The sequence below is a fragment of the Musca domestica genome, unplaced genomic scaffold (genome assembly GCF_030504385.1).
Source record: "Musca domestica strain aabys unplaced genomic scaffold, Musca_domestica.polishedcontigs.V.1.1 206, whole genome shotgun sequence".
NCBI classification, from domain to species: domain Eukaryota; kingdom Metazoa; phylum Arthropoda; class Insecta; order Diptera; family Muscidae; genus Musca; species Musca domestica.
Window position 1 is genome coordinate 887,518 of NW_026712255.1, and position 72,089 is coordinate 959,606.

The window sequence follows — 72,089 nt, forward strand, 5'->3', positions numbered from 1 at the left end:
AAAATCCCGAAATATGACAATGAGGTCTCTGTTGATATATAGGGTTGAGATATACAAGTGGTTTTGCAAATGTGAACCATAATTATTTTAGAAGTACTAAATTGTACTAATTTTGGATCACTGTTGGCGTCAAACGTAGATTATTTGGAATATGCGTACTAAATGTGACTAAATTTGGTATTGGGTAAATGGATAGAGATAAATTCTTATATTTGATATTGAGGTCTCTATGGGTTTCTAGAGTTTACAAATGGAGACGATGAAATAGTTTTTTTGGATAGAAATAGATAGAATGTGGGTCAACTGTCCAACAGTTTTACTAAAATTTTTTGAAGACCTTTTGGAAAAAATGTTCCTAGTATTTCTTCTGAAAAAGAAAAATAATATAAAACCTGGAAAGGAGGGATATGAGAATAATTACTTTATTTTTTTATTCGATTTTTTTGGTCGTCAAGGTCACAATTCCAAGGTAAATTTGTAGTAAACCCAAGATATTTCGAATTGGAAATAGGCTATATCGGTCCACAATTAGGTATAACCCACATATTGCAGTAGCTGCTTATTTTCGGTATTTTAAAGGTTATGAACCTCTTCAGCTGCAGGTTTATTGTGCACCAAATGGCTAATATCAACCCAAATGGACTGCATTTTTGCAATTTCGATGGAAATCATCCTACATAAAAGTACTTCAAATCGGTTCAAATAAAGCTTTAGCTCCCATATACGTATATGTTTCATCCGACTTGGTCTTAAAATTCGTAATATGTACTCCGCAAAAATGATGTTTGGCACCGGTAATCAAATACTGCTCGAAAAAACCTCTGCCCTTTATTGGGTCCGATTATTGCTCACCATATATGTAATATCGGCCCAAATTGAATTAATTTTTCATATTCAAACGAATTTTACCATTTGGTGAAACTCGGTCCGGTATATCTATTGCTCCAATAAATATTTTTTAATATAATATTGTTATTCGGATCATAGTTGGTATGATCTACTTCATTTACATTCCCAAAATAAATTTTTTTGATACGGGAGCTCTACTAAATATGCATTGTGGTGTAGGGTATTATCATATAGTCGACCCCGTCCGTGTTTTGACCTTTCCTTACTGGCTATTCACATGGTGAAGGGTATAACAAGCTCAACCCAGTCGAATTTAACTTCGTTTTTACTTTTTTATACCCTCAGCCATATGGCTACAGAGGGTATATATAATTTGATACGGCCAAAAAGTGCCTAGTCGAAATAACGGTTTTAGACCCTAGGTCTCTTTGGACCAAATCCGTTTCAGAACATTTGGAGTCGATCTAGCGATGTCCGTCCGTCCGTCTGTCTGTCTGTCTGGCTGGTGCGCACGATAACTCTCGAAGGGAGTATCCGATTTGGTCCAAATTGGCTACATCGTAATATTTTTGTCAAACTTAGATTGAGTTCGGAGATGGGCAATATCGGTCCACTCCTTCTGGTACCTCCCCCCCCCCCTCCACCCACAAAAGGTAGAAATTTTCAAAAAAAAAAATATTTTTTGCACAGTAAGAGAAAGGATAATCCGAATTTGCTCCAACTTTGCAAATCCTAATATTTGCGTCAGTGCTAGGTCAGGTGTGAAAATGGACAATATCGGTCCACTCCATCTAGTACCTCTCCCACAAATGGTCAAAATTTTGAAAAATTACAACTCTCATAAAATGTGATGTAAGAGTCTGATTGTCTTCAAATTTCACACATCCCAATATTTATATTAACCCAAGGTCTGGTGTTAAGATGAACAATATCGGTCCACTCCTTCTGGTACCTCCCCCACAAAATATTGAAATGTTGAGTACCCATGAAGCTCATAAAACGCCAAATTAACATCCGATTCCATTTAGACTTGGCACATCTGTCGAAATATTTATATCATATTTTTGGGTCCGATAGGAAATGGGCAATGTTGGCCCATTCCTTCGGCTGAGGTTATATATCTGGCGGCAATACCGACTGATACTTTTTAACTTGTTTTAAATAAAAACCCTTCGTTGTGAGATTCCAAGAGATGTTCAACTTATATCGTCTATATTTAAACTGATATTTGTGAAACACTTCTTCCAACTTAATATAGATTTCGTATAAATATGGATCGGAAGCACCTCCCAATTTAAAATATGAAGAGGATCCAAACTCAGTACTTTTGCGAGTAATATAATGATGTACACTCTCACTTCCCATAAGACCTAGACTTAATTAATTTGAAATCCGAATTCTTCGATCTGGAACCTATCAACTATTTGTTTTTTTTTTTTTGTGTTCGGCACTTCATTTGCCAAATCAGCACGGCAATTTTGTATTCAGCGATTTCAAATTGAAATCTTCTTCATCCCTCCTCTTGCATGGCAAAAACAAAATGCATTGAAAACTGAAGGCAAACAATGACGAAGATAATTGCCATTCATTGATCGAAACGAGCCGAATCGAATCAAATCGCATAGAATGTTTATGGGGTTGTTTTTCTTTTTCGAAGATAAACAAATACCAAACAATTTTGTATTGAACTTTTGTTTTGTTTATAATTTTATGATACAGGGTCTGGCCAATGCTCATATTCGCTGGCATAAATAAATATATAACACACTTTATTTACATTTTAATAACTTAGATAATTCGGCAATGATTGTGACTTCGACGACGTTATTAAATTCAATTTTTTTTTTTAATTTTTTTATGTGTATTTCACTTTCACAAACTTCCGTTGTTGGGAAATTCTTTCGAAACAGCTCGTACTTGTAGTTTTCTTTGTAATTTCCTTGAAAATAATATTGCCGAATACTTTCGTTTTCATTTAGAGAAATTCGATTCTCGTTTTTTTATTTTTCCACATATTTTCCACGAAAGCATGAAAATTCTACACTTCGTTGTCGTTACGTTTGGTTTTCACTTTTTTCTTTCATAAATCGAAGTATTCGCGTTATTTTGTTCGTTCACCATAAAGGAACAAAATTCAAAATTCAGTCGTCAAACGTTGCCGCACAACTGAATATTGCAACAGAAAACGACCGCCACATGCTGATGGTTGGCTCGCTGGCTGCCTGGCTGGCTAACTCTCGAGGAAACATCGGACAGGCAGAATTAATTTGAAGCTCTTTCGAATGGCGAAAAAACAAAGAAAATTATTTTCTGTTCTCTGACCACCCCATTTGTTCTTGCGCTGCTTCGTTGCTCTTTTTTTTCTGTTTTGGTTCAATTCCGTTGAGGTTTTTTTTTGCGCTATCCAAAATTCTGCTTCTACTGATGACGATGATCATTCAAAACACTTTTCTCCGACTCTTTGAAAATAAAACCAACAACAAAAAGAAGCAACAATAACGAAACACTTCAACAGAAGCTCTTCTCCTCCTCAGTGGGGCAGTGGCAGACGCCCCAGCACTTGTTGTAGCGACGCACTGCCAGAGTCAAAATAATTTAGCAAATTGTGATCGTATTTAAAACAAAAGCAACAGCAACAACAACAAAAAGAGTTCAACATGTGCCTTGACTTCGGTACACTGCCAGCCAGAAGAAGGCTAAAGGGGAAAAGTTATGCTAATGCATCAGAAAGAATCCTCACTTTTTTCCTATATTTTTTTCAGGACCCCAAATGCCTATTTGAAGAAGTCTAAAGAATAATCTAGATCAAACTTTTTTTAGGCTCCATTATATATAGCCTTAACCAAACACAAAGGACCTCAAATATTTTGGTCTATACCTCGTAAAAATTGACATAGAGTTTTAACATTTGATATTATCATTTGTACAAAAAATGGGTCATGCCGGTCCACGTTTTTGTATAGCCCCCAAATAAGGGTAACCCCGATTCACTTTTTTTCTATATTTTAGCCATATTTTTATACCCTCCACCATACTATGGAGGGTATATTAACTTTGTCATTCCGTTTGTAACTCCTCGAAATACTCATATCAGACCCAACAAAGTATATATATTCTTGATTAGCGTAAAATTCTAAGTCGATTTGGCGATGTCCGTCTGTCTGTCTGTCTGTCTGTCCGTCTGTCTGTCCGTCTGTCTGTTGTAATCACGCTATCTTTCGAACGAATTGAGATAGATGGCTAAAATTTTGCACACATGTTTATTTTTCCAGTAGGCAGGGTAGGTTCGAAAATGGGCCATATAGGTCCACGTTTTCATATAGCCCCCATATAACGGTACCTCCCTATAATCGGTATTTTGATGATTTAAGCGACATTATTCACGTGAATTGTTTCAAATTTGGTATTTGAAGTTCAAAATGGATACTACACCCTAAGACAGAAAATTTTCTGCACAGGTCCACGTCTTCATATAGCCCCCATATAACGGTACCTCCCTATATTCGGGTTTTTGATGATTTTAGCAACATTATTCACCGGAATTGTTTCAAAATTGGTATTTGAAGTTCGTTATGGGAACTACAGTCTGTGACAGAAAATTGTCTGTGCGGGTCCAGGTCTTCGTATAGGCCCCATATATCAGTACCTCCCTATATTCGGTATTTTGACGATTTTAGGTACAATACCCACCGAAATTGTTTGAGATGTGGTATTTGAAGTTCGTAATGGATGCTACAGCCTGTTACAGAAAATTGTCTGTGCTGGTCCAGGTCTTCGCACAGCTCCGATATAACGGCACCTCCTTATATACGATATTTTGATGATTTTAGCTACATTATTCACTGTTTATTTCAAGTTTCGAATTTGAATATGGTAATGGCTTATGACAAACAATGCCTATGTATGTCCACGTCGTATAGACCCCAATATAACGGCTATATTCGGTATTTTTAAAATTTTAGCAGAATTTTTTAAGGATTTTATTTTTTAAAAATTTCCAAATTCGTTGCAAATGGTGGAGGGTAACTTGTTCATACTAATTTCTGAAAATGTTTGTAATTTGAGTTGTTGGTTATAAGAAAACTTCCTGGCAAAAAATGATAATTATGGGCCCACGTTTTTGCCAAAACCCTCATATGAAGATATCTCCCGATTTTAACTATTTCCGGGGTCTTGGTCACATTCTTCAATTCATCAAGTCCTTATCTGACATCTTGGTTTCTAAGGGAATAGAAAAGCTCTACTCAGAAAACTTTCAACGGAGGTGAAGATTTTGAAATAGCACCCTCCTTCGACCACATTTTCCAATCACCTTAGAGAAAAGTTTCGATATCGGTATATATTTTGAAACAGACCCCATATATAGGGTACCTCCCAGGTCCTCCCATTGCACAGCATTGCAAGAAAGACTTAGTAGATCAGTAAATAGAAATAGAAGACAAGCACATATGCGTTTTGAAAGTTTACATCGCAAAGTAACCAAAGTAGGCTTAAAATTCCATTATATGGGATCGTAGCAAGTCAAAATACTCCAGAAATTTATTTTCATAAAATTCTACTACAGATCCTAGAATAAATGAAATTCTTGTCCTTACGAAAATTCCAGCAATACATAAACATTTTAGGGCTTAAGACGTACTTTATGTGAGTTTATGCAAAATTCTCTCACAAAACATCATTTTGGGAGGATGTCGTCAAAGACGATATTATTCTTCATAGAATTTCGAAAATATTTCATACATTTTTTTATAAATTTTTCCCGTCCTTCTTCCGAGGATGGAAGTAGCATAAAATTTTGTTTTTGTCATCAAAAGAAAAAATATTCTACACATAATTTCACTTTAAATCTTAGAACAAACCATATATCTAGCGTTAACAGTTAAGAAAAATTACATTCGAAATTTATATATTACATGTGAAAATGATGTGTTTATTTTTTTACAACTAATTAAACTCGCTTTTATTCTCAGTCAAAATCTCCCTTAATACCTTGTTTCTTGGGGAAAGTGTCAAAGGGAAAATATTCTAGATCTTCGAATACGAAATTTGAAACAATTTTGGGTTAATAATGTAGCTAAAATCATCAAAATATCGAATATTGAGAGGTACCGTTATATGGAGGCCATACGAAAACGTGAACCGCCGACCCCTTTAGGAACTTAACCTGCCTACTGGCAATATACACATGTGTGCAAAATTTTAGCCTTCTATCTCAATTCGTTCGAAAGGTAGCGTGATTACAACAGATAGAAAGATCGTCTTAGAATATTATGCTGATCGAGAATATATACTATTTGTAGGGTCTATCATGAATATTTCGAGGAGTTACAAACGGAATGACAAAGTTAATATACCCTCCATAGAATGGTGGAGGGTATAAAAACAACTTGTAGTCTTCAACGCATTTTTAGTTTTTTTCAGGCCCCGAAAAATTCGCTCGAATTTGTACAAAGAGTGAAACTCACTCGAATTCGAGCGAGAGCGCTCCTGGGAGCATAAAAATCGAGTAAATTCAATGTCATTCGAACATGAGTAAGCCTATTTTCCTAGCCTTTTTTTGTGATTGGGAGCCAAATTCTTTCAAAATCGAGCAGATTCTACTCTTGCGGGTGCTCTCTGTTAATGTTGTATTTCTATGTATGTGCATTATTCTGTACAAGATGTCCACACATGTTTCACTCGTTTAAAACGTGTGTAATACATTTTTGGATATTCCCATATGTAAACATTAAGATTGGCTTTTAAAGGAATTAGAACGTTGCCATTTTAAGTTTCTCAAAAAAATACCACACCTAAATTTTTTACAGTGTATTGTTAGAAAGAAATATCTCATAAATTGTCTCATAAGATGCCCAACAACGAGGGGGATGAATGATGAATCGGTATTTTTTTATGAGCGGCACTGCCCATAATTACGCATAGCACATTGTGGCTTTTAATTACGCACAAAGTATATATTGAGAAGCAAATGGCGAAAGAGAGTGTAGAAAAATGAGGCAACTCTAATCAACTTTTTCCCCAGAATGAGAGGTGATCTCTCTCCATTCTAAGGTGAATGATTGAAAATGAATCTCTTTTGATATTAAAAAAATAAGAAATAAGAACACATTCTCAAATTAATTGTATGTCATACACTCTATCTCACTCTCGCTGTCTACAACACATGCTACGTAATTTTTTCCGCGTAAATTGGAATGAAATTCTCAAATATCTTACAAAAATTAAATACCCAGAAGTAGTGTCTTCCGATTAGATGTTTTTATTGGAAATATTTGACATGGGACATATTGTGAAGAGCATCCATCAAATGAATATTTGGAAGAGTACCACGAAGAAAATATCTGTGTGCGGTCCACAATCTACTTGTCGTGTCAATAATGAAATTGATGAGTGATTGATTTGTTTGATTTATTTTACTTTCTATTAAAAATAGGTATACAGTAGATGGGGAATGATACATAGGAAGTCAAAGTATTTGACTTGGGTCAAACATTGGCAACGTTTGAAAAATTTTAACAGTATGACTGTTAAATTCAATTTTCGTTGGACAAAATATGCCCAAGTGAATGGGGAAAAAACATTTTCCATTAAAAAATTATTCGAAATCTTGTTTTTGAAATAGCTTGGAGAAGTGCGAATATGTCAAAGAACGTTGACAATATCGAGCAAATTCTGATATTTTCCAAATAAAGGTACAAAACAAGGTAAAAACTATGAGTCCGTTTTGCCGCCGACGTGTAACCTCAGCCAATGTTCGATTGTTTAGATATATTTTGACTTCTGTAATGATTATTCAAATTGTTGGCCCTCTGTATAGTAGGTTCCGAAGGAATGGGGCAATATTATCCATTTCATATCAGACCTAAATAAATATGATATAAATATTGCGACGTGCCAGGTTGGACTATATCGACTTCTATAGCAAGTTCTAAAGAATCGCTGAGTTATGACAGATAAAGGTATTGAAAATTGTGACCCTTTGTGAGTGAGGTAACAGAAGGGGTTCACAGATAAGTATCATCTTCACAACAGACCTGTATGTAGATGTGTATATGAAATTTGAAGAGAGTTGGATGCATATTTCGCTTTCTTTGAGCGTTTTGTTTATCAAAATCTTGAAACCTATAAGGGAGAGATACCAAAAGAAATGGTCCGATTTATACCAGCATTATAGCAGATCTTGTGCTGATGAAAATATTGAGATGTACTAAGTCTGAATGGAATCGGATGTTAATTTCGCGTGTTATGAGCTTCATGGATACTCAAAATGTTGATCCTTTGTGGGGAAGGTACCAGAAGGAGTGAACCGAAATATTCATTCTTCACAACTAACCTTGGGTTAATAAAAATATTATGATGTGTGTAATCTGAAGAAACCCGAATGCCTATTTCGGATTTTATGATCGTTTTTTTGTTATTCAAAAAGTTGACTCTTTGTGGGGAGGTACCAGAAGGAATAGTCCGATCTATACCGTATTTATAACTGATATTGTTTTGACGGAAAGTTTTGACCCTTTGTGGGGGTGGTAGCAGAAGAAATGAACCGAAATATTTCATCTTCACACCAGAACTTGGTTTAATAAAAATATTGTGATGTGTGAAATTTGAAGAGATCCGAATGCCTTTTTCCGATTTTATTATCGTTTTTGTTATTCAAAACTTTGACCCTTTGTGGGGCAGGTACCAGAAGGAATGGTCCGATCTCTATCATATTTTTAACAGATCTTATGTTAATAGAAATATTGAGATGCGCCAAGTCTGAATGAAGTCGTATTTTAATTTCGTATTTTAAAAGCTTCATGAATATTCAAAATAATGATACTTTATGGGGCACAAGAAGAAGGAGTGGGCCGATATATCCCATCTTCACACCAGACTTTAGGTTAGTGAAAATATTGTGATGTGCGTAATTTGAAGACAATCGGACTCTTACAACACATTGAATAAGAGTTATAATTATTCAAAATTGTGACCCTTTGTGGAGGAGGTACCTGATGGAGTGGGCCGATACTGACAATTTTTCCACCTGACCTAGCACTGATGGAAATATTAGAATTTGTAAAGTTGAAGCAAAGTCGAATTATCCTTTCCCTTTCTGTACAGTAAATTACTTTCTTTGAAAATTTTGACATTCTGTGGGGGAGGTTGCAGAAGGAATGGACCGATATTGCCCATCTTCTAACTCAATCTAAGTTTTAAAATAATATTACTTTGTACGAAGTTTGGATCAAATCGGATATTCTCTTTGAGAGATATCGAACGCACAACAAAGTCAACGAGATATATATATTGGAGCTATTTCCAAACCTGAACCGATCGCGATAAAATTTGGGAAAGGTATTTTTGTGCTGTATTTGATATATTCCCCCCGAATATCGCTGTTAAAGACTTCATATTACGGCTGTGGAGAACAAATATAACAAATCGGATGAACAATATATATGCGACCTATAGCGATATCTGAACCGATATCGATCAAATTTGGCACACTTATTTCCAGGCTTAATTTGGTCGTATATGGAAAATTCTATACTATTTGGGCGTTTGATGCACAATCATAGGCAAATCGGACGAAGCTACAGGGCGAGATAAAAAACTGCAACAAAGTCAACCGCCATAATTTTTACATTGTTTTTTTTTTTTTTTTTTTTTTTTTGAATGAAAGCAAAAATTGTCGGAAATAGCATCAAATTTTTAGAATAAGTTTAGATTTGTTCGAATTGGTCACCTTTGGCACGAATTATGGCCTTCAAACGGCCAATGAAACCGTCACAGTCTGACCGAATGTTGGTCTGCGGCATTTTGGCCCATTCAGCAATCTGAAATTGCAGTTGCAGTTTTTTCATCTCACCCTGTATATCTAAATTTTGACCGATTATCTCCAATTTCAATAGGGTTTGTCCTTGGGTCAAACATATAACTTGCGCAAAATTTCATCTGGATCGGGCGACCTGTACTCTGTTTACAAAAATACGTTGACAGACAGACGGACGGACGGACATGCAAACATCGACTCAGTATGTGATTCTATGCAGTTCATGACAAGGAACTATGGATTTATCTCGTGTCCTTTTGCCTGTTACAAACAAATGCACAGAGACATAATACCCTGACCACCTTGTGATGTAGGGGGGTATAAAATGAGATTATATTTCACTGCTTGGTGTCAATTTAAGAAGATAATAGCTAAAAGTGTTGATAACTTCATTTTAATTTACCAATATTTAGGGTATCTTTGCCGAAAACCCAAATAAATAAGTTAAATGGAAAACGTTACATAAGATTCCCAACGACATCTGTTGTAAAATTTCGACATCGGTATTTGTTTACATCTGAAAAAGCTTTTCAGTGAACGTTGCCACTCTCACTGTGCATGGTAACATGCGGGAAAGCTTCTCTTTTCAATTAAAGCGTAGGAAAACATACAAAGCGCATGTCGGTAAAATCCATTGAATGTGTTTGCGTGTGTTCGAATGTAATAAAAAGCTTTCCATATCTCAGCTGTCTGTTGTGCCGGCATTTGTTATTCTTTCAAATACATATAAAGGCATATCCATCAGAGATGATAAAAAAAAAATAATATCCAGATGTAATTTCGATAATTTCTCGAACAGAGGTGACTAGAATTTGGATATATTGCCGTATATCGAATATCTGAGGGACATTGGCCTTAAATCCAAATGTATGCAAACCATATATATTTGCTTTCCCATTATACCATAAAAATGTATTGATATAGTCCTACATCTAGCAAAATGTTGGTAGTCTTTGTTCCGATTTTCAGCACTTCCTGTAATGCCATCGACATACCCTTTGCATTTTCAGTAGTCCTAAGCAATGTCAACAACATACATTCTTCTGTAACACCGATAAGCCAAATGGTAGATGGTTCTTTTCTCAAAAATTGACAAGGCAAATAATATTCCATTTCCATATTTATAAAGAACTGCCAACATATAACTTATAAATCCATTATTTGATGATGATATTTTTTGCTGGGTAGACGTAAAACTACACATATACAGCTTCCAACACAAGTGTCCAACTATTACAGAAAAATTACCAGTATCTATAATTATCACTTTGGTAAAATGGTTTTCTTCCAGCAACCAACCCCTTTTCAAAAACGCCTAAAAATAGTTCCACATTTCCTGAACAACTCTTTCATGTATTTTTAGATCATCTCCTAACGTTGGAGATAAGGATTTGCGTCATCTCATCTATTTTGGATAAAGGAAGAAGCTTTCTGTCGGAATTTCCAGGAAACATAAATGACGGTTTGTTAAACGGCAATATATAATGGTATTCCCATTGATGCCTGCCATGTGGATGTGGATGGATGGAAGGATATTTGATTCTATACTTAGACTTAACGTCTATTTCATTTCGTAACATTTTGATGTCAAGTGTAAATTTAGATTCGAAAAAGGCTAGAAAATGACATGAAATATAAATGATTTTGATTTACCTATAAAATTCAGAAACCGAAATCCTAACCCAATAGTTAAACATGGCCATATTCATATTTTATGGATAAAATGCAGGTTTCTATGGATAGAAGACAGGTATTTTATGGATAGAAGACAGGTCTTCTATGGATTGAAGACAGGTCTTCTATGGATTGAAGATAGGTCTTCTATGTATTGAAGACAGGTGTCTTCTCTGGATAGAAGACAGGTGTCTTCTATGTATAGAAGACAGGTCTTCTATGGATAGAAGACAGGTCTTCTATGTATAGAAGACAGGTCTTCTATGGATAGAAGACAGGTCTTCTATGGATAGAAGACATGTCTTATATGGATAGAAGACAGGTCTTCTATGGATAGAAGACAGATGTCTTCTATGGATAGAAGACAGATGTCTTCTATGGATAGAAGACAGGTCTCTTCTATGGATAGAAGACAGGTCTCTTCTATGGATAGAAGACAGGTCTCTTCTATGGATAGAAACAGGTCTCTTCTATGGATAGAAGACAGGTCTTCTCTGGATAGAAGACAGGTCTTCTATGGATAGAGGACAAGTTGCTCTTCAATCAGTAGATGAGCTGCTCTTCCAACAGAGTTGCTCTTCATTCCATAAAAGAGCTGCTCTTCTAGAAGAGTTGCTCTTAAATCCATAGAAGAGTTGCTCTTCTTCGGATAGAAGAGGGATAAAAGAGTTCCCTCTTCTATCCATAGAAGAGTTTCCTCTTCTATCCATAGAAGAGTTTCCTCTTCTATCCATAGAAGAGTTTCCTCTTCTATCCATAGAAGAGTTTCCTCTTCTATCCATAGAAGAGTTTCCTCTTCTATCCATAGAAGAGTTCCCTATTCTATCCATAGAAGAGTTCCCTCTTCTATCCATAGAAGAGTTCCCTCTTCTATCCATAGAAGAGTTCTCTCTTCTATCCATAGAAGAGTTCCCTCTTCTATCCAAAGAAGAGTTCCCTCTTCTATCCATAGAAGAGTTCCCTCTTCTATCCATAGAAGAGTTCCCTCTTCTATCCATAGAAGAGTTCCCTCTTCTATCCATAGAAGAGTTCCCTCTTCTATCCATAGAATAGTTCCCTCTTCTATCCATAGAAGAGTTCCCTCTTCTATCCATAGAAGAGATCCCCTTCTATCCATAGAAGAGATCCCTCTTCTATCAATAGAAGAGTTCCCTCTTCTATCCATAGAAGAGTTCCCTCTTCTATCCATAGAAGAGTTCCCTCTTCTATCCATAGAAGAGATCCCCTTCTATCCATAGAAGAGATCCCTCTTCTATCCATAGAAGAGATCCCTCTTCTATCCATAGAAGAGATCCCTCTTCTATCCATAGAAGAGTTCCCTCTTCTATCCATAGAAGAGTTCCCTCTTCTATCCATAGAAGAGTTCCCTCTTCTATCCATAGAAGAGTTCCCACTTCTATCCATAGAAGAGATCCCTCTTCTATCCATAGAAGAGTTCCCTCTTCTATCCATAGAAGAGTTGCTCTTCTATCCATGGAAGACCTGTTTTCCGTTTAGAGAATACGGCGAAGATGGCTTCTTAAGAAAGACATATATCAACATTAAAAAAAATTCCCTCCACACTCACCTTCATTTTCGCTCCTTCGTCTGCGCGGCATACTGTGATAATACTGCTGTTTCATTTCCGATTTCTCGGTCGATTCGTTTTCCTGTTTCTCATCTTCGGTGTGTACCGGTGACGATGGTCCCGACGATGCACTGGCTCCCGGCGAGGCTGCCGAATTGCTGCTGCCACTTAGAATGCCATTGGCACTGGCAATGGAAGTACTGTTACCGGCACTGTCAATCGAACCCCGTTTGGCGGCATGCACATAACCCGGAGCCTGTAATGTTGGCGATGACGGCGTAATTCGCTCTTCCGTTTCCACCAGATCTATGGATTTCTTGCGAGGCTTTTCTGGCGGAATGGGTGCAATGCCATTCTGTTCGTCAATTGAACGTTGTTGAGCTGCAGCTGCGGCGGCTGATTTGGCTGGCGGTGGCGGTGGTGGTTCTGATATTTTTGTTGGTGACCTTACCCGTTCGGGGTTGAATTTGACGGGGCTGACATTTTTCGGTTTGGCAGCCGGTATGGGTGGCAAAGGCGGAGACTTAACGGGGCTTCCGATTTTATTGCTGCTACGTGGTTTTATTTCGGGCGGTTGTACCGAATGCCGTATCGGGGGACTGGGTGGCTTATCCTGATGGGCCAAACTGGCCAAAATAGGGGAACGGGTTTCGTTGATTTGATTATTCTGGGGAATCATTTTGTGATTATTTAGCGGGGGTGAGGTTGTGGAGTTGGCCGCCGTGTCTTTCATTTGTATGACGGAGCTGGGTATCAGCACCGTACCCGGTCCGGTGCGTATGATATCGCAACGATTGAGATCACCATGAGATCGTGTGGTCTTGGTTTTGGTAAAATGGGATGTCCATTTCTTTTGTTTTTCAATCAATTCTCGGGAATTGAATTTCCGTTCAGGTTTCTCTGGCTTATCGCCACCGGACGAGCCGGACAAAATGGCGCTAACACTACCCACCCCAGAGCTAGATGATGACGATGAGGTAATGTTATCCTCGGATTTTAATCTTGAAATGTTGTGTTGGAATTTTGGACTTGGTTCCATAATAAATTTGGAATTTGCCAGAGGCGGAACTATGCCGCCGTTCAGCTGATTACTACTGTTATTGTTAGCCATTGAGGCAGCCACCTGACAACCGGAAGGGAAGGGAGAACGCCGTTTGGGTGGTGATATCGAACGATCCGATGAACGCGACGACGAACGATCCGAATGATTGATGTCACCGCAAAGGTTGTCTTCACGCGAACCCGACCGTTTGACACTGAGATTGGAATTGCTTTCGACGCCTAACTTCTCGAAAAGGGCTCGGGCGTTGTTGAATCGCGCCGAATGTGATTCTGTGCGTACGACAGTGGCGGGTGTACCCGTTGTGTTTGCGGCAGCGGCGGCCGCTGCGGCTGCTGCAGCTGCGGCGGCGGCAGCAGCACTCAATTGTTCGACTGGTTGGATTTCAATGGGTTTGCGTTGGAAAAGGTTCGCAATTTGCGAAACCTTACCAACCGGCTGCATGGGTTTCTCCATTTTGACGGCAGCAGCTATTGTGATGGGATTTTCTTAGAAAATGCTTCTTCTGTGGCACAAGGGATGTCTGCAAAGAGATGGAGGACAGAAAGAGAGAAAACCATTTGTTAAAAAAAAATGGGAAACAACACTAATGGATAAAAGGTAAAGCATTTTTTTGGAATTATAAACAGTTTGAGATAGTCACAAAAGAGGATTTTTAGGAGAAATAATCCTGATTTTTTGAAGAATACTTTTAGAGGTTATGTAAGCAATTTACCCCACTTACACATTTTTTGAAAATTTCGGATAACGATTCCATAGAATCGCCCGGCAATATCATAGATACAACTACGAAGATTTAGTTACTTAGGCCAACAAAGGGGTCCTTCTGGTCGTTCTTTAAAATTTTTTTAAAAACTCCTTTTAAAAGTTATCCTAGCATGTAAAAATATTTTACAAAAAATTATTGTTTAACATTTTGATCCATTGTTGGGGGAGGTACTTGATGGAGTGGACCGATAATGTCTATTTTTGCTCCTGACCTAGCAGTGATGCAAATATTAGGATTTGCAAATTTGGAGCAAAATCGGAGTATCCTTTCCATTTATGTGCAATATTTTTGGCAAAATTGTGACCTTATTGGGGGAGGTACCTGAAGGAGGAGACCAGGTACCCACAAAAGGTCACAATTTTCCCAAAAATATTTTACTGCACAGAAAGGGAAAGGATACTTCGATTTTGCTAGGTCGGGTGCGAAAATAGACATTATCGGTCCACTACATCAAGTATCAATGGGTCAAAATTTTAAACAATAATTTTTTGTAAAATATTTTTACATGCTAGGATAAAATATGATGTAAGAGTCAGATTACAGGCATCACAGACTTAGGGTTAGTCTAGTACAAACAGTCTAAATTTTGAATATCCATAAAGCTCATAAAACGCGAAATTAACATCCGATTCCATTCAGACTTGGCACATCTCAATATTGCCATCATTTCCAGATCTGTTATAAAGATGGTAGATATCGGAGCATTCCTTCTGGTACCTCCCCCACAAAAACGAATAACCTAAACGACCATAAAACCCGAAATAAGTATCCGGTTTTCTTTAAATTACACATATCACAATATTTTTACTAATCCGAAGTCTGGTGTAAAGAAGGAATTATCGATCCACTCCTTCTGGTATCTTCCCCACAAAGGGTCAATGTTTTGAATAACCAAAGAGGTTATGAAATCCGAAATAAACATCTGGTTCTTTTCATATTTCACACATGCCATTATTTCTACTAACACAAGATCTGCTGTGAAGATGGAATATATCGGTCCTCTCCTTCTGGTACGCCCCCCACAAAGGTCAAAATTTTGAATGTCCATGGAGCTCATAAAACACGAAATTAACATCGGATTTCATTCAGTCTTGGCACATCTCAACATTTCCATAAACACATGGTCTATTATATAGATGGTAGAGATCGGACCATTCCTTCGGGCACCTCCCCCACATAGGGTTCAAGATTTTGAAAAACAAAACGCCCAAAGAAAGCGAACTAAGCACCCAACTCTCTTCAATTTGCACACATACAAAAGTGTTTGCTAACACAAGATTTGTTGTGAAGATGCTACCTATCTGCAAAGGGGTTTGAACCTGGTACCTCACGCATAAAGGATCACAATTTTCAATACTTTTATATGTAAATATTTCTTTCAACCAGAAAAATGAATATTTTGACTTGCTACGATCCCGTATATAGGGAGTTTTTAAACATATTTTCAAAAAAGGATCAAAATTCCCTTTGAAGATTCGCTTGAGGGTTAAAAAATCCACAATATTAATCCTCGTATTGATACAAGTAATATTGCCAAAGTAACAATATTCCTAAAATGTAAGGGTCCCAAATAATCGTAATCCTAAAAATCCCAAAAGTGTGGAAGAGTTTACCCCCTTTGCCCCCTTTAGATTGGTTCCTTTGCGATATAAAAAACGCCGATACATGTGTCGGCTATTTTCAGCTCCACTTTCATAATCTGCTGGATGTGAACTCTAATTATTTTTTGTGTTGCACCGTGTAATTTGTCTAAAATAGAGCAAGTGATTATGTCTTGCATTAGGTTTAAGAGATACAGAGTGAAAATAGGTTACATTTTGGCGTGGAGGGAACTTATAATTATATCTCTTTATAAAGGAACGAAATTCGAAGTAAAGCCAGTAAAAACGCAACTAAGTTCGGCCAGGCACAACTTTTAATACCCTTCATTATTTGGAAGGAATTTGAAACATTAAAAAAAATCGTCGAAAAATACCGGCTAAATAAGAACCTTTATAATGGGGGCGAGGACCTGCATAAGTAATTTTTTGTCATTGGCTGTAGTACCAATTTCGAACTTCAAATACGAATTTTGAACTTATTCCGGTTCGTTATATGTGGGCTATAGGAAGACGTGGATTTGCATAGAAATTGTTCTGTTATAGGTTAGAGTATCCATTACGAACTTCAAATTCCAAATTTGAAACAATTCCGGTCTATAATGTCTCTAAAATCAAAAAAATATCGAATATTGGGAGGTACCGTTATGTAGGGGGCTATACAAAGACGTGGACCTGCATAACTATTTTTTCTGATCAATAATATATATGTACTTTGTTGGGTCTGATATGAGTATTTCGAGGAGTTACAAACGGAATGGCAAAGATAATATGCCCTCCATACTATGGTGGAGGTTATAAAAATATGTAGAAAATATCATTTCCCCAGTCCAGAATATGAATTGGAACCATGATTTTATTATTTTTATTTATTCCCCTCAAAACTTTACCATGTTTACACTGTGTTCCAAATAATGCCAAATCACAAACAAAACAACAACGAGAAAGAAACCTAAGAACACCAGCTGCAATCACACCAAGAGTTTTGATGACAAAGCGAATTTGCTGTTGCTGCCTTTTATTTAACAAGTTTCAATTTCAGTTCGGGTTCAGTTCAGTTATTTTTTTCAAAGAATTTTACAACTTTCAACGTGTAATACTATCACAAAATCCGATTTGAAAATTAGTTCCACATTGAAAGAAAAAAAAAACAACGCGATTTCCGATTTTCTGCTGTTTTCGCTTTTAAGAATCGCAACTCGTCGCTGAAGAGAAGCACTGAAAATACAATTTCCAACTAAATCAGAAACGTTTTCTTTTGGTTTTTGGGTTGGGGTTCGGTTCGGTTCACACTGTCTGTGGCCCAATCACAACCTCTTGTCTAGGCCGATTGTTATTGGGTTTGTGTGTGTTTGTGTGTCTTTTAATTTTATCTGTCAACGTAGGAAAATAAAAACAATCTGAAGTGGAACAGCATTGATGACGATGGCAATGACAGCGCTGAGTAGCTAACCGCCATCGTCACCAGCGACGTTAATACATGTTTAGAACAGAGAAAATGTATAAAAGAAAATAAATATAATAACCGAATGGAAAACAACAAAGAAGGAAAGGAAAAGAACAACCACAACAAAATAATAAATTACTTTTATGACAGAATGGGAAAATAAACAAAAAATAAATAAAAGCTACAATAAAATAAATTGACACTGTAAAGAGGAAAAGTGCTGGGTGAGGTCGCATCGGTTGGAACAGTATTTTCAAAAAAGAAAATTGAATGGGAAAACTAGATAAAGGGTCATGTGTTGTAGAGCGAGCTTTTTTGTATTTATGCTATAAATATATTGTATACTTTTAGGCGCTACGAATAATATAAAAATAAAATAACAATATATATACTATACTATACTATGCTATACCAAACTACACTACAATGTGAGATAAAAAAAAACTGCAACAAAGTCAAACGCCATTATTTTTAAATGTTATTGAATGAAAGCAAAAAATGTCGGAAATAGCATTTAATTTTAGAATAAGTTTAGATTTGTTCGAATTGGTCACTTTTAGCACGAATTATGGCCTTCAAACGGCAAATGAACCCGTCACACGCTGCCCGAATGTTGCTCTGCAGTGTTTTGGCTCATTCCAGGTGAAACGCTTGCTTGAGATGATCGACACTTGGGTATTTTTAGTGCCAAACTTGCTTTCCAAATTACTCCAGACACAATAATCCAACGGATTGGTATCCGGAGATTTTGGTAGCCACTGTGCGCTGGAAATGAAGCAAGGAACCTCATTTTATAACGATGGTGCTGAGTCCTGTTGGAATGTCCAAGGTCTGCGGCCAAAATGTTTACGTGCCCAAGGCACGACGATTAATACGAGCGGAGAGCGACCATCGGCTGTTATGGAGGCCCACACCACCACCATGGCCGGCGCTTGAGTTCTGGTGGCCAACCGAAGGTGCACATTTTCAGCTGACCTCTTGGGCAAGTAAACACCATCAATGTTTTCTCATTGGAGACGGAAAAAACCAAATTCGGCAGTTCACCACTTTCGGCCAAGCGAAGCAACTCTTTAGCTATTTTGAGTCTATTTTCTTTCTGTTGCGGTGTAAGTACTTGCACTTAATGGAATTTTAATGGCTTTACCCGAGCTTATTTTTCAATATATCCCGAATGGAATATTGCATATGTTCCATCACGAATAAGTTTTTTTCTGGAAAATTCTCACCAAAATGCTTTTTTGTACGCTTGTAAACAATATAATGAGCTGTCACTGGAATAATTTTAACAGCAGTGGGACGACTGGCTGTGAAATGACAGCAGTCTGAATTTGGTTGCAGTTTTTTCATCTCACCCTGTATATTCTTGATCAGTGTAAAATTCTAAGACGATTTAGCCCTGTCTGTCCGTGCGTCCAGAGTTAAATCGAATAAAGATAGACAGCTACAATTTTGCACACATCACTCTTTTGTCTCCTGGCAGGTTAAGTTCGAAGATAGGCTATATTGGTCAACGATATCGTATGGCCCCCATATAACGGTATCCTAGCGATATTCGGTATTTTGATGATTGTAATGTTCTGAAAATCCACAAAAGAAGTTGCTTCTGAGTACCTTACTCCCTGGAAGAGCGGAGTGGACTATATAGATCCACGATATCGTATATCCTCCATATAACGGTGCCTCCCAATATTCGGTATTTTGATGATTTTAACTACATTTTTCAATGGAATTCTCTAAAAATCCATACTAGAAGTTCTGGAAGAGAATTATCGATATCGTATAATCCAATGGTACCCCCAGATATTCGATATTTTGACGATTCACCAGAGTCGTTTTGAATTTCGTATTTAGAATTCGTAATGGGTACTACAGCCTATGACAAAAAACTGCGTATCCAGCCCCACGTCTTCGTATTGCCTCCATATAAAGGTACCTCCCAATATTCGGTATTTTGATGATTTTAGCGACATTATTCACCGGAGTTATTTTAAATTTCGTATTTTGCGTTCGTAATGGGAACTACAGTCTATGTCTAGGTCTTCGTATGGGTCTTCGTATGGGCCCCATGTATCAGTTCCATCCTAAATTCGGTAGTTTGAAATTTCGTATTTGAAGTTCCTAATAGGTACTACAGCCTGTGACAGAATATTGTATATGCATATAACGGTATCTCTCTATATTCGGTATTTTGACGATTTTAGCTACGTCATTAACAGGTTTTTTTAAGTTTCGTATTTGAATGTTGTAATGACTTATGACATAACGTCTACATTCAGTATTTTTAAGATTTTAACAGAATTTTTAACGGATTTTGTTTTACTTTTTTAAAACATATTCCCAAATTCGTTCCAAATGGTGGAGGGTACGTGCCCACCCTGTGCCGGGGTTACTCATTACATGGTAGGACATTGTATTGTTGATAGCAAACCTCCAAAAACTCACACGAATTCAGGTAAATATTCAAATTCGATCGATGTCGAGTGGAATAACTCATGGGAGTAAGAAAAACCAAACCAAAAACAAAAGCTCTATTTTCGGCTTCGTTCGTAAAAAGGACTAGCCAGTGAGTTTGGGTATTTTAGTCGGACGTGCCCACCCTGTGCCGGCGTTACTCATTACATGGTAGGACATTGTATTGTTGATAGCTAATCTCCAAAAACTCACTCGAATTCCGGAAAATATTCAAATTCGTTCGATGTCGAGTGGAATAACTTCTGGAAGTAGGAGAAACAAAAGCCCTATTTTTCGGCTTCATTCAAATAAGGGTTAGCATGCTTTGCTCGTTTTAGAGTGGGAGCAAAACTCGTTCGAAAACGAGCACTTTTTTAGTCTTTGTCATACCATTGTTATATTTCTATGTATGTGTGTTTTTTCTGTAATCGAACACACTCCCTCTTCTTCAACTCTTCACCACTTCACAGCAACATCGAATTCCGTTTGCTATTACACGCACACACACAATTCCGAAAGCAACATATTTTTCCTGCTCATTTGCACTCTTAGAGCAAACTCTTGCCCCATTTCGAGCGATTCTGCTCTCTCACTCTAATTTTTCAAACAAGAATGACTCGGGAGTGAAAAAAGACAAAAGAGTGAGAAGAAAACTCCACAAACAACTCACACTCTTCGGGGAATTCTACTCTCGAGCAATTTTCACTCCCGAGTGAAAAAGAGCAAATCTGCGCTTTGATAGAAAGTGCCAGGTACACCTCTCAAATAAAATATTTTATAAACCAACAATATAAACACACTCCCAGGAGCATCTATGGCTTGCTTATTGGCATTCCCGATATAAAACTGACAGTCCAGTGTTTAAAAAATGTAGGGTGCCTCAAGACTGATGTCTTCAACTTATCTTGATATGGTCGCCATCACCATTCAAGACATGAGAGTTCAACGCTTATGATAAACAATACAGTGAATTGAAATTGAAGTAAACGACGAAAAAGAATGTTTGGAGACATTGAAAGAAAAAGAGAATAGAAAATAAAAACACCGAATGCGAGGGAGAGGAAAAGAGGGAAAGTGTTGGATTTCAATCTGTGTTCGTACACATGTACATGTGTATTGCACATGTGAAGGAAGGAAGACATTTAAGAAAACACATTCATCATACGCGCCGCGTCGTCCATCGCCAGCCAGGGCAAATTGACGTGCCAATTATTATCGCTGCATTATCGTATCGTGTAACGAGAGAGAAAGAGAGAGAGAGAGAGAGAAAAGGAACAAGAACAAAACATGGAATTGATTTCCAAAGCAAAAACAACGAAAAAAAGCATAACAAATCACAAACATTTGCAATGACAATAGAACATTGATACCGTTTTTTTTTGCTGCTGTTGTTGTTTTCAGAATTTCGATTTCAAAACAAAATTTGAAATTGTCAACAATGCACAGTGGTCGAGGTCGTATGGGAACAGCGGCCAAAAATACTTTCAGTGCACATATCAATATGAATCTTTGGTTATGGTACCTTGATGGGATAAAAATAAAAAATGTGACAAAATGGATATGGTCGATGCATGTTTTGGCATGGTCCCCTTACAACGTACCTCCCGAATAAGGGTTATTTGCCCAATTCTTGTCACATTCTACACCAGATTGTAATGTGATTTGATATTTTACGTTCTAAGGAGTTAAAAAATAATCTTACTGAAAATTATTTGGAACGGGCAGCCTTTATCTGCGGGTCCCCCTGTAGAGATACCTCTAAAAATAGAAGTATTTTTTATATAAATCAATTCCAAATTTGATTTTTGTAAACAAAATAAAATAACAATTCAATATAAAATTAAATCAAAGTTAAATTTTGCACAAATAATTTGTTTGACCCAAGGCCCGATTGAAATTGTAGATAATCGGTCAAAATTTAGGTATAGCTCCCATATATATTTTCATCCAATTTGCCTTATATTGTGCACCAAACTTGTGTCAGCCCAAATAGTATGGAATATACGTACGGCCAGATCTCTGTAACAACGATATTTGGGGAAATATATCAAATATAACTCAGAAATACCCTTGCTAAATTTTATCGAGATCGGTTAATATTTGGATATGGCTCCCATATATATCTTCGTCCGATTTGCTTTTTATTGTGCACCAAAGTGTAATATTAGCCAAATGGAATGGGATTTGGTACTTACGGCCAAATTGAGTCTGGAAACCAGTATGTCAAATTTGGTGGAAATCGATTCAGATATAGCTATAGCTCCCATACATATTGTTCATCCGATTTGTTGAATTTGCTCTGCATAGCCGTAATGTGGACTCCGTAGTAACGATATTCGGGGCAATATATCAAATACAGCTTAGAAATACCTTTGTCAAATTTTATCGAGTTCGGTTCAGATTTAGATATGGCTCTCATATATATCAATCCGATTTCAAGATAATTCTGCACCAAATGGATTATACAAGCCCGAATTGAAAAGGCGCAAATGTCTCGACAAATTTAGTAGAAATCGATTCAGAGGAGGATATACCTCCCATATATTAGTTCCTTTGGACTTTTTATTATTACTATAATCATATGATTTAATTCTTACAAATTCCCCATTAAAAACTTTATTTGTTATGTAAGGCTCTACTAAATATGCAAAGTGGTGTAGGGTAACATGAAGTCGGCTCCGCCCAACTTTAAGACTTTCTTTACTGGTTATTGTTTGGTAACGTTCGCTGTCCCGTTATAAAAGGGTCAGAGCTCAGAAGAAGACGGTTAATAAGATCTGTGTTTGTTGAAACACGAGACTTTTTTCGGGTATGATTTAGTCGAAACTTTTTTATATCTTTGTTTCTAGACTCCACGGCCTCCTCCTATAATTATCTAATCTATACAATGACAAATTTCTAAAGTCGGGTGCATGTATTAAAGTTTTATGAACTGTGGGTGGAAGATAGTGCCATGAATATCTATTTGTTAACTTTTTAGCAGTTTCCAGTGCAATGGCCTTAAATTTTTCGGCATTAATCAGAAGACAATGCTTGCAACATTATTGAACACCCCTCAATTACATCCTTATCAATCCCAAACAACAAAACACATTCTATGTCACTAGCACCATAGAACTGACAAAATTGCAGCGAAGTCACTTCAGTATATTGGGCATAACATACAAATCTGACAAAATCTGAAAGTTAAATTAGCACTTTTAAAATCTTAGGGCCATTACTAATGGCGTGAAAAAAATCACATTGGAGGATTCAGGGGGGAAAACAATTAAAACTTTACCTGAAATCCAATTTTATTTTCAAAATTAATCTTAAAGGCAACTCAGATCACTCACATCTTCTATATTATACACAACTACTATACACACAAATTACTGCACTAAAAATAAGTCAATACCTTGCTTTTCAATAATAATGCCAAGATTTGTCGTTTTAAAATGTATTTAATTTTGTAATACATTTCTATTTTTACTCCAATTTTTCACTGATCCCACTGAAAAAAGCAAATACCTACATTATCTCTTTTTTGATGCTATTCTCGAAGTGGGCCGTTAGAATGAAGTCAAGATAATTATGTCTTCTAAAAAGCTTAACTTCTTAAGAGTTCAGGTGTACACATTTGACAATGAATATCTGATTTTCATTTTTTGAATTTTGGCCAATGCCAGCGACCACTGTGCAATGGGAACGGTAAGAAAGGTAAAGTCCCCCAAACAACGCCAATGGACAACAACAGCAACGATAAAGAAAGTGTGAAAAATGTTTAAAACAGATTAGGTTGACTGATAACCGGCAACCGCAATAGCTGATTTGATAAAACATCAAAATAATTCTGGAAAGCGGAACAAAAATGCAATGGAAAACAAAAAAATGATACAAAAAAGAGACTGGAAGATTAATGGTGTTGCAAGACAGCCGGTGTCATTGGCACAGATGTAGAGTAGCATATTTTTTTAAATAAATATAATATTTAGAAAATTTGGAATTGTTTACCAAGGTGGAACCAAAGGGGGAATAACTTTGCTATCTCTCTTTAAAGGCCCCACAGCACTCTACACACACTGGCAGTATGTCGTCTCTAGTTTTGTATATTGGGAATCACTTTTGAAATTCATTTTAGAAATGAATGTATAAGGCATTGTCGGGAACAGGACGAAAAGTTTTGAAATACACAACTATTTTTTCCAAACTACGGAAAGGACAAAATCTCGTAAATATTCTGTTATTACTACATATATCATTCACATACTTAGTGACTTGCCACACTTGAATTTCCCAACACGAAATTTAGATTGTTTTGTTTTAATTTTTAAATGATTCACAATTTCTCAAAAATTAATCACTCTTAATTTTTTTAGATATTTTTACAATTTTTTTCTTGCTACTTGCTCTTTTCAATTTCCACAATATTTCCAATAAATGCACTGCGTTGAAACAGAACTGCACAATTAATTAAATTATTTCTTAGTGCTCAACAATTTTTCCACAATAACTGAAATTCAATATCGCATTTGTCCACTCACGCCTTCTGCTTTAGACTAAATCCTCAATTGTAAAGATAAATGGGCCATGAATGAACACAAAAAAATACACTAGGCAACACAAAGTGAGGCAAAACAGCTTTTAATAGATCATTAAATAACAGAATCTGTGACACAAGTCTACTAACGATGAAAAGTCTTCTAACGCTCTTCCATAGCCACCTGTACCTGTAACAGCTCTCCTGGGACCAGAAGACCTTTTACAGCTCTCCTGGAGCCAGAAAACCTGTTACAGCTCTCCTGGAGCCAGAAGACCTGTTACAGCTCTTCTGGAGCCAGAAGACCTGTTGCAGCTCTCCTGGAGCCAGAAGACCTGTTGCAACTCTCCTGGAGCCAGAAGACCTGTTGCAGCTCTCCTGGAGCCAGAAGACCTGTTGCAGCTCTTCTATAGCCAGAAGAGCTGTTGCAGCTCTCCTGGAGCCAGAAGACCTGTTGCAGCTCTTCTATAGCCAGAAGAGCTGTTGCAGCTCTCCTGGAGCCAGAAGACCTGTTGCAGCTCTTCTATAGCCAGAAGAGCTGTAACAACTCTTCTATAGCCAGAAGAGCTGTAATAACTCTTCTATAGCCAGAAGAGCTGTAACAACTCTTCTATAGCCAGAAGAGCTGTTACAGCTCTTCTATGGCCAGAAGAGCTGTTACAGCTCTTCTATGGCCAGAAGACCTGTTACAGCTCTTCCATGGCCAGAAGACCTGTTACAGCTCTTCTATGGCCAGAAGAGCTGTTACAGCTCTTCTATGGCCAGAAGACCTGTTACAGCTCTTCTATGGCCAGAAGACCTGTTACAGCTCTTCTATGGCCAGAAGACCTGTTGCAGCTCTTCTATGGCTAGAAGACCTGTTACAGCTCTTCTATGACTAGAAGTCCTGTTACAGCTCTTCTATGGCTAGAAGACCTGTTGCAGCTCCTCGGAGGCCAGAAGACCTGTTGCAGTTTTTGGGAGGCCAGAAGACCTGTTGCAGCTTTTCGGAGGCCAGAAGCTCGTCTGTTGCAGCTCTTCTGAGAACAGAAAACCTATTGCAGCTCTTCTGAGACCAAAAACCTATTACTGCTCTTCTGAGGCCTGAAGACCTGTTACAGCTCTCCTGGAGCCAATAGACCTGTTAAAGCTCTACTGGTGCCAGAAGACCTGTTACAGCTCTCCTGGAGTCAGAAGACCTTTTACAGCTCTCCTGGAGCCAGAAGACCTTTTACAGCTCTCCTGGAGCCAGAAGACCTTTTACAGCTCTTCTGAGGCCTGAAGACCTGTTACAGCTCTCCTGGAGCCAATAGACCTGTTAAAGCTCTACTGGTGCCAGAAGACCTGTTACAGCTCTCCTGGAGCCAGAAGACCTTTTACAGCTCTCCTGGAGCCAGAAGACCTGTTACAGCTCTCCTGGAGCCAGAAGACCTGTTGCAGCTCTCCTGGAGCCAGAAGACCTGTTGCAGCTCTCCTAGAGCCAGAAGACCTGTTGCAGCTCTCCTGGAGCCAGAAGACCTGTTGCAGCTCTCCTGGAGCCAGAAGACCTGTTGCAGCTCTCCTGGAGCCAGAAGACCTGTTGCAGCTCTCCTGGAGCCAGAAGACCTGTTGCAGCTCTCCTGGAGCCAGAAGACCTGTTGCAGCTCTCCTGGAGCCAGAAGACATGTTACAGCCCTCGTGGGACCAGAAGACCTCTTCTGGGACTAAAAGACATGTTAACATTTTTGTTGCCTAGTGTAAATCTTATCTTCATTTCGAAATTGTTTGACTTATATTTTCCACATACCTGGCCTACCTAGCCGAGTAATACTGACTAAGGGTAAGAAGGTAACCGAAATGGATAATACTGACAACGACCAAAGAGTGCGACGATCTGAAATGCCGCAATTAGTCACAATTAAACTATGTGTTATCTATCAGGTAGGTGGGTGTATGTACGAATGTTTATCTGAGTCGGTAAGGGTGTATGTGTACTTATCTTACATAAGTTATCTGTAGTACTTATCTTGGCCCGAACTCGAACAACTCGTAAAAAAATGACTTGCTTGGAACAGTGACAGAAATTACTTCAATTTCAACCAAGGCACCCGACGTTTGCGGGGGAGGTTGGGGTGAAACCCCATAGGCAAGGTATGCAAATATTTACCGGTTTTGTGTTGCTTTTCATTACCGGGGATAAGGAAGATAAGAACTAATTTTGTTTTGTTTCTAATTTTATAACACAAAAACAAAAATATCAGTTAAATGATTTTTTTAATTAACTCAAAATGAAAATCGGGGGATTTAGCCCGATCACACTTAAAGATTACCAACTTTTATGGGATTTTTGCAATTTTTATAGAAACCTGATTTTTTTTATAATACAGCCTTATTTCGTATTTAATATGAAAACGTCCATTCCGTTGAATTTGATGTCTAAATGTATTTGTCCCACATTTAGACATCAAATTCAACGGAAATCCATTAGTTTTCCCCCGACTCAGAAGACCGGAAAAGATTTTTTAATTAAAATCCTTTTCATTTCAAAACAACAACAACAACAAATGTGAATTATAAAACATCTACCCACACGTTCCACACACACAGAGACACAATTATACTGTCATAAACTATTCTACAATTGCACTATTACCTCCACCACCTACCACCTCCACAACCACTACTTTGAGTCTACACCTGAAAACACCTACGCAAAGTTTTATCCTCAGCGTTTACAGGTGATGCTGCCAGTTACATGGCCCCAGTGCCAGAGCTCTGTTGGCAACATTTAAATATAACTTTTCGGGTCTGTGGGTTTCAAGGATGGCGTTGTTGCCACGCAAATCCGGGCGATTCGTTTTTATTCCAATCCATTGCATCCAGCCATCCACATTGGACGAATCAATTTGGCCAAGTCATAAGGTCAAGAGAATCCTTGTGCATCCCCCTCCTTCACACCCACAAAAATCAATTGGAATTGGACACTGCAGCAATGGAATGGTTGAAAATAGCAAAGGACAACACAGCTGAGTTGTTTTGTTGATGTCAACCATCCATTTAGTCCATCGGTGAGTCAGTCAGTCAGCATTTAATACCCTTTGGCATAGAAGAATATCCTCCCACATTTATTTCTCCATTTGACAGTTGTGTAGGCAGCAATGATGACACTTAACATTTGTTAGTTGATGTGACAGAAGAAGTCTGACAGTTAGGTGTTCCATAAAAATAGTTCGGTTATTTTAATGGTTGCCCAATGATGTCCCAGTAGGTTTCAGTGGGTGTGAGTGCAAAATAACTGCTATGGTTCGAAACTTAGGTTGGTAGAAATATAATTAATATAAAACACTAAAATAGCATTTTTTTAATAACGTATAAATGTCCTGTAAAATGGTATTGAGATGGAAAATTGTTTAAAATCGAACAGTGTTGGCTTATTTGTTCAGGATACCATAGCATTTTGTTGTTGCAAAAGGGTCAGGCTTAATCTCATTATTGTTGTTTTTTATAAAACAGCGTTTGTTTATTAGTGGATGGTAATGTTTACCAGGGGGTAAGATAGGGAATACCTAGGTTTCGGAAAGATCCACCAATTCTCATCTGTCTCGATCTCTCACTTGGGTAAAAACAGTTTTTTTTGTCAAAGAGGTTATTATACCCTACACCACAAGGTGGTCAGGGTATTATGTCTTTGTGCATTTGTTTGTAACAGGCAAAAGGAAACGAGATAGACCCATAGTTCCTTTTGATGATCTGCATAGAATCAAATTCTGAGTCGATTTATGCATGTCCGACCGTCCGTCCGTCTGTCCATGTATTTTTGTAAACAAAGTACAGGTCGCATTTATTGTCTGATCCAGATAAAATTTTGCACAGATCATTTGTTTGGCCCAAGGACGAACCCTATTGAAATTGGAGATAATCGGTCAAAATTTAGATATAGCTCCATATATATCTTCGTCTGATTTATTTTTATTGTGCACCAAACGTGTAATATAGGCCCGAATTGTATGGAATTTTGCATATACATCCAAATTAGGCCTGAAAATAAGTATGCCAAATTTGATCGAAATCGGTTCAGATATAGCTATATCCCCCATATATATTGTTCATCCGATTTGTTATTTTTGTCCTCCGCAGCCGTAATATGCACTCTGCAATAACAATATTTGGGGAAATATATCAAATACAGCTCAGAAATACATTTGCCAAATTTTATCGAGATCGGTTCAGATTTGGATATAGCTGCCATATATAACTTCGTCCGATTTACCCTATATTATGCACCAAACGTCTAATATTTGTTTAAATGGGATGGAATTTGGTACTTACGGCCAAATTGAGTCTAGAAGCTAGTATGTCAAATTTGGTGAAGATCGGTTCAGATATAGCTATAGCTTCCATATATATTGTTCATCCGATTTGTTGTATTTGTTACCCACAACCGTAATATGCACTCCGTAACAACGATATTCAGGGAAATATATCAAATACAGCTCAGAAAAATCGTGGCCAAATTTTATCGAGATCGGTTCAGATTTGGATATAGCTCCCATATATATTTTTATCCGATTTTAAATTATTTATGCACCAAATGGGCAACACAAGTCCGAATTTAAAAGATACAAGTACTTCGGCATAACTTTAAATTATAATTATAATCATAGCACGTATGATTGAATTCTCCCATAAAAACTTTTAATTATTAAGTGGAGCTCTACTAAATTAGCAAAGTGGTGTAGGGTATCATAAAGTCGGTCCCGCCCGACTTTAAGACTTTCTTTACTGGTTTTTAAAATAACTTCTGGGGAGAATATCCCAGTCCAGAACATCCCAGTCAAGTGAACTGATGAGGATTGGTGGCTCTTTCCGAAACCTAGGTATTTCCTGCTTTAAAACAGGTATTCCCTGGTACGAAGTTTACCACAATGGACCTACATCCAGTTTTTCTGTCCAAAACTATTTCAATGTCTCCATATGTAAACCCTAGAAACCAACAGTGCCCTCAATATAAATTTCAATTCTATCCCTTTACCCAATACCCAATTTAGTAACTTTTAGTACGCAACCTATATATCTCCATCCTAGCCAGCAACAGTGAATCAAAATTAGTATCATTTAGTACTTTTCGAACAATTATAGTAGGTATTTGCAAAACCACTATCAGATCTCAAAACCAGATACCAATATCCAAATTTGGGATTCCAGCTCTATACATTCACTCAATATCCAATGTGGTAAAATTTTGTACCTTTCGTATAATTTTAGTACACATTTACAAAACCGTTGCATATCTCAATCGTAGGCACAAAGAATTATTATTTCCTACCTTTCTTCCTTCACTAGATACCAAACTTTGTACTTTTCGTACCATTATAATACATTTCGTACAATTATAGTACTTTTCGGACAATTATAGAACACATTTCCAATAACCCTTCATACAATCCCAAATTTAGTACCATTTAGTACTTTTCGTACAAATGTAGGACGTATTTCCAAACTACCGCCAAATCTTAAACACAGATACCAACAGTAATCTTAATAATAATAGTACTTTTCGAACAATCATAGTACACATTTCCGAAATCACCTCCATATATCCAGGCTAGACACGAACAGCAACCCAAATACCAAATTTCAAACTTTAAGCACTACCTCTTCACCCAACACCAAATTGTGCCAAATATAGAACTATTTAGTACTTTTTGTACACTTGTAGTTCACATTATCAAAACCACCTCCATATCTTAAATTCAGACATCAACAGGGACCTCAATATCAAATTAGAGGATTCTATGCCTATTTCATCACCCAATACCCAATTTAGTACCATTTAGTACTTTTCGTACTAATATAGGACGCATTTACAACGACTGCCAAATATCAAACACTGATACTATCAAAAATCGAAATATCAAATTTCAGAATTATATCTCTAATGCAACCAAATTCAGACTGCTGTCATTTCCAAGCCTCTCGTCCGACAGTTGTTAAAATCATTCCAGTGACAGCTCATTATATTGTTCACAAGCGTACACAAGCATGTTGTTGAGAATTTTCCAGAAAAAAAGTTATTCGTGATGAAATTCAAGCGTTATGTGACTTCTTTATATTTGGCTGGTAAACCACCACCACAATTGGCTATCGTTAGAGCACTTCCGCATTTAAATGTGAATAAATCCTTTGTGTCTCGCACCATCGCTCGTTACTGTGATACTGGTAGCGTAGCCCGAAGTCAAGGAAGTGGACGGAAGAAAACAGCAACATCAGCAGAAATGATTCGAAAGTAAAGAAGCGACTTGATTGAAACCCGCATTGCAGTGGCCGAAAATTGGCTCGTGAGCTGAACATATCGCAATATTCCATTCGGGAAATATTGAAAAATGAGTTCGGGGTAAAGCCATTGAAATTCCAAAAAGTGCAAGAACTTACACCGCAACAGAAAGAAAATATATTCAAATGAGCTAAAGAGTTGCTTCGCTTGGTCGAAAGAGGAGAACTGCCGAATTTGGTTTTCTCCGATGAGAAAACATTCGTTGTCCAGCAGTTTGTAAACAAAGATGTCAGCTAAAATTGTGCACCTTCGGTTGGCCACCAAAACTCAAGGGCTGGCCATGGTCATTTTGCGGGCCACCATAACAGCCGATGGTCGCTCTCCGCTCGTATAAATCGACCGTGACATCAGAATAAATGCCGAATATTATCGCGAAAATATTCTGGAGAGTTTATTATTTATTTATTATAGGACATTCCAACAGGACTCATTACCATCGCACTCAGCACGCGACACCCAAGAATGGTTACAAAATGAGGTTCCTCGCTTCATTTCCAGCTCACAATGGCCGCCAAAACCTCCGGATACCAATCCGTTGGGCTATTGTGTCTGGAGTATTTTGGAAAGCAAGGTTGACACCAAGGTAGATCTAACAGGTAACCGCATCGGCGAATTGCTACAACAAAGCAACTTTTGTGGTCCCCTCAAATGTCAAAATTGGCATCTAAGGCGAAAAACATAGATTCGCCATGACATTTAAAGGTTGCGGCAAATTTGTTTCAACCAATCAGAAACGAGGTGTTTGTTTACATTTTATTTTGTGTGCCTCTCGTCGTAAACGAACGTCGCAATAAAAGTTTTTATTGTAAAACAAATGAGAGTAAAATTAGTATTAATTGTAGTATTGCAATATTTTTAAACCAAGAAACTTATAATGACTATATTTTACTGGTTTAAACCGAAAGTTTTCCGGAACTGCAAATGACAAGAGTCGAATTCTTGCACTACTTCCCGTGATGTGCTTTGGGAATCTTAGATGTTGAGGCTAACTTAATTCTTAAAGCTGCACTCCATTCTAACCTCCTTCCTTCATTTTCTTTTAATTTTTTTTACTGGTTTCACTCTTAACTTGCTATTATTTGAAATATTATAAAAATGCACTTTTAGGGAAGACAACATAAGGTGTGTCTGGTTACTTTTCCAGCAGGAATTTTCTTTCTGAGAGAAAAGGTAGTTTTATTCTCTTTTGCAAGGAAAATGCGAAAAGTAAACAGACGGTATTCCTGCAGAAGCTTGCAACTAATCAGCTGAATTTTCAAAACAAACCAATTTGTCCCCCATAAGGAGAATTAAAACAAAGGAAGCAATACTAATTCTACAAGTTTTTTAAATAAAAATGTTGGAAATAGTCTTTTATTTCCTTATTACATATTAATATTTACGTTTTCCACATTTTTTAAAGTTGTTCTCCAAAAACAATTAGTCTTTAAAATTCCAAAAAAATATTTTCAAATTAAAAGCACAAAAATAAATAAACAAACAATAGAAAACATCTGATTGAATGTCGATAAATGAGAAGAAGAAGAGTTACAAGTGATTGCAAGAAGAAATTTGTCCAGCAAGAATTTGAAACTCTCACTGAAAGAACTGTCAAAATTTCTCTCTTTTGCAGAACTTTCGAGTTAACAGACGACTTCCAGTAACAATTTGTAACAATTGTTACAAATTTTAGGGTAACCAGACACACCTATAAACAGATTTGTTGTTGCATTCATTTAGGGCGAATTCTTCATTACAACAATTTGTTTTGACATTTAATGGTGCCGTCAGCTGGGCTGATGCGATTACCTAGTACATCTACCTTGGTTGACACTAAAAAATACCAAAGTGTCGATCACTTCAAGCAAGCGCTTCGCCAGGAATGGCCCAAAATACCACAGAGCAACATTCGAGCAGCGTGTGACGTATTTATTGGCCATTTTAAGGCCATAATGCATGCCAAAGGTGACCAATTCGAACAAATCTAAACTTGATGCTATTTCCGACATTTTTTGCTTTCATTCAATAAAATTAATAAAAAATTGAAAATTTATGACGTTTGACTTTGTTGCAGTTTTCTTATCTCGCCATGTATATATAGTTCAACTATCTCTTCTAGGAAAACGTTATGTAATTGGGTCCCACTTCTATGAATATGACCTAAAAATGTTGTTGTTCTTGTTTAGTCTAAAACAGATGGAATAAAAACACACAGATATATGTATGTAGCGATACTGCAAGCATAACACAATGCATGGCAAAGAAAGTGGGCAAGGAAGATCGGGAGCACATGGCTACACTTTACCCAGTTAATGTCTGTATCACAAATGCAAACATTTGTCAATCTTTACAGTTTTTTTTTTTTTAATTTATGTACATATTTAAATTTAGTCTAACCAAAAAAAAGTGTAATACAACTATAACATATTTGAAAAAAATTAAAATTAATTTCTTTTTTTAAATAATCAAAATGTAAATCACTTCTTAGTACTCTTTTGATTGTCATATAAAAGTAGAATTCTTCCATATCTAACTCCTCATTTTGAAATCAACTACCCATGTGGTCTACATTTTTCCAACTCTTTTTTTTTTCTCCATCAATGCCAAGGAAAGTACTTCCAAATCCCATTATTGTCATAATTAACAGTAATTTTAATTTGTAAACTGCAAATTAGTTGTCTTGTCCTATTTGAGGTTGGTAAAATCGTTTTCTTGTCTCATTAGAATTTTTATGTTCGTCAATGGGAGCCAACAATGATTTGCGGTTTTATTACGTCCATTAACAATTCTACAACTGTCCACCACTAGCTTGGTACTGAGTGAGTGGGTTGATGGATGAATAAACATCGAATATGAGATATGATGGCAAATGCGCCAGACAATGTGAGGTGGGGTTCTGCTCTCGCCCAACTATGATTTTCTAATTTATGGCAGAACAAGCAATGCTAACAATCAATTTGTAATGAAATTATGGTCAAAACCAGATGGTTAAGAGCATTCTTTTGGCAATTCATTTAAACAGGGGAAATTACTGTTTCTAGTAGGAAAAAGGCAGAAAAGTTCTGTGAGAACTTACAGACTTCTATGCGAAGACCTTCAGGACTTCTATGAGAAGATCGCAAGGACTTCTATGAGAAGAACTTAAGAACTTCTATGAGAAGACCTTAAGGACTTTTATGAGAAGACCTTAAGGACTTCAATGCGACAACCTTAAGGAGTTCTATGAGAAGACCTTAAGGTCTTCTTTGAGACGACCCTCCGGCCTTCTTTGAGATGACCGCCGGTCTTCCTTGAGAAGACCCCCCGTCTTCTCTGAGAAGACCCTCCCGTCTTCTCTGAGAAGACCCTCCCGTCTTCCATGAGAAGACAATCCCGTCTTCCTTGAGAAGACCCTCCCGTCTTCTCTGAGAAGACCCTCCCGTCTTCTCTGAGAAGACCCTCCCGTCTTCTCTGAGAAGACCCTCCCGTCTTCCATGAGAAGACAATCCCGTCTTCTATGAGACGTCCCTCTGGACTTCCATGAGACGGCCCTCTGGTCTTCTATTAGACGCCCTCCGGTCTTCTATGAGATAGCCCCCTGGTCTTCTATGAGAGAAGACCTTCGCCTCTGCTATGAAAAGACCCTCGAGTCTTCTATAAAAAGACCCTCGAGTCTTCTATAAAAAGACCTTCGAGTCTTCTATGAGAAGACCTTCTGGTCTTCTATGAGAAGGCCTTCTGGTCTTCTATGAGAAGACCTTCTGGTCTTCTATGAGAAGACCTTCTGGTCTTCTGGCCTTTTGTGAAATGATCTCATAGCCTTCTTTGAGAGTTCTTCTATGAAAGGACCTTCGAGTCTTCTATGATAAGACCATCGGCCCTTCTATGAGAAGACCCTCAGGTTTTTTTATGAGAAGACCCACTGATCTTCTACGAGAAGACACACTGGACTTCTATGGGAAGTCCCTCTGTCCTTTTATGGGAAGACCTTCTAGTCTTTTTCGAGGAGACCTTCTGGCCTTTTATGAGAAGACCTTCGACTCTTTTTCGAGGAGCCTTCTGGCCTTTCATGAGAAGACCTTTCGGTCTTCTATGAGAAGTCCCTCTGGCCTCTTATGGGAAGACCTTCGAGTCTTTTTCGAGAAGACGTTCGGACCTTCTACGACAAGTCCTACGAGGCTCCTGTGAGAAAACCTTTGAATCTTCTCATAAAAGACTTCCTCCAGGTCATCAATGAGAAGACCTTGTTCCAGGTTTTCTATGAGAAGGCCTCCACCAGGTCTTCTATGAGAAGACGTCTTACAGGTCTTCTATGAATAGACCCCCTCCAGGTCTCCTCCTTACTCTAGTAAGAAAATGTCTTTTTGTATTCCGTGAAAAGACATTCTGGTCTTCCATAATAGACTTATAAAGAAAACTCCTCTCACCCCTTTCTTGCGTTCTAAATCTGTTGCCATTCATAACCACACTCCCATTTCCAATAGCAGACAATGTGTGTGTGAGTGTGTGTGTGTGCGTGTAATACATACAATAAACTCCACGTGTAACCAGAAGTATGCGGTTTAGTGGGCTTGTTTTTAGCCATGAATGAATGAAATTGAAATTCTTTTAAGCCGTTTATGGTAGAACGCCTAGCTCGGTTATCGTCCCAGTCCGGTCCGGTCCGGTCCGGCCCTCTGCGTTCGGTGCATTCGTCACGGTCAGCTGCAAATCAATGTTGGTGTTACAAGAATATTTTCCCATTAAAAATTCATAAAGGATGCCTGAATTGGGTTTTGTGGTCATTGTTATTTAAATGCTCTGCAATAAGCGGATTGCCGTAACATGTGGAGCAGAGCTGGTGGAAAGTGCATGTATGCATCTATCAAGGTCAATGGCAATGTAAATAGTCTCAATATAAAATGAATGGATGAGGGAATGAATGAATGAATGAATAATAACGATGCGGACGTGGAGATAAAAGTAAACTAGTTCTTGTGAGAATTGTTTCAGTTTCGATTACAAATACATATGTACATGAAATAAAAATCATAAAGCTACTGGGATTTTCTTTGTTTAACCATTTTTTTAAATATATGCAGAATTTGTTAATTACAAGCCTCTGCGGGAAGCTGTGAAAATCGTGGTGTTTTCAGTTTATGTTTTACTCGAAATGTATTTCCTTGCTTTCTTTTATTTTTCAAAATTTAATTTGAATCGTTGGACCGATCATGTTGTAGTTTTTTTTCTTGTAACTGAACCATACTGAGACTCTTGTGAATGTAGCCAACTGGGAATCCACAAATTTGCATGCCGACTCCACAACACTTGTTAATCATTTTCGGACATGACATGTAAATTATGAAGCCGTGATTTGTTTCGGCTGTTCAATGACACTTCAACTTGTGAATTGCTGAGCCATGACATGACCAACCGCAGAGGAAGTTACTTTCCCTTTTGGTTTTTATTTTGGGTGTCTGAATTGGGGATGGACCATCGAAAATGAGAAAGAAAGAAATATAAAATGATTCGGCATCTTTAAACAAGCTGAAAAGGTAGTTGTGTTGGTGTTTGGAACAATTGCAAATCATGTTCCAACCACTTGCGGTTGAAACTTAAATAAGGAATTTTAAAGCAAAAAATAAAGCTTTTTATAACACTCCTCATCATGGGAAGTATTAAATTATGTCATATAGGAAAACATGCCAAAATTCTAAATATTTGTCAAAGAACAAATAAGTCTTCTACCCGTAATATACCCAAAAAACCAAATTTTGCTCAATTCAGTTATAAATAAGAACGGCGAAAAATTAAAAAAAAAAAGTTCGGCTCATTTTATTGTTCTTTTTACTTTTTGGTTTTTTGAAGCTTAATGCTTTAGATTTTTACTCATTACTCAAGTGATATTTTTATACCCTCCACCATACTATGGAGGGTATATTAATTTTGTCATTCCGTTTGTAACTCCTCGAAATACTCATGTCAGACCCAACAAAGTATATATATTCTTGATCAGCGTAAAATTCTAAGATAAAATTCTTAGCCATGTCCGTCTGTCTGTCTGTGTGTCTGTCTGTCTGACTGTCCGTCTGTGTGTTGTAATCACGCTCTCTTTCAAACAAATTGAGATAGAAGGCTAAGATTTTGCACGCATGTATATTTTGCCAGTAGGCAGGTTAAGTTCGTAAATTGGCCATGTAGGTCCACGTCTGCGTATAGCCCCCATATAACGGTACCTCCCGATATTCGGTATTTTAATGATTTTAGCGACATTATTCACCGGAATTGTTTCAAATTTGGCATTTGAAGTTCGTAAGGGATACTACAGCCTAAAACAGAAAATTATTTGTACAGTTCCACGTCTTCGTATAACCCCCATATAACGGTACATCCCAATATTCGGTATTTTGATTATTTTAGCGACATTGTTTACCGGAATCGTTTCAAATTTGGTATTCGAAGTTCGTAATGGATACTACATCATATGTCAAAAAATGAGCCATGTAGGTCCACGTCTTCATATAGCCCCCATATACCGTACCCCCCGATATTCGGTATTTTGATGATTTTAGCGACATTATTTACCGGGATTGTTTCAAATTTCAGCCCATGCCAGAAAATTGTCTGTGCAGGTTCACGTCTTCGTATAGCCCCCATATAGCAGTACACCCCATATTTGGTATTTTGATGATTTTAGTTACATTATAAACAGATTTTTCTTCAAGTTTCGCATTTAAATATTATGACAAAAAATGCCTGTGCAGGTTCACGTCTTCGTATAGCCCCCATATAGCAGTACACCCCATATTTGGTATTTTGATGATTTTAGTTACATTATAAACAGATTTTTCTTCAAGTTTCGCATTTAAATATTATGACAAAAAATGCCTATGCAGGCCCACGTCGTCGTATAATCATTCGGTATTTCAAAGATTTTAACAGAATTTTTAACGGATCTTATTTTTTGGAAATTGCCAAATTTGTACCAAAAGGTGGAGGGTATTAAAATTTCGACCCGGCCGAACTTACAGCTTTTTGACTTGTTAAAATTGCAACATCGACTACAGGTAGTTATCAGTGTTTTTAAATGAAAAAAATTGTCTCCTTTTTAATACCAAACAAACTAGGGGTAATATAAATGTCTGAGCAAAATTTCAGAGCGATAGAATGCTTCGCTGAATTAATCTCTGTTTTTGGACATCTCAACCCACTGTGCGTCGTTGGGGAGGTACTAGAAGGATATACTTTATCTTCATACCAGATCTTGTGTAAAAATATAGATGTGTGTCAAATTTGAAAAGAATCGGATGCTTATTTCACATTTTGTGAGAGACTTGATTATTCCAAATTTGGACCCGTTTTTGTCGAGGTACCAGAAGGAGTGGTCCGATATATCCCATATTCACACCAGATTTCATATTGATAGAAATATTGTGATGTGCCGAGTTTGAAAGGAATCGGATGCTTATTTCACGCTTCATGATACTTCAAAATTTGACCATTTTTGGGGAGGTACCAGAAGGGGTGGTCCGCTTTATCCGCTCTTCATACCAGATCCTGTGTTGGTTGAAATATTAATATGTGTGAAATTTCACACATTTTACGTGAGTTATAATTATTAAAAATGTTGACCCTTTGCGGGGGAGGTACCAAAAGGATTGGGCCGATGTTGCCCTATATCCCATATTCACACAAGATTTCATGTTGATGGAAATATTGAGATGTGCCGAGTTTGAAAAGAATCGGATGCTTATTTCACGCTTCATGATACTTCAAAATTTGACCATTTTTGGGGAGGTACCAGAAGGGGTGGTCCGCTTTATCCGCTCTTCATACGAGATCCTGTGTTGGTTGAAATATTAATATGTGTGAAATTTCACACATTTTATAAGAGTTATAATTATTAAAAATGTTGACCCTTTGTGGGGGAGGTACCAAAAGGATTGGACCGAAGTTGCCCATTTCCAAACTCGATCTATATTTGACAATAATAGTACGATGTACCAAGACACTCTCTTTAAGAGTTATTGTGCGCCTAGGCAGCCAGCGAGAGAGATGGACGGATACTAGATCGGGTCCAAGTTCTCTGAAACGGATTTTGGCAAAAGAGACGAAAGGCACTAGAAAAGTCAACTTGCTCCTCACTTAGTTACCAATCATAGCAGCACCATTCGAAATACTCAAAATCTGTGAATATCGCGATCTATAAATGTGCACCGGTTTATACCAAATATTTTCTATCGAAAATCTCGCAATTACTATCGAGATTTTTATAGATGGACATGGCTACAATGACATGGAGTTTGGAGGCCTTGAGCTTATAGTAGCAAATGAAAAAATTATAGTAGGCCTTTCAAATGGTTTATTTATGGGTCTTCTATATATACAGGTCATTTATCCATATAGGATCTCTTGTAGCTATTGTATCCCTAGGACAACTTTAAGACCTTCTAGCCATAGAATACCTCTTGAAAATATTTTAATCTGTATAAATTTTTTTACAAGACTTTGTGTCATCTGGAAAATTTAATGTGACCTTTTTTGGTCCCCCATCTATCAAATACCTATTCAAAGTTTTTCATCTTTCCCTTTTTGAAAGCCTTTGAAAACAACTCCAATAGAAGACTTCTTTTTTTAGGCCTTCTAAATAGATTATAGTCACAAAAAAACCACTTAAACGTATTCTAGCCATAAGAATCCTCATGCAGGTCGATTACCTATAGAAGACGACTTTAATGTCTTCTGCTTAAAGATGACCTATAAAACGTATTCTAGCCATGGGAGGCATATTAAGGCGCTTCGGGACTAGAAGGTCTATTAATGATTTTCTTAACATTGAAGACCTCTTAAAGTTCTTCTGACCATATATGATATATTAAAGATCTTCCGGCCTTAAAAGAAAAAAATACCCATTAAAAGTCTTCTGATACAGAAGTCCTCCTAAATGTCTTCTGGTAAAAGAAGATCTGGCTATAGAAGACCTTCCTTGTGGCAGCCAAAGATCTTTAAGAGGTGGCCTCTAAAGACCTTCTAAATGCCTTCTTGCCTACAGAACAAGTCTTTAAGGCATTCTATACATATAAAAAATCGTAAAAGCTTTCTATCTTTAGAAGCTGTTCTGGTTATAAAAGACGACTTGAATCTAACCAAAAGAATCCTCTAAAGGTCGAGAATACATAGAAGACCTGTTGAAAGGCTCGTCAGGACATAGGAGAATCCTTAAAACTAGTAGCTGTAAAAGACTTCTTTAAGGTCATAGAATACAGTTTTAAGGTCTGCTGCCCGTAGAAGACCCCATTGCAATTATGAGGATTATGTCTGGTTTTATTTTGATCGTAACCTCCATAAAAAGCGGGGGTATTATGACAATTTGTTGTGGGGATTATGTCCAAAAATTTTTCAGACAGGAAGAAAACGAAAAAAAAACTATTGATCGCGTATCCGGTGTTAGACATGTCCTGAAGGGGAAAATCTCAAACCTTTGCCGAAGGCCGACCATTTAAAAAATATATAAGATTTACAAAAACTATGGATCGCTTAGCTGGTGTTTAAAATACTCCAGAGGAGAAAATTTAAAGCCCTGGCTAAAGGCCAGAAAGAAAAGAAAATCATGATTTCATTATTTTTATCGCTAATATCTACGCAACTACAAGAGATATCTGCACATTTGGGACCATTTTGGAAAGGCAACAGTGGCTATAATGTGGTTCGCAGATCTTAGTACCCCATAATAACTCCATTTTCGATTAAAAACTTCCGGTACAAAATACCAATTTTTGTATATTACTCCGGAACCGTGTATTACTGTGTGTAATTTTAAATACCAATCGTTTCCTGGGGATTATGACCTATTTTTTTTTTTTTTTTTTTTTTTTTTTTTTTTGAGGAGGGGTATGGCCGAAAATATAATGGTCATAATCCAAATAATTGTAATGGGAATTATGTCCATGGGGATCATGGCATGGCACCTTAAATTCCTTAATTCTTCAATGTAATAAAGATGTCCTGAAAATAGAATACCTCTTAAAAGCTTTTTTTACAAAAAAGAATAACTCTAACATGTCTCAAAGGTATTTTATTTTTAGAAGATCTCTTATTGAATACATTTAATGTTAGAACTCTTCAGTCTCTCAGAAGAACTCTTAAAGCCATTCTGCCAAAAAAGTAGAAGACTGCAATGCCCTCTAACCATAGAAGGTTTGTTAAGGATATTCTGGTATTAGAAGACTTTCTGGTGGTCTTCTGTCCATAGAAGATCTCTCAGAGGATATTTTATCCCCGCATCTGTGAAAGACCTGACCTGTTAGGAAAATTTCCAATCACATTGCCACTGATTACAAAAAAAAACTATTCTCCGAAACTTACCTTTTTTGTAACTGTTGTTGTTGTTGTTTTTCTTTAATTATAAATAAACAATACCGTTATAGAGTTGTTTATGTTAGTTGTTGTTGCGGAACAAGGGATACCTCCTGGGCTACTTGTTCCAGGAATGTGTTGTTTCCAAGTCTTTTTCTTTTTCCTGTTGATGTTGTGTTGTTTTTGTTGTTGTAGATTACAAAGAATAGTGTTTGTTGTATACTGGCTTTGTTTTGTTGTTGCTGTTGTTGATTAATTTTATTTTTTTTGTTGTTCTTGTTTTCGTTGTTAAAGCGAGAAGTTGGTTCTCTGGCAAAACTATTTATTGTTCGTATTTTTGCTGTTGGGTGTTTGTTGTTGTTGTTGCTGTTGGTTTCTTCTTATTTACATAACAATTGTGTTGTTGTTGTTGCTGCTGCTGTTCTTTCGCCTTGAATGAACGAAGAATGAATGAGAAATGGGGTTGGGTGACAGAGAGGGGCGAATGTTCTCTTTTTGTGTTTTTGTCTTTGCAGTTGTGGGGTTCTCTGAGTTGTTACACCGGTGTTTCTTTAGGACTGATGATGAAGTTGCAACTCAAACACGGCTAGTGGCTGCTGATGTGGTGCCTGTGACTGATGCTGATGACTGAATGAACCAATGTCGGTTTGCATATGTTTTGTCGTCACTACATGTGTTGTTGTTTGTAGCATTTTGCAGATGTGTGTGAGTGTGAGCAGAGCAATGCAACTCAGGCTTAAGGGGCTCAATGTTAGTGGGGTCGCCAACAAAGCCCGGGTCTGCTAAACACAAAAAAAAAACTTGAAGTGTGTGAATTGTTTGTGTGCTGGACACCCTTTACTCTATCCCCACAAATGCTCTAAGACTAGCTCTGGACCCCACACAACTAATTTGTTAATATTGCGTTCGGAATTCTTCGTACTTTTAGCCTCAAATATTTGTTTGTTTTTCTATTTCGTATTTGTTTTTTTGTCTTTTCGTTCGAAAATTCGTTCGGGGTTGGTGCAGCTGCGCATTCAACCGTTTAGCTGCCAGCACAAGGAGGAGTGGAGAAGTTAGGACCGGGGTTCAAAGGTAAGCCACAAAGCAGCTGATGAATGTGTATGCAAATTTTGACGATGTTTTTTTTTCGTTTCTACCAATTTTGATCTGCTTCCACTGTTCACAACAACTGGTTGGAGATCTATAGCAATGGCGGAGTTTTTGTTTCGCTGGATATTTGCAAAGCTAAAGATGCCGATGTGATGATTTCTTCAATATCTACGATTGCATGCATCCCCCATCAAAAATCTGAAAGGAAAAGAAAAATAAATCTGGCATTACTACAAATTGCAAATAACATTCAGAGACGAAACAACAATGGCATATAAAATGGATCATCAAAATTTATGAAGATGAACTAATGACAGACTTACGTCAGACCGACCGAATGGGAAAACTAGTTTCCTGTTTTTTGGAAAATTTCAATGTTTTCAAGAGATATACAGGGTGAAATAACAAAATGCAACAAAGTCAAACGCCATATTTTTTAATTTTTTTTTTTAATTTTATTGAATGAAAGTAAAAAATGTCGGAAATAACATCAAATTTTAGAATAAGTTAAGATTTGTTCGAATTTGTCAACTTTGGCACGAATTATGGCCTTCAAACAGTCAATGAAACCGTCACACGCAGCCCCAATGTTGCTTTGTGTTATTTTGGCCCATTCCCGGCGAAGCTCTTGCTTGAGGTGATCGACACTTTGGCATGTTTTAGTGCCAACCTTGCTTTCCGGAGACTTTGGTGGCCATTGTGCGCTGAAAATGAAGCGAGGAACCTCATTTTGTAACCATTCTTCGGTCGCGTGTGCTGAGTGCGATGGTGCTGAGTCCTGTTGGAATGTCCAAGGTCTGCGGCCAAAATGTTTGCGTGTCCAAGGCTTTAATACACCCTGCAGAATATTTTCGCTATAATATTCTGCATTTATTCTGATGCCAAGGTCGATTAATACAAGCGGAGAGCGATCATCGGTTGTTATGGGCCGCCACACCATCACCATAGCCGGCGCTTGAGTTCTGGTGGCCAACCGAAGGTGAACATTTTCAGCTGACCTCTTTGGCAAGTAAACACGATCATTTTGTTTGTTTACAAACTGCTGGACAACGAATGTTTTCTCATCGGAGACGGAGAAAACCAAATTCGGCAGTTCACCACTTTCGGCCAAGTAAAGCAACTCTTTAGCTCTTTTGAGTCTATTTTCTTTATGTTGCGGTGTAAGTTCTTGCACTTTTTGCAATTTCAATGGCTTTACCCCGAGCTCATTTTTCAATACTTGCAGAATGGAATATTGCGATATGTCAGCTCACGAGCCATTTTTCGGCCAATGCGACGCGGGCTTCGATCAAGTCACTTCTTTACTTTTCGAACCATTTCTGCGGATGTTGCTGTTTTCTTCCGTCCACTTCCTTGACGTCGGGCTACGCTACCAGTATTATCAGTACATATTTATTCACATTTAAATGCTGGAGTGCTTTACAAATTATCAGCGAATTAGAAATTATACCTCTACCCGTCCAATATAATGGATTCTATTTTTGGCTCATTTTAGTAATAAACGGAGGAGGTACCTCCGTTCTTGAGTTACAATTATGTAGATTTGAAGAATTTGTATACTTTTTATGAATATTTTTTTCAAGAGCAGTAATTTTAAATTATCATCAGAACGTTTTATCAATGACGTAATTTAGGTCATACCAGGTGTTAAAGCTACCAATAGGCATTGTGCCAATCTACCATCGGATTGGTGGGAAAATGTTAAATTTAATTATAAATTGGTGACCAAAACAAATTCTTGCCATAGTTTTGTTATTAGGCTAGGCATGCCAACCATTTGTTCTGATTTGAATTCAAATCACATAAATCCCAAAATTTATAGTCAAATTTCTTTCATTCAATTCAATACGAATATTATTCGGTGGACCAAATAAAACCTATAGAATTTACCGTAATTATTGGTCATCGCTAGGCCACAGAATTTTAAATTAGCAACCCCTTCCTCCCAAAGGGGGAAAAAGACAGGCCAATCTTTGCTCAAATGAAATATTTTCATTTTCAGACAGTTTCTTCGTCATGGCGAATCTTTGGGGAGAGAGACCGAACAAAAGGTGTGGTAGTGGAGAAAGAGTTGGCAAAAACAAGAAAAACAAATAACGATAAATGAATGCGACGGCCGGCCCAACCCACAACAAAACAGCAGACTAATTTTAATAATAAGACTTTTACCGCACTTAACAAATTACGATGGTGAGGACGGTCCCACCGCGGCTTGGATGTAAGTCGAAGAAAGAATTCGTAAAAGGGAAACACAGAGGAACACCAAACACATACACACACACATCCAACTCACTCTAATATGCCGCTCATTAATTAAGTAAGAATAAATGCGACGCACAAAACGTTTATCAATAGAATCACGTAGCTAGTCAAGAGCTGTTGAACGTTAATCACATGTCGGGTGACATCGTCGTTGGAGAGAACACGCAAAGGGGCAATGGTAAATTGCATGCCTTAACTGAATGAAGTTTGTAAAGGGTTTTGCCCCCCAACAATGGACAAGTGGCTACTTCGGCTAAAGGAAAATGTAAACAGAGGCGTAACCGCCACTACTTGGGATTCAATGAGGTAATCAAGTACTAAACAGGGAAATTGAAGGGAGTTAATTCGATGCAATGAACACAAGAAAATACAAGTTGCAGGGAGAGCTGAAAAAACTGCAACCAACTTCAGACTGCTGTCATTTCTCAGCCACTCGTCCGACAGCTGTTGAAATTATTCCAGTGACAGCTCATTATATTGTTTACAAGCGTAAAAAAGCATTTTGATGAGAATTTTCCAGAAAAAAAGTTATTTGTGATGGTATTTAAGCGTGATAGTGTGACTTTTTTATATATGGCTGGAAAACCACAAGTGGCTATCGTTAGAGCACTCCAGCATTTAAATGTGAATAAATCTTTTGTGTCTGGTACCGTGATACTGGTAGCGTAGTCCGACGACAAGGAAGTGGACGGAAGAAAAAAGCTACATCAGCAGAAATGATCGAACGTGAGCTGAACATATCGCAATATTCCATTCGGCAAATATTGAAAAATGAGCTCGGGGTAAAGCCATTAAAATTCCAAAAAGTGCAGGAACATACACCACAACAGAAAGAAAATAGACTCAAAAGAGCTAAGGACTTGCTTTGTTTCTTTCATTCAATAAAATTTAAAAAAATGTAAAAATCATGGCGTTTGACTTTGTTTTAGTTTTTTTTATCTCACCCTGTATCGACAAAAGTTCACTTTTTTAATTTACAAATGTGGAAAATTTTTTAACCAAAAAAATGTAGATATTTTTTAACTACTACTCAAAAAGACGACTTTAAGGTCGTCTCCTCTGAAGACGACTTTAAGGTCGTCTCCTCTGAAGACGACTTTAAGGCCGTCTCCTCTGAAGACGACTTTAAGGTCGTCTTCTCTGAAGAAGACTTTAAGGTCGTCTCCTCAGAAGACAACTTTAAGGCCGTCTTCTCAGAAGACAACTTTAATGTCGTCTCCTCAGAAGACGACTTTAAGGTCGTCTCTCCTCAGACGACTTTAAGGTCGTCTCTCCTCAGACGACTTTAAGGTCGTCTCTCCTCAGACGACTTTAAGGTCGTCTCTCCTCAGACGACTTTAAGGTCGTCTCTCCTCAGACGACTTTGAGGTCGTCTCTCCATAGACGACTTTGAGGTCGTCTTTGAGGTCGTCTCCATAGACAACTTGAAAATCGTCTCCATAGAGGACTCAGACGACTTTAAGATCGCTCCTCAGACGACTTTAAGGTCGTCTCCTCAGAAGACGACTTTAAGGTCGTCTCCTCAGAAGACAACTTTAAGGTAGACGACTTTAAGGTTGTCTCAATAGAGGACTTTAAGGTTGTCTCAATAGAGGACTTTAAGATCGTCTTCATTGACGACTTTAAGGTCGTCTCCATTGACAACATTTAAGGTCATCTCCTCAGAAGACGACTTATAGGTCTCCTCTGTTTTTTTTTATCCACAAAAGTGGATAATTGATTTATCCAGAATAGTAGATAATTTATTTATCCACAAACCTGGATAATTGATTTATCCATTAACGTGGATAAATTATTTATCCTCAAATGTGGATTATTTATTTATCCACAAACGTGGATAATTTATTTATCCAAAAATGTGGATTACTTATTTATCCACTATTATTATTTATATTATTATTTATAAACAAAAGTGGATATTTTTTATCCGCCTACGCCGATAAGTTAATTATCCGCCGTTATGGATTAGACGACATGAGGTTCGTCTCCTCAGACGATTTAAAGGTAGTCTGCGGATAATATATTAGTCCATCATCGTAAATAATTTATTTATCCACCAAAGTGGATAATTTGTTTATCCACAAACGTGGATATTTTTTCCACCAATGTGGATACTTATTTAAACCGCAAACGTGGATAATTTTTTATCCACAAACGCGGATAATTTTATTTTCCACCATCATGGATTACTAATTTATCCACCATCATGGATAATTTAGTTATCCACCGAGGTGGATAATTTATTGAACCACCGACGTGGATACATTTTTGATACACCAATGGGGAAATTAATTTATCCAACAACGTGGATAAATTATTTATCCACCAAAGTGGGTAGTGTTTTTATCCACAATTGTGGATAATATATATCCACAATCATTGAGAATTTATTTATCCACCATTGATTTATTACAATTGTCAACGATCTCCATGATCCATTTCAATATCAATGTCAGATCAAAGTAAGACAATTCCATGTTGATCAATGACAAACAACAACAATAAAAAAACGATTGCAGCATGGTGGCTTCTGGTGGCTTCTGGTGGCTTCTGGTGTCAATATCTGTGAAGTCTTGTAATAACTTTGTTGAACATATGTATGATTTCACTTGGATTTATTTTGCTATGCCAGAGCAAGACACCACCATCAAAAACCTGTGTCCAATAGTTTCAATTCAATATTTCGTCGTCTCCAATTACCTCTTGAATAGAGAGAGGGGAAACAAAGGTCTGAAGAATATGGGCAAAAAAAATCATCCATCGAATTAAGAAAACTATACGCATTCTTCTTCACGCACGCGAACACACACACTCATACAGTGACAGACAGACACAATTATTTGCCATATACAACACCCCGGCATCCGGCCAAGTTCAGGTTGTTTGGGTTTACCAACAAAACCCAATCAAATTGCCCGACCACAACGCACAAACAAAAATCGAGTAGTACTTTGGCAAAACAGCTGTGAAAATACAGAACGATTTAGTATGACAAGAGCGAAAGAGGGGCAGGCAGAGAGAGCATGGAAGACCACAACATGTGAGACACTTGGCTCAGCAGCTGTATTCCATTCACCTATAAATTGGAACTGGAGAAACCTGAAATGAAACAACAACAGCAACAACGAAAACCAAAACAGAGCTTCCAATCATCAGCGGTTTGTGTGTGTGTGTGTGTGTGCGTTTTGGGCTCTGTGGCCACAAACCACTGCTCTACCATAACCAACTCTTCTTAGAGAGCTTATGATTCCGCCGGATACTCTTGTGGCCACTATCGAGCCAACATGATTGGTTTATTGAATGGCTGGCCGGTGTTTGGCAAATATATGAAACGGCCTTGTTAAGCTGTAAATGTTGCCGACAAATCGTAGCATTATTTGTAGTTGTTTTTGGCTGGGGAGGGGGGGGGGGGGGGTGAATAGAAATTTTAATCGAATCTTAAGAAGTGGGGGAGGGAGATTTATTGTCGAGAACGAGGGACACAGAATAATTAAGGGAAATCAGAATAACTTTTAACTGTTGGTATTTTAAAGGGAGCAGTGTTATGTCAATTGAAAATCCTGTGCCGGTTTTATGGGAAGATTTTGAGGTAGCCTTCTTGTGAAATTGTGGGAGATGAGTGACTGACTGTCCCGTCCACGTCCAGAAAAATTACAAGGTCAAAAAAAATGACTGTTGGTGGATAGCTGGACGTCTACAAGGGTTTTGAAAATTAGTACAGAAACCCATGTTTTCCTTTTCCTTATACCCTCTACCAAGGAGGGTATGGAGGGTATATTAAGCTCGTCATTGCGTTCGTAACTCATCGAAATAATAATTTTAGACATAACAAATCATCAGCGTAAAATTCAAAGACGATTTAGACTTTCCGTCCGTCCCTCTGTCTGTTGTAAACACGCTAGAGTCAAAAAGAACAACGATAGGAAGCTAGAATTTTGCACAAATCAGACTTTAGTCTGCATGCAGGTCAAGTTCGAAGATGGGCCATATTGGACAACGAAATCGTATATCCCCCATATTCGGTATTTTATGATTGTATCCAAAATTTTCAATGAAATTGTCTGAAAATCTACAAAAGGGGTTCCTTGTAAGTCTTTTATCCCTGGAAGGGTATTGCCTATATAAACCCACGATATCGTATATCCCCCATATAACAGTACCTCCCTATATTCGGAATGTTGATGAGTTTAGCGACATTATTAACCGGAGTTGCTTTAAATATCATATTCAGAATTCGTAATCGGTACTGCAGCCTATGACAAAAAATTCCGTATGCAGGCCCACGTCTTCGTATAGCCTCCATATAACTGTACCTCCCAATATTTGGAATTTTAACGATTTTAGGGACATTATTCACCGGAGTTGTTTCAAATTTCGTATTTAGGTTTCGTAATGAGAACTACATCCTAATACAGAAAATTGTCCATAATGATCCAGGTCTTTGTATAGGCCCCATATATCAGTACCTCCCTATATTCAGTATTTTGACGATTTTAGATAGAATATCTACCTAAATTGTTTGAAATTTCGTATTTGAAGTTCCTACTAGCCACTACAGCCTATGACAGAAAATTGTCTATGTAGGTCCAGGTCTTCGTATAGCCTCCATATAGTGATACATCCCTATATTTGGAATTTTGATGATTTTAGCGACATTATTCACCGGAGTTGTTTCAAATTTCCTATTTAGAATTCGTAATAGGTACTACAGCCAATGACAGAAAATTGTTTATGCCACACCAGGTCCTCTTATTGGCCCCATATATCAGTACCTCCCTATATTCGGTGTTTTGACAATTTTAGCTACAATATTCGCCGACATTTTTTGAAATTTCGCATTTTTAGTTCCTAATAGGTACTACAGCCTGTACCATAAAATTGTCTATGCAGGTCCAGGTCTTCGTATAGCCCCGATATAGCGGTACCTCCCAATAATCGGTATTTTGGTGATTTTAACGACATTATTCACCAGTTTTGTCTTTTCAAGTTTCGTATTTGAATATTTTAAAGCTTATGGCAAATATGCAGATCCACGTCGTCGTATTGAACCCAATATAACGGTTATATTCGGCAATTTTAAGATTTTAACAGCATATTTAACGGATTTTATTTTTTTTGAAAATTTCCAAATTCGTTCCAACTTGTTTCACAAGTTATTACAGATACAAGTATTGGTAAACGAATTGTGACCCATTGTAGGAGAGGCAGGTATATCACAACAGATCTTGTGTTAGCAAAAATGTTTGCATGTTTAAAATTTGAAGAAAATTGGATGTTTATTTCGCGTTTGCGTTTTACGAGCTTAATTGCCATTCAAAATGTTGACCCTTTGTGGGGAGGGAGTGCCAGAAGGAGTGGACCGATACATTCCGTAATGGAATGTATGAAATATAAAGAGAACCGGATACTTATTTCGAATTTTTTAATCGTTTTTTTTTTATTCAAAAAACTAGACCCTTTGAGGGGGAGGTACCAGAAGGAATAGTGCGATCTCTACCATCTTTATAACAAATCTTAGGTCGATGGAAATATTGAAATGTGCCAAGTCTGGATGTTAATTTCGTGTTTTATAAACTTCATGGTTATTCAAAATGTTGAGCGTTTGTGGGGCAGATACCAGAAGGAGTGGACCGATATTGTCCATTTTCGTACCAAACCTTGACTAAATAAAAAATATTGTGATGTATGTAATTTGAAGACAATCGTACACTTACATCATTTTATAAGAGTTACAATTATTCAAAATTTTGACCCTTTGTGGGTGAGGTACTAGAAGGAGTGAACCGATATTATCCATTTTTGCACCTGACCTAGCACTGATGCACATAATAGGATTTGCAAAGTTGGAGGAAATCAGATTATCCTTTCTCTTTCTGTAAGTAAGTAAATGATTTTCTTTGAAAATGTTGACATTTTGTGGGGGAGGTACCAGAAGGTATTGTCCATCTCCGAACTTGGACCAAATCGGATACTCCCTTCGAGAGTTATCGCGCACCGGCTGGCTGGTAGATAGACGGACATCGTTAGATGGACTCCAAATGTCCTAAAACGGATTTGGTCCACAGAGACCTAGGGCCTAAAACCGTTATTTCGATGAGGTACGTTTTGGCCGTATCAAATGATATATACACTCTCTAGCGATATGGCTGAGGGTATGAAAATCGTACATGGGACACGTGAGTTTTTGAATTTTCCATTTCTTAATATGAAACTAATGTTGTCCCAATTTCCATACCACCCTCATAACAAATAAGCCAATGTTTTCGTTTTTGTTTTTGTTTTTTTTTTTTTTTTCTTTAATCGAAGAATGGTTAATTATGGCATGAGGTGTCTGTCATTTATTGTTTTGCTTTTTTACTGCTGCTGTCACTTTTGTATTTCGCTTTTTTATTGTTATTTTTCTTGATGTCGTTCTTCTGCTGCTTCTTCTCCTCCTCCCCCTCCTCTGTCGTCGACAAAACTTCTTTGAATATCACTTGTATGGTAGCAACAGCAGCATCAAACCATTGAAAAACCGTTAATGGCAACAAAACCATCAACAACAACAGCAACAAAACATTGATTATGGCTTAAATGGAGAATTGCTTCGTCATATGGAGTTAATGTCGTTTTATGATTTCCTCCTCTTCATCAATCGGCGGAGAAAATATTTGTTTGTTTATTTCGTTTTCGATATGGATTTTAATAATATACACATATGGATACATTGTTGTTGCTGCTGTTGTTGTTGTCGGTCGAATACTGTTTAGCATTCATGGTGTCGTATCTATTTCTTTATGAGTGACGCATTGGCTAAGATATCCAAACACTCTATAGAGAAAGGTGGCTTAGTTAAAGTGGCTAAAAATAAAGTACGAAGTTAATAGTAGTGCAAATGGAAGCAGTAAAGCTCTTTCCGATTATTAAAGATATTGAGACAGATGATTGGACCGCAATAGATCTATTGAGTTAAGAGAATTTCGACAGGTTATATTTCATGAATAGAAGATCTTCAAACAAATTAGATTGCAACGAACATACTAAGTAAGTAAGTAAGGGGCAGAGGTCGGGTGGAGCCAGTCACAGCTGTAACTTTAATATTTTGAATACGCTGAATTTTTCGAAATTCGCAAATGTGAATTATCAAAACTTTACTCTTTAAGAGTCCGAGCCCAAACTGCAAAATTTTGGTTGACCATTTCGGGACTTCATAATGATATTTGTCTCCAGAATATCAGATACAGCTCAAAAATAAGTGCCTAAAATTTTGTCAAGGTCGGTTCAGATTAGGATATAGCTCACATATATATCTTTATCCGATTTCAGACTTATTATGCACCCAGTGGTTAATATCAGCTCAAATGGACTGTATTTTGGCACTTCCTATGGAATTCTGTCCAAAGCAAATACTTAAAATTTTGGAGAAAATCGGTCAGATATAGCTACAGCTCCCATATATATATGTTTCATCCGATTTGATGTAAAAGTGCCTCACATGCGTAATATACACTCCACAACAAAGATATTTGATACCGGGCACCAGATACAGCTCGAAAAAACCTCAGCAAAATTTCATCGAGATCGGTTCAGATTTTTACATACCTTCGATATACATCTTCATCCGATCCAAATTGGATAGATTTTTTCATATTCAGCCTATTTTTTTTCATTTGGTAAAACCCTCAGCCGTATGGCTAGAGACGGTATTTGATACTGCCAAAATGTCCCTAGTCGAGATAACGTTTTTAGACCCTAGGTCTCTTTGGACCAAATCCGTTTCAAGATATTTGGAGTTAATTTGGCGATGTCCGTCCGTCGTTCTGTCTGTCTCGAAGGGCGTATCCGAACTTGGTACATCGTAATATTTTTGTCAAACTTAGATCGAGTTCGGAGATGGGCAACATTGATCCAATCATTGCGGTACCTCCTCCACCCCCTCCCCAAAAAAGGCCAACATTTTCATATAAAAAAATTACCTCATAGGTAGGTAATTTGTTCAAACTTTGCAAATCGTAACAATTTGCATTGCTCAGACTACTCTTTCTAGTGCCTCTCACACAAAGGGTCCAAATTTGGAATACCTAAAACGCTCATAAAATGTGAAATTACTGCAGATGCTTTTTAAATTTCACAAAAACCAATATTTTTACCATCACAAAATCTGGTGTAAAGACGGAGTATAGCGGATCACTCTTTCTGGTACCTCCGCCACAAAGGATCAAAATTTGGAATAACGAAAACGCTTATAAAATTCGAAATAAGCGTCCGATTGTATTCAAACTTCGCACATCTCAATATTTCTACTATCGGACCACTCCTTTGATTCTCTTTAAATTTCGCACATCCCGGCTCACAACTTCTGGTACCTCCAGATGGGATATATCGGCCAACTCCTTCTAATACCTCCCACAACCGGTCAACATTTTGAAAAATAATAACTATTAAATATGAAATAAGAGTTATATTTTCCTTCAAATTTCTCACATCCCAATATTTCTACCAATACAAGGTCAGGTATGAGGAACGGATAAAAGGATTTTTTCCTTCTAATACCTCGCCCTCAAAATATTTTGAATAAACAAACATTTCTTTCTTTCTGGTACACAACCCCCCCCCCCCCCCCCCCAAAAAAAAAAGGGTTGCATTTTTGAATAATTATAAATATGTCAACGATTTCCTTCAAACCATGTATATTACAATATTTTTACCAACAAGATATCTGATCTGAATATGATATTTATGGCCCCACTCTACCTGATACCTTACCTATTTTTTAACATTATGAATTATTATAACCATTATTTTCTGATCTGATTCAGCGGGTATCTTGACCCACTCTTTCTGGTAGCTTCCCAAAAGTTGAGCGTTTTCAAAAAGTATGTACACATTATCCAAACCTGTTACCTCCAATGATTATACCAGACTAAGGTCATAAGCGAAGTGGACAATATTCTTCTATTCAATCGGTAGCTCTCCTATAGGGGGTCAAAATTTAGAATAATAATAAAACATGTCAAAATATATTTTAATAAACTAATAATCGCATTCGGCACGTACAGACACTCATAAATATTATTGAGCTCACCCCCAGGCAGACAGAAGAAAAGACGACCGGACGAACGTATCTGTATAGATCGACTCAAATTGTCATTAATCGTACATCATTCCAAAGAGACATATGGTTTAAAAGTGTAATTTCGATAAGATCCATTATGTTAATATGAAATAGTTATACCCTCCTCTTTTGTCAGGAAGCCGAGGCTATAAAAACAAACATATAAAGAAAACTCCAAATCACAGTCTTATGCAATATGGAATACCATTTCGATATTCAAAACGACATGTTACTATGTTTAAAGGTGGGTGTTCACGTGACTGGTATTAAGAGATTTACCTATTTATCGCCGATAAAAAAAAACACCCCTTGACCGCACATTGTGGTGAAGGTTATAAAAAGTCAAGCTTTGCGTTCAGTCGCATGTAAAATATGAGCATTGTTTGTTGAAATAATTAATTATTGACAATATTTTTTTTAAATTTTTAATCAATTGGTTCAAGTATTTGTACTCAATATTTCGATTGCAATGCAGCTCTGCTCCGTCAGAGCCAGGCATTACGCCACTTTGTTTCAGGCAACACTTGAATGCTCGCCATGGCAAATGAGGTTATGTTTACCACCAACACCACCGCCAACACTTCTGACGAATTACCAATTGGATTTGAATTGGAAAAGTGCCATGAAGTGAAGAGTGGAGTGCAGAGAGGGAGAGAGAGTACTCATTAATCGCATTATGAGAAGCCTCGATGGTGATGATGGTATTGAAGAGATTTTTTTCGAAAATTAAGTGCAATTAAACGGCGAGTCAATGTCAAAAAAATCAAAGAGTTGGAAAATTTGCTAATCTGCAATAATGGTGATGTATTGTTAAATAAATACTCTATAAACAAATAATGAATGGCTCTAATTATGTATTTCATTCACAACCTACAATGGCGCCGGCATGGCGTTCTACAGACTGTTGTAAAACATTCTCAATTAGCTTATTAAACTAATTGCAGTCATCAGAGGCAGCGATCAATCTGCGGTTTTTATGCGATGGCGGTTAGAGAACACGAATCTTGCATGTCTTTGGGTGATCAACTCCCAGCGGCGTTCGTTAGCAACGAAGATATTCTTCTCATTATAATATAATGTAAGAAGGAAAAATGTCATGTCCCACAGACACCTAATGCAGAACAGTAGCAATTGTAATTATGTCATCTCGCTCAGATGTCAGCTAGTTAATGAAACTTCGAAGGGAAATTCCATACAATTTCAATTGATGGAATAAGCTTGCAGAAGACTGAAATCATAGCAAGGCTTCATTTTATAAACCACTAAAGAAAGTCTTAAAGTCGGGCGGGGCCGACTTTATAATACCCTACACCACTTTGCTAATTTAGTAGAGCTCCTCATAGCAATTAAAAGTTTTTATGGGAAAATCCAATCAAACACGCTATGATTATAATTATAATTTAAAGTTCAAGGGACTAAATATGCCGAAGCATTTGTATCTTTTAAATTCGGACTTGTATTTGGTACAAAATTAATTTGAAATCGGAAAAAGATATATATGGGAGCTATATCCAAATCTGAACCGATCTCGATAAAAGTGACAAAGATATTTTTGAGCTGTATTTGATATATTTCCCTAAATATCGTTGTTACGGAGTGCATATTACGGCTGTGGGTAACAAATATAACAAATCGGATAAATTCCATTCCATTTGGGCAAATATTAGACGTTTGGTGCATAATAAAATGTAAATCGGACGAAGTTATATATAGGAGCTATATCCAAATCTGCACCGATCTCGATAAAATTAAGCAAATGTATTTCTGAACTGTATTTTATATATTTCCCCAAATATTGTTGTTACAGAGTGCATATTACGGTTGCGGAGGACAAAAATAACAAATCGGATGAACAATATATATGGGAGCTATAGCTATATCTGAACCGATTTCGATCAAATTTGGCATACTTATTTTCAAGCCTAATTTGGTTGTATGTGCAAAATTCCATACTGTTCGGGCAGATATTACACGTTTGGTGCACGATAAAAGGCAAATCGGACGATGGGAGGGAGATAGGAGCTATATCTAAATTTTGTCCGATTATCTCCAATTTCAATAGGATTCGACCTTGGGCCCAACAAATGATTTGGGCAAAATTTCATCTGGATAGGGCAATAAATGCGAACTGTACTTTGTTTACAGAAATACATGGACAGACGGACGGACATGCATAAATCGACTCAGAATGTGATTCTATGCAGATTATCAAAAGGAACTATGGGTCTATCTCGTTTCCTTTTGCCTGTTACAAACAAATGCACAAAGACATAATACCCTGACCACCTTTTGGTGTAGTGTATAAAGAACTATGAAAAGCTTTCCTTCTATAGAAGATATTTCAAAGGACTTCTTTCTTCTGTTGTTCTGGCCACAAAAAGTTGTAGGCTGTAGGTGCGGAGTAACCCATTACCGGCAGGTTAAAAATAACGAGTTATTCCTAAAATAATACAAAACAAAATAACTTACTTTTCTCACTCCAAAGTTTTAGGTAACGAAGGGTCATATTGTGCTCGACCATCTCATTACCAAATAATGGGTTAATTGGCACCAGTGCCTACCAAGCAAAAACACTCATTACAAATCAGGTCACCAATTATTTTAACATGTCGGACTAAATAAGAAGTAATTATGTCGGTGAAGATATATTGTAGTAGCAAAACACAAACCACTTGCAATTTGAGACGGTGCACAAAGGGTTAATTGAGTAATAGACTTTTACAGATATATATCATCATCACAACAGATCTTGCTTCAGCAAAAATGTTTGTAGGTGTGAAATTTGAAGAGAGTTGGATGCTTATATTGCATTCTTTGGGCGTCTTGTTCTTCAAAATCTTGAACCATATGCATCGGAGGTATCAGAGGGAATGGTCCGATCACTGCCATCTTTATAACAAATTTTATGGAAATATTAAGATGTACCAAGTCTGAATGGAATCGAATGTTAGTTTCGCGTTTTATGAGCCTTATTGACACTCAAAATGTTGACCCTTTGTGAAGGAGGTACCAGAAAGAGTGGACTCGTATATCCCATCTCCACAGCAGATATTGTGTTAGTAGAAATAATGTGATGTGTGAAATATGAAGAGAATCGGAAACTTATTTCGTTCTTTATGATCGTTTGGTTATTAAAAATTTTTAACCTTTGTGGGGAGGTACCTGAAAGAAATGACCGACATATTCCATATTCACATCAGACCTTGGGTTAATAAAAATATTGTAAAGTGTGTGACAGTCGGACTCATACATCATATTTTATAAGATTTATAATTATCCAAAATGTTGACCCTATGCGTGGGAGGTACTTAATGGAGTGGAACGGTATTATCCATTTTCACACCTGACCTAGAATTGATGCAACTATTAGGATTTACAAGGTTGGAGCAAAATCAGATTACCCTTTCTCTTTTTGTGCAGTAAAATATTTATTTGGAAAATTTCGACCTTTTGTGGGGGAGGTACCAGAAGGAGTGGACCGATGTTGCACATCTCCGAACTCAATCTAAGTTTGACAATAATATTTCGATGTACCAAATTTGGAGGTACATTGAGGCACGTTTTGGGCGTATCAAATTATATATACCCTATCTAGCCATATGGCTGAGGGTATAAAAACACATAATTTCAGATATGGATGAATAATCAGAATAGGGTTGGCTGTAGAGAAAATGCATGGAAAATTACACAAGAACTATGATAGATGCGTGATTGTGGCCCCGCTGATATTAAAGCTCTCGATGAGTACTTTCAGAATACATATGCCTTATGTTCCCAAATGATTTCAGATAATCGAATTTTTCCGATATCCTAACAATAGTAGCGAAGAATTCCGTTTTGGAAGTAGTTTCTGATGCTAAAATGAACTCAATGAACCCATTATTTGGTAATGAGATTTTTTTCCTTCGAACTAATAAATTAAACCTTGCCAATTGTTTGCTAGCAAGCCTTCTATCTGTCTTAAAATTACAGAGGATCGGTAAGATGCCTTCTATATTGACGGCATGTGGCGCATCTTCCATTCCATGTCGAAGAATGTCTCTAGAAGGCGTATGAAGGTATTCTATCTCTTTAAGATCTGTAGGAAAAACTTCCATTCGTAGGAGGTCTGCTAATGGCCTACTTTGTCTATTATTAGAAGATCTACGGTCTGTAAATATACCCTCTTCCTATAGAACTGTGCCTTCTGCCAATAGAAGACCATCGGAAAGTATTATTCCTATAGAACTTTATTCCGGCTTTAGTAGACCCAAAGTGGCCTTCTGCCTATTGAAGATTTCCTTCCATAGAAAGACTCGTAAGAAGAAACGTAGAAGGTATTATCTCTATAGGAGAATTTTACACGTTTTTTAGGCTATATAAGGCTCTCAGAAGGTCATTTGTTTATAGAAAATCCTTGCATAGTCTTCGGTCGTTTCAGGAACTTTAGAAAGCCTTCTGTAGGCCTTTATAACGTGTCCGATCTATAGAAAACTCTTAGAACGTATCGATCTGTATTCAATAGAAAAATATGATCGTCCTGTCAATGATCTTATGTCAATAGAACCTCTCGAAATATTTCGGCTACTAGCAGTCCATCCAGAAGCTATAGAATACCTGAGAAAAGTTTTATATCTAATGAGTCCCATAAAAAAACTCCTATCTATAGAGGTCCCTTAGAAAGATCTACTGATTATCCTTCGAAGGTCTTCTGTTTATAGATCTTATAAAGAAATTTTATGTGAAGAAGACACTCTTAGGAGGACCCTTAGAAAGATCTACTGATTATCCTTCAAAGGTCTTCTGTTTATTCATATTATTAAGAAATTTTGTGTGAAGAAGACACTCTCAGAACACCTAAAAATGGTCGTCATCCTTTAGACGATCTTTTGTCGATAGAAGCACTTGAAAATTATAGAATACGTGAGAAAAGTCTTATATCTATTAAGAGACATTAGAAGATCTCCTAATCTGTGGAAGACCTTTAGAAAGCCTGCTCTCTGAATAAGGCCTTTAGAAAACCTTTATGTATATAAAATATTTGGAGGATCTCCTGTCAATAAAATCCTTCAGAATGTATTATGTCTATAGAAGATTATGTATATTGAAAATCCTTCTGTCTAGAAAATGTCTTAAGGAGATCTTCGATGTACGAAGTCCTTTTGTAGGTCATCTGGAGGGTTTTCTATGCTGATCTGTAAATAGATGGTTATATGAACGCCTATACAAATCTTTTCACAATAGAATGGCCTTATAATGTTGCCCGCCTATGGAACACCCAGAAACAGAATGACTTCTGACAATAGAGGACCTTCAGATGGCATTTTGTGTATAGAAACCCTCGACAAACTTTTCTATTTATAGAAGACCTTTAGAAGTTTACAGGTCTGTAAAAACCCTTAGGATTGAAGCATCCTTGATCTCCTCGAGGTATACCATATAGCTTGTTTTGTGTTTTGCCCATCCCTCTGTCTGCCTGTGCCCACGATAACCATCGAAGTCGAATTAGTTCAAATTTGGTACTTCTTAATATTTCTATGAAACTTAGATCTACTTCGGAGATGGGTAAATTGGACTTCTTTTTTGTACTTCCGCCACAAAAAGTTATAATATTTATATTTGTCATAGAACTCTACAAGAATCCAGAATACATCTTAACACCGTCCGTCTCTGGAAATCACTCTAGCTTCCGAACAAATTGAAGTAGGTTAATAAAATTTGGTATTTGGTAGGACTTTTGGTATTGAAAACGGGCTATATAGAAGCACGTTTAGGTATAGCCCCTATATAACATTATTCACCGAAATTTCTTTAAAGTTCGTATTTAAAGTTCCTAATGGGTACTTCAGTCTATGACAGAAAATTGTCTATGCAGGTTCAAGTCTTCGTGTAGCCCCCATATAATGATACCCCCTATATTAGGTATTTTGCTGCTTTCACCGACATTGTTCTCCGGAAATGTTTCAAATTTTGTATTTGGATTTCGCAATGGGTACTACAGCCTGTGTCAGTCAATTGCCTATGCAGGTCCACATTTTTGTATAGACCCCAAAATAATGGTAACTCCCTATATGCGGTATTTTTCAGATTTCAACGGATTCTATTTTTTTTATTTTTCTAATTTTGTCTTTGCAGAAAATGGTTTTTGCAGGTTCAGGTCTTCGTGTAGCCCCCATATAAGGTACTTCCCTATATTCGGTATTTTGCTTTTTACCGACATTATTCTCCGGAATTGTTTCAAATGTTGTATTTGGATTTCGTAATGGGTACTACAGCCTGTGTCAGTCAATTGCCAATGCAGGTCCACATTTTTGTATAGACCCCAAAATAGTAGTAACTTCCTATATTAGGTTTTTTCAGATTTCAACGGTTTCTGTTTTTTTTTTTTTTTTTAATTTCCAAATTTGTTTTAAATAGTGGAGGGTATTTAAAGTTCGACCCGGCGAACTTACTGCATTTTACCGTTTTTATACCCTCCACCATACTATGGAGGGTATATTTACTTTGTCATTCCGTTTGTAACTCCTCGAAATACTCATATCAGACCCAACAAAGTATATATATTCTTGATCAGCGTAAAATTCTAAGTCGATTTAGCGATGTCCGTCTGTCTGTCTGTCTGTCCGTCTGTCCGTCTGTCTGTCTGTCCGTCTGTCTGTCTGTCCGTCTGTCTGTTGTAATCACGTAATCTTTCGAATGAATTGAGATAGATGGCTAATATTTTGCACACATGTTTATTTTTCCAGTAGGCAGGTTAAGTTCGTAAATGGGCCATGTAGGTCCACGTTTTCATATAGCCCCCATATAACGGAACCTCCCTATATTCGGTATTTTGATGATTTTAGCGACATTATTCACGGGAATTGTTTCAAATTTGGTATTTGAAGTCCAAAATGGATACTACACCCTAAGACAGAAAATTGTCTAGGCTGGTTCACGTCTTCATATAGCCCCCATATAACGGTACCTCCCTATATTCGGTATTTTGATGATATTAGCGACATTATTCACCGAAATTGTTTCAAAATTGGTATTTGAAGTTCGTTATGGGAACTACAGTCTTTGACAGAAAATTGTCTGTGCGGGTCCAGGTCTTCGTATAGGCCCCATATATCAGTACCTCCCTATATTCGGTATTTTGACGATTTTAGGTACAATACCCACCGAAATTGTTTGAGATGTGGTATTTGAAGTTCGTAACCGTTTATTTCAAGTTTCGAATTTAAATATGGTAATGGCTTATGACAAACAATGCCTATGTATATCCTTTTTATTTTTTTTAATTTCCAAATTCGTTGCAAAAGGTGGAGGGTATTAAAAGTTCGACCCGGCGAACTTGTTGCATTTTACCGTTTTTTTTTTTTTTGGAATTCAAGACTAAATCTTTCTTCTTAGTAACAAAACAAAATTTTGTTTCATTTTTACAAAACATAAATACTTCGCAAACAGTTATTCCAACAAGTGGACACAACAACTAACCACAAGGAAACCAAAACAACAACAACAACAACACAAACAATTGCGAAACAAATCTAAGAATAAATGATTGTGCAATGTACGGTTGGATGGATAGGTTGACGTGTTAATTTGTATGCTTTTAACCAGTCGACGACTCATATAAATATCAGATTACATGCAACCGGGTGTTGGATGGTTCTCCAGCATTAATTAAAATATGTATGTGTTACTACCGCCCCCCCCCTCCCCCAAACACCGAAAAAGTACACAAAAGAACAACAGCAACCTCATACTAACTAACAACGCATAAAATACACAAATTTGAAACTTACAGAACCGTAAATGTTTTCCCGGCGTTCTCTACCTCCTTCCCCTCCACCCATTATTGCACACAATACAAAATATAGACTTGTAATATGTTGCTGATGTTGTAAAATATATGTGTAGTGTTTTCCACAACAACTGATTCATATCATCCTCATCACCATCGTCGTCGTCATTGCCATCTCACAGCCATTCATCAACATTGCCGTCATCATCATCTACGCCATCACCAGCACCCCGCCAGCCATCCAGTTGATGGGAACTAAAATTGTTCACCAGGGTATAGGGATAGATTGCCCCCCCCCCCCCCTCACTTTCCCACCTCTGTTTGGCACAAATTCGAGAAACCCAAACGCCAAGTTTTAGTTTAAATTTAGCGTATAAACGTTTACAATTAAACATGAAAATTAACAAAAAGCGTGAATGTAACAGCGTTTCACGAGAATAGCAAATGGCAATCGGCGTATCAGGTGAAAATGAATGAAATATTTTTACAGGAATTATATTGTTAACATAATTATCGGTTTATGGCAGGTGAATACAGACAGCGACAAATATTAATTAACAAATAAATCATTTCGATTGCACAATGAGGGTGTTGAAGAGGGGTGGAGTTCTGTGGAGTGTACGAAAAACTGGTGGGCCAAAGAAATCGATGGAGGCAATCTGGATAAGAATGGATAGGAGCTTCCATATAGGAGTTAGAATTGCTAAAAGGGGCAGAAGACGCATGATTTAGACCACTATGTGAGAGTTGGGTAAATATAATTCTCAATCACTTTGTGGTACAACACCCAGCAAAAATTTGAAAGGAACCTGTCCCAATTTTCATCACCTTCCACATGAAAGCTTCAAGAGTTACATGAACCATTAAAAGGTAACAAACAAATATGTTGAAATTTATGCGTTATTACATAAAAATTCCCAAAGCAAAAAACCTTATTATACTAGAGAGGGTATATTTCATTTTATACGGCCAAAACTGGCCTCATCGAAATAAATGTATTAGACCCCAGGTATCTTTCGACCAAATCCGTTTCAGGACATTTGGAGTCGATTTAGCGATGTCCGTCTGTCTCTGGCTGGCTGGTGGGCACTATAACTCTCGAAGGGGGTATCCGATTTGGCCCAAACTTGGTACATCGTAATATTATTATTAAACTTAGATCCAGTTCGAAGATAAAAATAATAAAAATTCCGAAAGCAAAAACCGTATTATACTAGAGACGGTATATATCATTTTATACGGTCGAAACGTGCCTCATCGAAAAAAATGTTTAAGACCCCAGGTCTCTTTCGACCATATCCGTTTCAGGGCATTTGGAGTCGATTTAGCGATGTCCATCCGTTCGGCCGTCTGCCTGGCTGGCTGGTGGGCACTATAACTCTCAAATGTAGTATCCGATTTAGTCCAAACTTGATACATCGTAATATTATTATCAAACGTAGTTCGAGTTCGGAGATGGACAATATTGGTCCACTCCTTCTGGTACCTCCCCCACAAAAGGTCGAAATTTTCAAAAAAAAAAAATATTTTACTGCCCAGACAGAGAAAGAACAGTCCGCTTTTGCACCAATTTTACAAATCCTAATTCTGCATCGGTGCTAGGTCCGTTGCGAAAATGTACAATGTCGGTCCACTCCATCAAGTACCTCCCACACAAGAGTTCAAAATTTTGAAAAATTATAACTCTTATAATATGTGATATAATAGTCCGATTGTCTTTAAATTACACACATCAAAATATTTTTATGAACTTGAGGTCTGTTGTGAAAATGGAATATATCGGTCCACTACTTCTGTTACCGCCCTCACGAAGGGTCAAATTTTGAATATCCATGAAGCTCATTAAACGTGAAATTTCACTTCATTCAGACTTGGCACATCTCAATTTCTATCCAAAAAAGATATGTTATAAAGATGGAAGATATCGGACCATACCTTCTGGTACCGAACCCACAAATGGTCAAAATTTTGAATAACCCAAACGAGCATAAAATTCGAAATAAGCATCCGGCTCTTCTCAAATTTCACAAATCCCATTATTTCTACTAACACAAGTTTTACCGTGACGATGGGATATATCGATCCACTCCTTGTGGTATCTCCCCTACAAAGGGGTCAAAAATAATTATATCTCATAAAATGTGAAATAAGAATCCGACTCTCTTAAAATTTCACACATCCCAATATTTCTATGAGCACAAAATCTGGAATGAAGATGAAATATATCGATCTTCTCCTTGTAGTACCTTCCCCACAGAGGGATACAATTTTTAAAAACAAGATGCCCTAAAAATGCGATATAAGCATCCGATTTTTATTAACACAATATAAGGTGTGAAGATGATAGATATCGGCATACCACTTGTGGTACCTCCCCTCAAACGATCACAATTTTAAATACTTAAATCTTTCATAACTTGCGAAACAAGTCAGCGATTCCATTTAAACGTAGTATATCTTAATATTTCTCTCAACAAGAGATCTGACGCGAATGATCCCTTACCTTCTCCCCCACAAAAAGTTTAAATTTTGGTTTACAATATTCGCATAAAATTAAAAAAAAAAATCTATTTTATTTACATTTTGCAGGTCCCAATATCAGGTGCAAGCAGAATCGGTTCTAGATGAATTAGAACCGCCGCTACAGCAACAACAATGACATTAGTGTTTATTTTCAGGATATCAGCTTTCTTCCTTCACCCAATTCCAATCGGAACCCGCAGCAGTGGCCGGAAAAAGGCTCGTGAGCTGAACATATCGCAATATTCCATTCGGCAAATATTGAAAAATGAGCTCGGGGTAAAGCCATTGAAATTCCAAAAAGTGCAAGAACTTACTCCGCAACAGAAGAAAATATAGTCAAAAGAGCAAAAGAGTTGCTTCGCTTGGTCGAAAGTGGTGAACTGCCGAATTTGGGCACGCAAATATTGTGGCCCCAGACCTTGGACATTCCAACAGGACCATCGAACTCATCACGCGCCATCCAAGAATAGTTGCAAAATGAGATTCCTCGCTTCATTTCCAGCGCACAATGGCCACCAAAATCTCCGGATACCAATCCGATGGACTATTGTGCCTGGAGTATTTTGGAAAGCAAGGTTGGCACTAAAAATACCAAAGTGACGATCACCTCCAGCTAGCGCTTCGCCGGGAATGGGCCAAATAACGCAGAGCAACATTCGAGCAGCGTGTTGTGGTTTCATTGACTGTTTAAAGGCCATAATTCGTGCCAAAGGTGTCCAATTCAAAAAATCTAAACTTATTCTAAAATTTGATGCTATTTCCGAATTTTTTTTTTTTTTTTTTTCATTCAAAAAAAATTAGAAAAATTTAAAAAATTATGTTGCAGTTTTTTTTTTTTATCTCACATTGTAAAGGGTGATTTTTTTGAGGTTAGGATTTTCATGCATTAGTATTTGACAGATCACGTGGGATTTCAGACATGGTGTCAAAGAGAAAGATGCTCAGTGTGCTTTGACATTTCATCATGAACGAGCAACGCTTGCAAATCATTGAATTTCATTACCAAAAAGTTGGCAGAAAATCCGCTTTTTTATCGACAAATTTTGTTCAGCGATGAGGCTCATTTCTGGTTGAATGGCTACGTAATAAGCAAAATTGCCGCATTTGGAGTGAAGAGCAACCAGAAGCCGTTCAAGAACTGCCCATGCATTCCGAAAAATGCACTGTTTGGTGTAGTTTGTACGCTGGTGGAATCATTGGACCGTATTTTTTCAAAGATGCTGTTGGACGCAACGTTACGGTGAATGGCGATTGCTATCGTTCGATGCTAACAAACTTTTGTTGCCAAAATGGAAGAACTGAACTTGGTTGACATGTGGTTTCAACAAGATGGCGCTACATGCCACACAGCTCGCGATTCTATGGCCATTTTGAGGGAAAACTTCGGAGAACAATTCATCTCAAGAAATGGACCGGTAAGTTGGCCACCAAGATCATGAGATTTGACGCCTTTAGACTATTTTTTGTGGGGCTACGTCAAGTGTAAAGTCTACAGAAATAAGCCAGCAACTATTCCAGCTTTGGAAGACAACATTTCCGAAGAAATTCGGGCTATTCCGGCCGAAATGCTCGAAAAAGTTGCCCAAAATTGGACTTTCCGAATGGACCACCTAAGACGCAGCCGCGGTCAACATTTAAATGAAATTATCTTCAAAAGTAAATGTCATGGACCAATCTAACGTTTCAAATAAAGAACCGATGAGATTTTGCAAATTTTATGCGTTTTTAAAAAAAAAAAAAAGTTATCAAGCTCTTAACAAATCACTCTTTATATAGATAAGAACTCACCCAAGTAAATATATGAAACTCACCTGAAAATAAAAAAAAGTATTGAAATTAGTAACCAGCAATAACAATGTTAAAATATATAATATTTCACATCTGAAATATATGAAAATATATCAACGACTTTAGACATCAATCATATGTACAATTAATTTGTCCCTCTAACATAAAACAGTTGCAGATATTAGAAAGAATCATTTGAAGTCCCAGCAACAACTCAATTTAACAAAAAAAATGACAAATTGAATAAAAACTAAATTGAGCTTCATATAACTCCTCCGTCAAACAGGTCGTATCTCAATGTCGTTGCATGTGTACGACAATGTTGCAGCCATTCATTGTTGAGAAGTTGTGTCAATTACACAATCGCTTTACAATTGTTTTTGCTGCTAAGCCACACCATTGTTGTATGGCGTCTGTCAGGTAGACAGAAACAACTTGTCTCTTCTTGAGAGATTAAAAAATACAAAAGAAATACAAAAGTAAATAAAATAAAAAAGGTTCGCCATAAACTTTAATCTAATATGTAAGTATGTTTGTGCTCCATGTAAAATGTGAAAATTAACCCTTGGCAGACTTAAAGTTAAGAAGTAACGAATTTAGAAATTTTCAAAATAAAAATAAAATTTGTTAAAAATTCAGTTAAAATCTTAAAAATACCAAATATAGCCGTTATATTTGGGTCTATACGAAGACGTGTACCTGTATAGGCAGCTTTTGTCATAAATAAAACATAAAATCCGGTTAATAATGTAGCTAAAATCATCAAAGTACCAAAAATAGGAAGGTACCAGGGCTACACGAAGGCTTGGACCTGCATAGACAATTGTCTGACATAGACTGTAGTTCCTATTATGAACTCTAATACGAAATTTGAAACGACTCCTGTGAACAATGTTGCTAAAATCATCAAAATACCGAATATTGGGAGGTATCGTTCAATGGAGGCTATACAAAGACCTGGACCAGCATAGAAAATTTTCTGTCACAAGGTGTAGTTCCTATTAGGAACTTCAAATACGAAATTTCAAACAATTCGGTGAATATTGTACCTAAAATCGTTCTATGGAGGGTATACAAAGACCTGGACCTTCATAGACAATTTTCTATCACAAGGTGTAGTTCCTATTAGGAACTTCAAATAGGAAATTTCAAACAATTTCGGTGAATATTGTACCTAAAATCTTTCTATGGAGGCTATAAAAAGACCTGGACCTGCATAGACAATTTTCTATCACAAGGTGTAGTTCCCATTAGGAACTTCAAATACGAAATTTCAAACAATTTCAGTAAATATTGTACCAAAAGTCGTCAAAATACCGAATATAGTGAAGTAGAGATATATGGGGCCCATACGAAGACCTGGATCTGTATGGACAATTTTCTGTCATGGCCTGTAGTTTCCATTACGAAACCTAAATACGAAATTTAAAAAAAAAAAACTCCGGTGAATAATGTCGCTAAAATCGTCAAAATACCGAATATTGGGAGGTACGGTTGTGCGTGGCCTACACGATATCGTGGACATATTTAGATGTGTCCCTTCCACAGGGTAAAGTGCTTAGAAAGATCTTCTAGTATGGATTTTTAGACAATTCCATTGAAAAATGTTGTTAAAATCATCAAAACATTCGAATATAGGAAGGTACCAATATATGCGATATCGTGGACCCATATAGACAATACTCTTCCAAGGGGGTAAAGTACTCAGAAGGAACTCTTTTTGTGAATTTTTCAGACAATATCATGGCTACCATCATCAAAATATCGAATATCTGGGGGTACCGTTATATGGGGCTATACGAATTCGTTGGCAGATATAAACTATCTTCGAACTTAACCTGACTACAGATAAAAGACTGATCTGTGCAAATGTTAGCTTCCTATCTTTTTATACCCTCATATATTATTTGATACGGTCAAAACGTGCCTAGTCGAAATAACGGTTTTTAGACCCTAGGTCTCTTAGGACCAAATCCGTTTCAGAAAATTTGGAGTCGATCTAGCGATGTCCGCCCGTCCGTCTGTCTGTCTGGTGCGCACGATAACTCTCGAAGGGAGTATCCGATTTGGCCCAAACTTGGTACATCGTAATATTTTTGTCAAACTTAGATCGAGTTCGGAGATGGGCAATATCGGTCCACTCCTTCTGGTACCTCCCCCACAAAAGATCGAAATTTTCAAAAAAAAAAAAAATATTTTTTGCACAGAAAGAGAAACTATAATCCGATTTTGCTCTAACTTTGCAAATCTTAATATTTGCGTCAGTGCTAGGTCAAGTGTGAAAATGGACAATATCGGTCCACTCCATCAAGTACCTCCCCCACAAATGGTTAAATTTTGAATAATTACAACTCTTATAAAATATGATATAAGAGTCCGACTGTCTTCCAAAAATTTCTCACATGCCAATATTTATGTTAACCCTAGGTCTGATGTTAAGATGGAATATATCGGTCCACTCCTTCTGGTACCTCCCACACACAATGATCACGATTTTCAAAAAAAAAATGTGTACTTTCTGCACAGAAGGAGAATCGTTAATCCGATTTGGTTCCAACTTTGCAAATCCTGATATTTACGTCAGTTCTAGGTCAGGTGCAAAATGGATATATCGGTCCACTCCATCAAGTACCTTCCCCACAAAAGTTCGAAATTTTGAATATCCATCAAGCTCTTAAAACACTAAATTAACATCCGTTTTCATTCAGACTTGGCACATCTCAATATTTTCATAAACGCAAGATCTTTTATAAAGATGGTAGAGATCGAACCATTCGTTCTGGTACCTCCCACACAAAGGACCTGAGTTTTGAATAATCAAAACGAGCAAAGAATCCGAAATAAACATCCGGTTCTCTTCATATTACACAGTCCCATTATTTCTACTAACTCAAAAACTGGTGTGAAATGGGATATATCGGTCTACTCCTTCTGGTAAATACCCACAAAGGGTCAAAATTGTGGGTATCCATGAAGCTCGTAAAAGGCGAAATTAACATCCGATTCTATTCACACTTAGATGATCTTAGGTCCGGTGCCAAGAAGAATACATCGCTCCACTCTTTCTGGTACCTCCCACACAAAGGGTCAAAATTTTGAGTATCCATGAAGCTCGTAAAACGTAAAATTAACCTCCGACTATATTCAGACTTGAAGCTTCTCAATATTTTCATCGACACAAGATCTGTTATAAAGATGGTAGAGATCGGACCAATTTTTTCTGGTACCTCCCACATAGGGTTCAAGATTTTTAAAAACAAAAACGCTCAAGGAATTCGAAAAAAAACATCCAAATGCATCCATCCATCTCCTCAAATTTCCCACATACAGACATTATTTCTAACACAAGATACAACACAAGATATACATCTGCCAACTTATAACTGTCATAACTTGCGATACAAGTTGGCGATTCTTTGCTATATCTAAATATTTCTCTTAACCAGAATTCTGATATGAATATGTAATTTGTCGGAATTTATGATTTCGCATAAAATTGGATACGATTGTTCGATTTCCTTCAAATGTTGCACATAGCAAAATATATTTTATCTGTATTAGATGAATGGAATACTCTGTCCGCTATATCTATTTTTCCCATTTTCCGAAATGTGCACATATCTCATATAAAGTACAAGAAGTAGTCGATATAGTCCAAATCTGTTACGTTCATAACTCAAGGCTGGGGGTATACATCTGTCGGAAAAAACCGACTGATACTATTTTACTTGTTTCGTTTAGACTATGGTGTGTAATCACCCCAGACGGAAAGACGGACGGACGGACAGGGCTAAATCGTCTTAGAATTTACGCTGATCTATATACTTGTTATGTCTAAAATTATTATTTCGATGAGTTACAGACGGAATGACGACCTTAAATATACCCTCCATATTATGTATGGTGGGGGGTATGCAAATTTTAAATAACCTCTGTTTGTGGGAGGGAAGCAAAAAAACATTACGAGATGAACTAAAAGGACCCAATAGAACTAAATCAAGGCACAAGCTGGGCCTAGGCTCCATTTCATTCCTTTGGAGGAACATCTTCTTACAAACTGATTACTTTCAAAAAGTGTCACAACCTGAATTTTAATTTTTAATGTCACCCACTTGTTGTTTACAAAAAGGTTTAACGAGCAGAACTAATGTACTGCAATTTTGTGGGCCAAACTCCAATTGCGTGTTAATTAATTCTTGGTTTTGCTTCTTGACTTCAATTTTTTTTTTTTGACTTACTTTTTCAATTCTGAACAAGTTTTATTTTCTGCAAGTTTTGCAGTAATTTGACTCTGAGGCAAGTACAGCAGCAGCAGCAACAACAAATGTAGGTTAAGATTAACACAAAACTCTTTACACATTTACATTTTGATGTATAACGAACGTAGAGACACACACACAAATTGTTAATATTTACCCTCACCTAAGCACCCGCCGCTCGACCACCCACCCACCAAAGATACCAGCCATAATTCATGACGCTTGCTAAAGGTGTACTACAATAAACGTGTAGTACCCCCCAACCAACCTAACTCCCCGCAACACAAGTGGGATTCAATGTGAACAAAAAAACTTCAAAACTTCTGGCCGCTATTTTGTCGGACCTAAGGAAAATAAATGTGTTTCTATTTGGTAAATTATTAATAAACCATTAAAAAGGCAATTAACCGGTTCAAGGTATTTAACTTTGGGAATAAAGTTATGAAATTTAATGGCGTTTCCCAAGCTTTAATAGAATGGTAATGTTTGATTAGTAGTTAGAAAACTAGACAAACAGGGTTATATATAACCTGCAAGTAACCACTACTTCGCCAGCGAATAGTCCACCTTTAAATTTTTATACCCTCTAGCATACATAGTAATGGAGGGTATATTATGATCGGCATTCCGTTTGTAATTCATCGAAATAATCATTTTAGACATAACAAAGACAATATATTCTTGATCAGCATAAATTCTAAGACGATTTAGCCTCGTCCGTCCCTCCGTCTGTGCTTCCAGTCAAAACGACTAAAGATAGAAAGCTAAAATTTTGTCCAGATCAGTCTTTTGACTGCAGACAAGTCTATTTCGAAGATGGGCTATATAGGTTCACGATATCGTATATACGGTACTCCCCGATATTCGGTACTTTAATGATTGTAGATAAATTTTTCAATGAAATTGTCTGAAAATCCACAAAGGAGTCCTTCTGAGTAATTTACCCCCAGGAAGAGTATTGCCTAATAGGTCCACGGTATCGTATATCCCCATATAACGGTACTTCCTATATTCGTATATGATTGATATTAGCCACATTTTTCAATGGAATTGTCTAAAAAATCCAGCTAAGTTATTTTAAGCATTTTACGCCCTGAAAAAGAAATATCTATATAGGCGACGATATCGTATAGCCACATACAATGGATCCCCGATATTCGATATTTTGACGATTTTAGGGACATTATTTACCGGAATTGTTTTAATTCGTATTTAGACTTCGTAATGGTTACAACAGCCTATGACCAAAATTGGCGTAAACACGCCCATGTCTTCGTATAGCCTCTATAGAACGGAACCCCCAATATTCGGATATCGATAATTTTAGCAACATTATTCACTATAGTTATTTCAATTAAGTATTTAGATTTCGTAATGGGAACTACAGTTGTGCCAGAAAATTGTCTTTGCAGGTCCAGGTCTTGTATGGGCCCGATATATCAGTACCTCCCTGTATTCGGTATTTTGACGATCTTAGGTAAAATATTCAACGACATTTTTGAGATGTCGTATTTGAATTCCTAATATGTATATAGGTTCGTATAGCTCCGATGTAACGGTACCTCTTTATATTCAGTATTTTGATATTAACTACACTATTTTTATGACAAAAGTTGCCTATGCAGGCCTCCGTATAGACCCCAATATAACGGCTATATTAGGTGTGTTTTAAGATTTTAACAGAATTTTAAATGGATTTTATTTGTTTGAAAATTTCCAAAATGGTTCCAAATGGTGGAGGATATTCAAAGTTCGTTCCGGCCGAACTTACTGCGTTTTTACTTGTTCATACTCAAATGCACAATATATTAGTTTGATAAAATGTTTGTAATTTCAGAAATTTATTTCTATCCCATCACCCAATACCAAATATAGTACGATTTAGTACAATTACAGTACACACTTCCACAACGACCTCAATTTCTCAATTCCTGATACCAATAGACTCCTCAATATCAAAATTGAGGAT

General features: G+C 37.2%; 1 protein-coding gene across 3 annotated transcripts; it reads right to left on the bottom strand.

The window, feature by feature from the left end:
- Positions 1-12,711: 12,711 nt before the first annotated feature.
- On the bottom strand, positions 12,712-42,639 carry LOC101898473 (serine/arginine repetitive matrix protein 1). 3 transcript variants are annotated; one of them, XM_059122612.1, is made up of 2 exons: positions 41,344-42,639; positions 12,712-14,488 (listed from the first exon to the last, which is right to left on the bottom strand). In XM_059122612.1, exon 2 carries the CDS (start codon positions 14,419-14,421, stop codon positions 12,880-12,882), a length of 1,542 nt encoding a protein of 513 aa, XP_058978595.1. In that variant the 5' UTR covers positions 14,422-14,488; positions 41,344-42,639; the 3' UTR covers positions 12,712-12,879. The 3 variants fall into 3 exon arrangements, with proteins under 3 accessions (XP_058978595.1, XP_058978597.1, XP_058978596.1); XM_059122614.1 differs by lacking the exon at positions 41,344-42,639 and adding an exon at positions 24,480-24,892; XM_059122613.1 differs by lacking the exon at positions 41,344-42,639 and adding an exon at positions 17,223-17,712.
- Between the last annotated feature and the right edge of the window lie 29,450 nt (positions 42,640-72,089).

Coding starts and splice junctions, on each gene's coding strand:
- LOC101898473 (XM_059122612.1), bottom strand. CDS start 14,421: ATGGAGAAACCCATGCAGCCGGTTGGTAAGGTTTCGCAAATTGCGAAC.